We start from the raw sequence: 70,957 nt of genomic DNA on the forward strand, positions 1-70,957 counted from the left end.
GTAAAGGCAGTGATGGGGGGAAGAATGCATCTCCCCTAAAAAGAGAGAAACCAGCCCTGGCTGGTGTGACTCAATGGATAGAGCATCAGCCTGCAGACTGAAGGGTCCTGGGTTCGATTCCAGTCAAGGGCACAGGCCCGGGTTGCAGGCTCGATCCCAGTGGGGGGCGTGCAGGAGGCAGTTGATCCATGATTCTCTCTCATCACTGATGTTTCTCTCTCTCTCCTTCTCCCTTCCTCTCTGAAATCAATAAAAATATATTTTTTAAAAAATTTTTTTAAAAAAAAGAGGAACCAGATTTCCTATGTGCCAGTATATGTAGACATAGAGAGATGTGACATGCGTATAATATATGTGTATTACAATAATGAGGTAGGTAAATACACTGTCTCCTCGTGATGTATGTGTTTAAATAGTTCTGAGCATTTATCATGTGTCACGCGCCGTGCCGGGCACCGAAGAAACAGCAATAAAGAGAGAGGCCGCGGTTGCTGTCCCCGGAGGTGGCGCTGCAGCGGGGAGGGAACAGGCAGTCAAGGGCCCGGTCGTGGATCACCCACTCCTCCCCGGGCCTCCATGTTCTTCTGCAGGGCACGTTCTCATGGCCGCATGACATTCCGTGGCCTGTCATGACATTCCGCTAACCTAGCTAACTAGCCTCCCATGATTTGGCGTTTAGGTCTTTCCACATGTGGAGGGTTTCACAAATGCGTATGTGTCCATTCATGAATATTTTCTCTTTTTAATATATTTTCATTGATTTCCGAAAGGACGGAGAGGGAGAGATTGAAACATCCATGATGAGAGAGAATCATTGATCGGCTGCCTTCTGCACACCACACCCTGGGGATCAAGCCTGCAACCCCGGGCATGTGCCCTGATGCCCAACCACTGAGCCATGCCCGCTGGGCCATTCATGAATATTTTCTTAGGATATAAGCAAAGAAATGGAAGGGTTACGTCAATGTACGTGAACATTGCTAAGGTTTTTCCCTCGTAGTTTTCAAGACACACTCCCAATTCCTACCTCCGGCTGTAGGGCAGGAGACTCAAAACCTAAACATCTTGGAGTTAAACCACGATAAATTGTTAAACTGGTAACACAGGTATCCTGAACAACATCCTCCAACACTTGGCACGCTAACCCTACACTTCTACATAATCTGTGGTCCAAAGGAAACCTTAAGGAAAACTGGAAGATAGTCCGGAACAAACAATTGGACAAAAATGAAATATGGCATATCACATGTGGCTCAAGAAGTGCTTAGAGCGACATTTACAACGTTAAAGGCTTATATTTTTAGAAAGAAAAGTCTCATATCAATAACCTAGTTGTTTGCCTTTAAAAAGAGAAAAACTGAAGAATAGGAAAATAAACCCACAGCAGCTAGAAGGAAAGGGACGGTAATCATTAGGGTGGAAATCAGTGAAATTAAAAACAGAAAAATAGAGAAATCAATGAAAACAAAAGTTGGTTCTTTGGAAATATCAATAAAATTGACAAACCTATAACCAGACTCTCAAAGAAATAGAAAAGACACAAATTACCATCATTAGGGATAAAAGAGAGGATATCAGTGCAGACGACACAGACACCAAAAAGTTTAATGAGGGGGGAACAGTTTACTGAGGGAATACCGTGAGCAACTCTACCCCCATAGATTCAACAGCGTAGAGGAAACTGCTTGATTTCTTGAAAGCCACAAGCCACTAAACTCACCCGATAAGAAACTGAAAGATTTTAAACCCTTGTGAAAAAAAAAACAGCAAAACAAAAAACCTCTAAGCCCAGATAGGTCCCCAATGAATTCTACCAAATCAGTGGTCGGCAAACTCATTAGTCAACAGAGCCAAATATCAACAGTACAACAATTGAAATTTCTTTTGAGAGCCAAATTTTTTAAACTTAAACTTCTTCTAATGCCACTTCTTCAAAATAGACTCGCCCAAGCCATGGTATTTTGTGGAAGAGCCACACTCAAGGGGCCAAAGAGCCGCATGTGGCTCGCGAGCCGCAGTTTGCCGACCACTGTACCAAATACTTACAGAAGAGGTGGGAACACTTTTCAACTGATGAGGCCAAAACTACCTTGATACCAAAATCAGGAAAAGAGAACTCAAGAACATTACAGACCAATAGCCCTCATGAATACAGACACAGGGATCCTCATTCAAATATTAGCGAATCGAGTTCAGTAATGTGTGAAACACAGTAAGACATCGCAGCCCAATGCCATCTGTCCCCGGAATGCAAAGCTGGTTTGACATCTGAGAAAATCATTCATTATCATCTTCCACATTAACAAATGAAAGAAGAAAACTCACATGGTTAGATCCATTGGTGCAGGGGGAAAAAAAGCATTCCTAATCACTCAGCACCCACCTCTGATAAACACTCTCAGCAAACTAGGAATAGAAGGAATCTTCCATACCCTGATGAAGGGCATCCACAAAATAGAAAAGAAAAGAAAAAACTACATCTAACATAATATTTTTTATTAAGGTATTATATTTGTACATGTCTTACCATTGCCCCCCCCACCCCACTCCCATACATGCCCTCACCCACCAGAGTTTTGTGTCCATTGGTTATGCTTATATGTATGCATACAAGTCCTTCGGTTGATCTCTTATCTCCCCCACCTCTCCCTAACCTTCCCGCTGTAATTTGACATTCTGTTTGATGCTTTACTGTCTCTGTATCTATCTTTTTGTTCAACAGTTTATAATTTTCTTTATTATCCATAAATGAGTGCGATCATGTGGTATTTTTCTTTCATTGACTGGCTTATTTCACTTAGCATGATGTTCTCAAATTCCGTCCAGGTTGCTGCAAATGGTAAGAATTCCTTCTTTTTTATGGCAGCATAGTATTCCATTGTGTAGATGTACCACAGTTTTCTGATCCAGTCATCTGCTGACGGGCACCTAGGCTGTTTCCAAATCTTAGCTATGGTGAATTGTGCTGCTATGAACATAGGGGTGCATATATCCTTTCTTACTGGTGTTTCCAGTTTCTTAGGATATATTCCTAGGAGTGGGATTACTGGGTCAAATGGGAGTTCCATTTTCAGTTTTTTGAGGAAACTCCATACTGTTCTCCACAGTGGCTGCACCAGTCTGCATTCCCACCAGCAGTGCACGAGGGTTCCTTTTTCTCCGCATCCTCGCCAACACTTGTCGTTTGTTGATTTGTTGATGATAGCCATTCTGGCCGGTGTGAGATGGTACCGCATTGTTGTTTTGATTTGCATCTCTTGGATAATTAATGACTTTGAGCATGTTTTCATGTGTCTCTTGGCCTTCCTTCTGTCTTCTTTTGAAAAGATTCTATTTAGGTCTGTTGCCCATTTTTTTATTGGATCATTTATCTTTCTTTTATTAAGTTTTATAAGCTGCCTGTAGATGTTGGAGATTAAACCTTTATCAGTGATAACATTTGCAAATATGTTCTCCCATATAGTGGGCTTTCTTGTTGTTTTGTTGATCATTTCTTTTGCTGTAAAAAAGCTTTTTATTTTGATGTAGTCCCATTTGTTTATTTTTTCTTTAGCTTCCATTGCCCTAGGGGCAGTATCAGTGAAGAAGTTCTTTCGGCATATGTCTGAGATTTTGCTGCCTATGGATTCCTCTAGTATTTTTATGGTTTCCCGTCTTATGTTTAAGTCCTGTATCCATTTTGAGTTTTTTTGTGTATAGTGTAAGTTGGTATCTAGTTTCATTTTTTTGCATGAATCTGTCAAATTTTCCCAACACCATTTATTGAAGAGACTGTCTTGACTCCATTGTATGTTCATGCCTCCTTTATCAAATATTAATTGAGCATAGTGGTTTGGGTTGATATCTGGATTCTCTATTCTATTCCATTGATCTATATGTCTGTTCTTGTGCCAGTACCATGCTGTTTTGAGAACCGTGGCTTTGTAATACAGCTTGAAATCTGGTATTGAGATCCCTCCTACTTTATTCTTCTTTCTCAGGATTGCTGTGGCTATTTGGGGTCTTTTTTTATTCCAGATGAATTTTTGGAGAGTTCTTTCTAGGTCTGTGAAATATGCTGTTGGTATTTTAATGGGGAGTGCATTGAATCTATAGATTGCTTTGGGTAGTATGGACATTTTAATGATGTTGATTCTACCAATCCATGAACATGGTATGTTCTTCCATCTGTTTACGTCTTCCTCTATCTCTTTTTTTCAGTGTCCTGTAGTTTTTCGCGTATAGGTCTTTTACCTCCTTAGTTAGGTTTATTCCTAGGTATCTTAATTTTTTTGGTGCAATGGTAAATGGGATTGCTTTTTTAGTCTCTCTTTCTGTAAGTTCACTATTGGTGTATAGAAAGGCCATAGATTTCTTGACGTTAATTTTGTATCCTGCTACATTGCCGAATTCATTTATTAAGTCTATTAGTTTTTTGATGGAGTCTTTCGGGTTTTTTATGTACAATATCATGTCATCTGCAAATAAGGACAGCTTTACTTCTTCTTTTCCAACTTGGATGCCTTTTATTTCTTCTTGTTGTCTAATTGCAATGGCTAATACTTCCAGTACTATGTCAAACAGGAGTGGTGAGAGTGGGCATCCCTGTCTTGTTCCTATTCTTAGGGAAAATGGTTTTAGTTTTTGCCCATTGAGTATGATGTTTGCTGTGGGTTTATCATATATAGCTTTTATTATGTTGAGGTATGATCCTTCTATTCCCACCTTGTTGAGAATTTTTATCAAGAAAGGGTGTTGGATTTTGTCAAATGCTTTTTCTGCATCAATTGATATGACTATGTGATTTTTATCTCTCAGTTTGTTTATGTGATGTATCACGTTTATTGATTTGCGGATATTGTACCATCCTTGCATTCCTGAGATAAATCCTACTTGGTCATGGTGTATGATCTTTCTGATGTACTGCTGGAGCCGATTTGCTAGAATTTTGTTGAGGATTTTTGGCATCTATGTTCATGAGGGATATTGGCCTGTAATTCTCTTTCATTGTGTTGTCTTTATCTGGTTTTGGTATTAGGGTGATGCTGGCTTCATAGAAGGAGCTTGGAAGTGTTCCTTCCTCTTGAATTTTTTGGAATAGTCTGAGGAGGATAGGTTTCAGTTCTTCCTTGAATGTTTGGTAAAACTCTCCTATGAAGCTGTCAGGCCCCGGGCTTTTGTTTGCTGGAAGCTTTTTGATGACTGCTTCAATTTCTTCCATAGTTACTGGCTTATTGAGCTGTTTAGATTCTTCCTGATTGAGTTTTGGAAGGTTATATTTTTCTAGGAATATGTCCATTTCCTCCAGGTTGTCCAGTTTGTTGGAATAGAGTTGTTCGTAGTATTTTGAAACAATCCTTTGTATTTTGGTGGGGTCTGTTGTTATTTCTCCTCTTTCATTTCTGATTTTGTTTATTTGGGTCCTCTCTCTTTGCTTCTTGGTGAACCTGGCTAGAGGTTCATCAATCTTGTTTATCCTTTCAAAGAACCAGCTCTTGGTTTAACATAATATTTAATGGTGAAAAAACGCATGCTTTCATCCTAAGACTGTGACAAGGAAAGAGTGTTCATTCGCACAACTCCTATTCCGCATCACACTGGAACTTTTCTCCCTGGCACAAATACAAGAAAGTCCTAGAGATTGGAAAGGAAGGACTCAAATGGTCTCTATCTACACTAATAAAAGAGTAACATGCTAACTGACTGTACCTTCGCAACACCCACCAGCCAATCAGGAGTGAGTATGCAAATTAACCCAACAAAGATGGCAGGTTAATTTGCATACACAGGCGCTGAGTGCACAGGGGCGGGGCGGGGCGCTTGTGTAGTTGCTATGGCAACAATGCAGGTGTTCTGCACCACCCCAGCCGCTCCGGGCCTCTGGGCAGCGTGGGAAGGTGGAAAGGCAGCTCTGGGCTGGAGCAAAGGTGGTGCCAGCAGCCAGGGGAAGGAAGGCCCATTCTTGCATGAATCTTCGTGCACCAGGCCTCTAGTCTATATATAAAAGCCTAAGTGACCGTATGACTGGACGACCGGATGACTGGTCGGTAGCTATGACACACACTGACCACCAGGGGGCAGACACTCAATGCAGGAGCTGCCCCCTGATGGTCAGTGCACTCCCACAGCCAATCTCCCACAGTCCCTCCCCTCAGCTGGCCGGCTGGCCAGCCCTAATCAGTCCCGAACACCAGCCAGGCCGAGGGACCACACCCGTGCATGAATTCGTGCACCAGGCCTCTAGTTTACTTATAACACAGCTATTTGCATAGAAGTTCCCCAAGGACTCTATGGAAAACAAAAGCTAGAACTAATGAGGGGCCAGTCAACAAAACAACTAGAATGTAGGCTGCACAAGGGCACACGTTTTCTAAAAATTAGTTAAGTGACTTTTAAATGACCGTCGACATGCAATATTATATTAGAGTTCGGTGTACAACATGGCGGTTCGACATCAATGTGTCTTATTCCTCGTAAGCGACCGTCCCCTCGACAAGGTTATCGCGCTATTACGGACAGGACTCCCCGTGCCACACCTGACGTCCCCGTGGCTTATTCTGTAACTGGGCGTTTGTGCCTCTTGATCCCCTTCACCTTTTTCAGCGTTTTGTCTGTTCATGGCTGACCTCCCGATGCTCGGAGAAGGGCCTAGCACAGTGGTCGGCAAACTCATCAGTCAACAGAGCCAAATATCAACAGTACAACGACTGAAATTTCTTTTGAGAGCCAAATTTTTTAAACTTAAACTTCTTCTAACGCCACTTCTTCAAAATAGACTCGCCCAGGCCGTGGTATTTTGTGGAAGAGCCACACTCAAGGGGCCAAAGAGCCGCATGTGGCTCGCGAGTCACAGTTTGCCAACCACTGGCCTAGCACGTGGCTGGCACTCAGTAAGGATCTGCTGAAGAAAGGAATGCGCAGGGAGCATCCACAAGGACCTGGCCCTGCACGGACATCTGGAAATAGAGCTGTAACTGAGCCCCCACTCCCCACGGACACCCGGGGCACGCGAACAACCAACCACAGGACTCACTGCGCACGGCCGCGCCCACACACCGCGGACAGGAGGCCAAGGGCACGGATCTGCCCGTCCTTAGTGCCATCTGCTCCCTGCAGGGCATTCCTCGGGGGAGGAAAAAGCAGGAGGAAACAAATAGAATTAACGATGCTGCCAGATGCTCTCAGCAGAAGTAGCGTTCTGGTGAGAATCCCCCGGCCCCGGGCCCCGTGGCTGGCGCTGGAGGAGGCGGTGGATATCAGGAGAAGACAGGTATGAGCCAGGGGTTTTCTGGGCACAGTCTCACCAAAAGATCAAGGACCCCCACGCTGGACAGTGCGGCCATCCCACCCTCTTCCCCACCCACCACGCCCAGGGGTCACCCACTGTCACCTCCAAGTGCCTCTCCACCCCGCCCCACTCCACAGCCGCCTCACCTCCCTCAACATCTCCCACGTGATCTTCTCCTCCTGCAGCTCTGCCCGCCCCAGTCATCCCTGAAAACCTCCCAGAATTCCCTTGTGAGGCACCTCCCGCCCCACCCCCACCTGCCCAAACACCTTTGAGGACTTCTCCGCCTCATGTCCAGGGCCCAGCCCGGTCTGCCACCGCACACACTCCCGCATTCCTTCTAGGCTTTGCCCTGCTGGAGGACGGATGACATCATCACCAGCCGTCTCCTCCCCTGGACGGCGGCTCTTGGCGACCAGAACCCTGACACTTCACGTGTGTAGCCCCCTCTTCCACGCCTCCCAGCCACCCCCTGGTCCCAGTCTCCCGCTCCGCCCGATGGCTCCTACCACTGCCTCCTCTTCGTCATTCTCTTATACTTAGTTCCCATTACCCCAATCCCGCTCCTGGTATAAGCCTCCTCCTCCATGCAGCCTTCCCTGATGGCTCCCACGCTTTCTGGTTCGCTCCATTTCCCAGCATGCGAGCTCCGCGTGGGCACGTGTCCCGCAGGGGTTACGGCTCCACCCCCACAGCTCAGAGCCCGGCCTCGTTGCTGAAGAAAGGTGAGGAAAAGGAAGTGACAGAGCGTTCGTCCCACGGATGGCGGATGGGACGAGGCTGCAGCGGGCCGCGCGGGCCTCGATGCAGCAGCCAGCTCTCCTCCGTGGGTCTGCGCTGAGATCCTTGGGGTCCCCCCGGCCGCGGCGGCTGCCTCTTCCGAGAGATTAAATTGTTTCCAGGAGCTGTTCGTCTCCGCGCAGGAGAAGGAGCGCCTTCGAGGCAAACAACGCCATCTCCATCTCGGGGAGCAGATCGCGGCTGGGACGCATGATCCGGATCGCCTGCCAGGTACCTGCGGGTGCTGCCCAACACCCTACACCCCGGGGGGAGGGGAGAGAGGGACGGGGTCTCTCCCCGGGGACCTGGGAGCTTTGAGGGGACGGGGGCCAATGACCGGGGAAGTACAATGACGTCACAAGCAGGGCTCTGGACCCAGAACATCTGGGTTTAAAATACCTGCGTGGGCCCGGCCGGCGGGGCTCAGTGGCTGAGTGTTGACCTGTGAACCCAGGAGGTCACAGTTCAATTCCCGGTCAGGGCACATGCCCGGGTTGCAGGCTCCATCCCCAGTGTGGGGCGTGCAGGAGGCAGCTGGTCCATGACTCTCTCTCATCATTGATGTTTCTCTCCCTCTCCCTTCCTCTCTGAAATCAGTAAAAATATATTAAAAAAATTAAAATAAGTAAAATACCAGCTTGGCCCCCTGTGAGCAGCCAGGAGCCAGACGTAGGCGTCAGCTACGTTTATTTATCTAGCGACCTCACCCGACGGTCTTAGTGCCTCCGTTCCTTCTCATCACAGTGAGGGTAACACAGTGCCTACCTCAGGGGTGGTGAGGCCTGAATCCCGTGATACATGTGAGATTCCCAGCAGGCGGGACATGCTTATACACGGCATGTGTGTTGGCATCATCACCACCATCATCACCAACAACACAGGTGAGGACTTTGGAATAAGCCCTAAAGGAGGTCAGCGTTCTATGGGAATAAAGAGGAAAGAGCTGGGCCGGCCGGCGTGGCTCAGTGCTTGTGTGCCAACCTATGAGCCAGGAGGTCACGGTTCGATTCCTGGTCGGGGCATGCCCGGGTTGCGGGCTCCATCCCAGTGTGGGGCGTGCAGGAGGCAGCCGATCCATGATTCTCTCTCATCCTCGATGTTTCTGTCTCTCTCTTTTCCTTGCTGACATCAATAAAAATATTTTTTTTTAAAAAAAGGAGGAAAGAGCTTAATTGGGGAAATCCAGAGAGGCTTTCTGGAGGAGGCGGCACCTGAGCTGGACCTTGAAGAATAAGTAGGGGTGGAGGGAGGATGTGTCCGTGCTACTCAGCCAACAGCACCAAGACCTTGGCTGGAGTCCTTCCCGCTGCTCTAACCACCCGGCTTCAGCGAGGACCATCCCGTCCCAGAAGGAGCCCAGCCACCCACAAACCCGAGCGGTGGGGCCCTGGGCCACAGCACAAGGGGCTGCTCAGAATCTCCGCAGAGAACCCACTCGCTCCTCCAAGCGGAAGCCCTCGTCCCCGACGCTCCTCAGCCGAGCCCGCGGGGACTCTTCCGAGCCCTGGAGACAGGAGCCTGTGCAGACAGCCGTGCTCTCTGAAGCAGCGATTTGTATTTTCATATCCTTGGTCCGCACTCTCACACTCAAATCAATAGGCCGACGCAGGCGCCCCGCGGCGAGTTTAATAAGGAAAACGGGTCCGAGGAGAGATTGGGAAAGCGCGAGACAGGCCCGCAGGTGCTCTGGGCTGCGGGCGGGTGAGTGGGCTCGCCGCCTCCCCGCATAATGAAGCGGAGAGGCCAGCCCGAGCCCCGAGCCCCGCAGCTGATGGTAAGCGCAGAGCAACCTGAGCGTCTGGCTGTTTTCGGCTCCCGCCCCCTCCTGCCCTGGCCCAAGTTTCCCCTTCTCTGAAGGAAACTCAACTTCCTGGCTGTTTTGCGGTGCAGGTTCCCCGTGCTGGGGAGGGGCTGCCGCGGTCCCAGGGCACCCCGGGGCTTTGTGTGAGCCCCCACTGCGACCCGGGGCTGAGGCCCCGCGGCATGTTCCGGAAGGAGAGAGCAGGGTGCACGACGTTACAGTCCTTCGGCTCCCGTGCCCAGGTGTCCGCAGAGATGCTCCGAGTTAAGACCCATCGCCCTCCAGAGACCACAGCCACGCACTCCATGGGCCTCCTTCCTGGACGGAGAGAAAGCGCTCCTCCCCGGACGGAGAGGAGACAGTCTGTCCTTGGGCCCCATCGATGGCTCCTTGGAGGTCTGTGGGGCTGTCTCCACCGCCCCCAGCTGTTAGCTGCTCCCCACCCCTTACACCCCCTCCCCAATCCCACCTGCTGCACGACTCAGCTCTCCTGAGTCACCCGCGTTCATGGGGCCAATCTCCACTCCTGACTCAGGGGGACCTGGCGGTGACAAAGCAAAACCGGGACATGAGCCGTCAGCGATGGGCAGGGAGACGCTGGTCTAAACCGCTGTATCAGCAGTGAGGACGTGTTGGCAGCCCCCCACCCCCACTTGCTGCTCCCTCTAGTCCCATGGAGTCGCCAGATGCCACAGAGGGGGAGTTTATTAGCCGCGAGGAGGTGGGGTTGGGGGTGGCTCCGTGTGGCACCAGCGGACAGTCACTCCCGCCCGTGTGACCAGGATGGGACGGCAGCCTGGCTCTCCCAGTGGATCCGGGGTCTCCTCCCGCTGTGGTTGGGGACTCGGCATCGTTCTGTGACCTGGCTTCTAGCCTCTAGGATCCTGGAGCCGTTCAGGAGGCCGCGACCCGCACTGAGCCAGCCTCTCGCGCTGGGACGGGGAGGCCCTTGGCAAACCTCCCCCCCCCCCCCCCCCGGGCCAGAGGGAGAGCACGGGTGAGGGGGAAGGGGCCTCGCAGCAGGGGCTTTGCGGCTCCTGGTTCCAGCGGAGGCCACGCTCCTTGCCCGGGTCCCCGACCTCAGTCTGCAGCCTCCATCTTCCCTTTCCTGCCTCCGTCGCTTGGGTAGGTGTCTGTTTCTTGCGACCTTTTCCTTCTTTCATTTTTTACGGTTTAAAGCATTTTTATTCAGCTCTCACACGGCTGTGTCTCGTGTATCCTTCCAACGACCCAAAGCCACAGGCAAGACAGTCACATTCTCCATCTCCTCCCACCCTGCCCACAGCCTGGGGGCCTAGCACTGGCCAGCGGCGGACACAGTCCAGGAGATGGGCTGAGATGAGCTGAGCCTGGGACTGAGGGGACCACAGAGGGTGCCCAGGTCAAAGGGCAAAAGTCCAAACCCCTACCCAGGGCAAGAATCCTAGTAGGTGCTCAGTGCATTTTTGTTTGTTTTAATATATTTTTATTGGTTTCAGAAAAGAAGGGAGAGGGAGAGAGAGAGAGAAACATCAACGATGAGAGAGAATCATTGATGGGCTGCCTCCTGCATGCCCCACACTGGGGATCGAGCCCGCAACCTGAGCATGTGCCTTGACCAGAATTAAACCTGGGACTCTTTAGTCCACAGGACGACACTCTATCCATTGAGCCAAACCAGCTAGGGCCTCAGTGCATTTTTGCCGGACAAGTGAACAATGAATGAATGAATGAATGAATGGAGAATGAATGAATGGAGAATGAATGGAGACCTGAGGGGAAACAGAGAGGAATGCTGGGAAGACCCCGAGCCTAGTGAATGGTGCAGGGGAACAGGGAGGGTGGAACAGACAGACCTACAGAACCAGGGTCACTGGTGCAGAGGATGCCCCCTCCCTCTGCTCCCGGACCTGGATCCCCGCCTCCTACCGCGTGGGACTCCCATCACCGTCCGACCAGGCCCATTAGTCCCTCTGTCTGCCTTGAGCAGAGCGAACAGGGACACAGGGACAGAGAACGCTGGCTGCGGCCTCACCCCGCCCGCGAATACGAGAACTTTCCCGGTTGCCTCGCCCAGCGGGACTGGCCTAGTGATGTCTCCTCCGAGCTTCGCGGTCAGCTCTTCCTCCCAGCAACCTTCCTCCTTCTGATCCATTTCTTCTTAAAAAGGAAAAAGTAGGTTAGCCAGGGTGGTTTCTGTCGCTGGTAACCAGACCATCCTGAATGACACAGGTCAAAGGCGAGAAGGTTGGACACAGGGTCTCCCTGGAAACCGGGCGTGCCGTGTGGTCACGGTGGCCCGCTGTGCAGGAAAGTCAGGAGAGACGGCGCCAATAAGTCTCTCCCGGCTGAGTCAGTGGGGTGGCCAAGACGGGCATTGCATCCCAGACTCCAAGCCTCGAGCCCCACAGACCCGCCAGCCCCGACTCACGGGCCCTGAGCCCCCTGGCAGGAGCGGGGATACTTGGGGCAGCGCTGGTGAGACCTCAATGCCTGGGCACAGTGAGCACATGAGAGACCCTCCTGCCGCCCCGAGAGACGGCAGCCCGGCCAGCGGGCCAGGTGGAACGACGCTCCTGACAGGTGCCAGGAAACTCCAGCTCCTCTGCACCAAGCGCAGCCTCCCTCGCCCTTGTCAGACCGGATCCTCGGGGCCCGGCCCGCGGAGCAGCTCTGCGGTCTCATCTGAGAGAAAGGCCGAGAGAGGCAGACTGGAAGAGGAGGGAGAGAGCAGAGGGCGGGGGAGGGGAAGGGGCAGGCCTGGGGGAGGGAAGGAGGGAGGGAGGACCTGAGTGTCCTCCTCCGATGGGGGCTGGACGGGAGGGACCAGGAGAGCGATTGGGCTGCAGAGGGAGAGGCGCCAGTCCGCGATGAGCCGAAGGCGCTGGCAGAACCCTAGAATCCTGCGATGCGCTCCGCTGTGGGTTTTTGTGGGGTTTTCTTCCGGGGCCAGAGGCCTGTGCCGGCCCCTCACAGAGTCGCAGGGCAGAGGAGGGGGCGCTGGCCAGCCCCCTCCAGGACCCACGTCAGACCAAGTGTGTGGGGGCGACTCGGGCACCTGGACTCACCTTCCCCCTCACCAGGCGGCTGCTGTTGCCACGGCCACTGTTGCCACGGCCACCCCGTCATGTCTTCCCTTCCTTCGCGCCTCCGCCTCCTTCCTCTCTGGCTCTTTGTCTCAGACCCGACCTCCTGCCCCCGACGTCTCCATCTCTGCAGCTCACGTCCGAAATCCTCAGAAGGGAGGGTGTGATGGAGTCAGGAACAGCACGCGGCATCGGCAGCCCCGGCGGGCAGAAGTGGCGCCCACACTCTGCCACGGTGACTGGCCCGCCGGGGGTTGGCTGATCCGTGCAGCGGTGGCCAGGGTGGCAGGGTCACGTGGTACCGTGGGCTGTCACCAGAGGACCATGGGTTCCACCTGCCTGTCATTGTCGCAAAGACCTCCCAAGGTCCCATTCAGGGGGGCCTCTCGGCGACCCCAGGGACCAGAGGGCCGTGGGGGGAGCAGCCACTAGCGACCTTTTAGCAAAGAGTCTCTGCGTGCAAAGGGAGCTGGCATCCGAGAGGTCAGCCCAGAGGACCATCGGGCCAACTCTCTCCTTTTTGAAAGAAATATAGAGATTTTATTGATGTCAGAGAGGAAGGGAGGGGAGAGAGAAACATCCATGATGAGAGGGAATCACCGACCGGCTGCCTCCTGCCGCCCCACACCGGGGATCGAGCCTGCAGCCCGGGCCTGTGCCCCCACCAGGAATCGAACCGTGACCTCCTGGTTCCTAGGTCAACGCCCAACCGCTGAGCCGTGTGCACCAGGCCCCGCTCTCCCTGTAACCACAGGCCCTGAACCTGTGGGTCAGGCGGGAGGGAGCGGGCTGGGCTCCTGCTCCGAGCGGCAGGCAGTGCGCAGGCCGCCCGCCCGGGCCTCCTCGGGGCTTTGGACTCAGGGTCCTTGTCTCTCTAACACGAGGGCCCCACCACAAGGCTCCGTGAGGTTTGCCTGTTTACATGGTTTTTATCTGCATTAAAACGATTCTTACTTAAGACTTCAATTGATGGATCGTGATCAAGACTTAGCCAGACTGGCGCAGGCGCAGGCGCAGATCTGAGGAGAGCAGAGGCGGCGCTGCAAGTGCCTCGGCTGAGAAAGCAGACCCGGTGGTCGGCCATCTTCCCGGGCGTTGGCACCAGCAGCCCCCCCCCCTCCCGCCTCCGGCCCGTGGAAAAGGTCACAAGGAGAGTCTCTGGGAGCCAGAACCCTCCCTCCCGGGGCCTCAAGCCCGTCGGCTGCCCTCTGGGCTGGGGCGTCTCCACTGCAGGGCTGAGGGCTCCCGCCACCTCCAGGGAGGGTGCAGGGGGGGGGGGGCGTGCAGGAGAGTGTGGGTGCAGGGGGCTGGGGGGAACAGGGGGTGTGGGGTGCAGGGGGTTGGGATGCAGAAGAGTGGGGGATGGGGGTACAGGGGGTGTGAGGTGCAGGGGGTGTGGGGTGCAGGAGTGTTGGGGGTGCAGGGTCCCTCCCACCAGGCTGGTCCCTCCTCGCTGGTGCCCTGAGCAGATGGCAGTCAGGGAGGGGCGCTGGGAGCAGGATGGTGGGTGGGGGCGGGAGACTGTGTGACCCGGAGGCCAGAGCTCTGCAGGAGCCAGTGGCAATGCAGACTGGGAGCCGGGTCTGCGTGCCCCTTCCCCGCGGTGTCCGCGCCCCTTCAGGGAAGGTGACCTTGGACTCCTCGGTCACCCTGCCCTCCTAAGAGACATCTCCCAAGAGATGCTCTCTGCATGAAGCCCGGGCCCTGTCTTCTCGTCTGTCCCCCTCTCCCGGTCCCCTCGTGGCCTCTGGTTTTCACTGAGCTGATGGGCCTGCGGGCCTCACGGGTCATAGAGTCCAAGGGCAGGGCCTCCTCCTGGTGCCTAAGGCCGTCTGAGGGCCAGAGAGGGGCGGGAGCTTGCCCGGCCGCACAGTGGATAGTGACAGAGATGAGGAAAGCCGGGGGCTCCGGGGAGGACCCCTCCCAAGTCCGTCCCTGCAGGAGGGCCTGGCTGAATTCCACGAACACTCCTGCTGCCCGGTAGAGTCCGTGGTCAGTTACTGCGGGCAGCAAGGACTGCACCGGGGCAAACATGCCTGCTTGACGCAGGCCTTGTCAGAGCCTTGGTGCGCTGGGGTGCAGGGGACCTCTCCTCCCATCTCCTGGTTCGGGTGGGGGATGCCCTGAGATACGCAGTATTTTCCAGGCATATCTGACCTTTCTTTTTCAGACTAACACCAGCAGAACACATTGGAAAACCCCACACCACTGCCCCAGCCCCTGCCCCTGCCCCAGCCCCTGCCCCAGCCCTAGCCCCAGCCCCTGCCCCTGCCCCAGCCCCTGCCCCTGCCCCAGCCCCAGCCCCAGCCCCTGCCCCTGCCCCTGCCCCTGCCCCTGCCCCACCCCCTACCCCAGCCCCTGCCCCTGCCCCTGCCCCTGCCCCAGCCCCTGCCCCAGCCCCTGCCCCTGCCCCTGCCCCAGCCCCTGCCCCTGCCCCTGCCCCAGCCCCTGCCCCTGCCCCAGCCCCAGCCCCTGTCCCAGGCAGGGACACCCCTGTCCCCCTCCCTGCCTGGGGGAGGAGCAGCTCCTTCCGCAGCACTTCCCCGGGCTGTGTTGCTGGAATCCGGAGCCTTTACAATTAAAACCGCAGCCTGAAACAAACCCCGGCTGACAACATGCGTCTCTCTCCCTCAGCTGAGTTGCCGAGCTCTGCACTTAATGAGAAATTTCAGGTTGGAGCGGGGAGGAGAGGAGCCGTGCCCTCCCCCCGGGGCTCCTGCCACAGTCCAGCTCCCAGCACACGGAGCCAGGGCCCTCCGGCAGGAGTCCTGTGAGGAGGGGCATAGAGCGAGCTAAAGGGCTCGTGCCCCCTCCCGTCGCCCATCCCTGACTGTCATCTGGTCAGGGCACACGTGAGGTGGGACCACGTGTAGCCTGGGGGAGGGACCCTGGCCCCCACACTGCTCGCTCGCTCGCTCTCTCTCTCTCTCTCTCTCTCCCCCCACACACCTCCCCCACTTCTCACAGTACACACACAGATAAATGGACATGCACATGTCTTTCCTGTGAATATAAAGATGAGGTGCAAGTATAAACATACATAAAAAGTCTTAAAAATGGAAAAACCGATGAAGACGGCCTGAGGGGGAAGTTTATTTCCTGTGGAAAAGGCAGGGAGTGTGCGGGGCCCGGGGGCCATTTCTGCTTCCCTGGTCAGAGCCGCACAGCCCACCCCCACCTACTCAGTCAGACCCACTTCTTACGGGCTAGGCGGGCGCAAGGGCCTTGACAGCTAACGGGTCCGGGGCTGAGCCCGGGCCACCTGCCGCCACACAGCACAACGTGGGCATGGACACGTTGGAACCAACGCCCTCGTAGGCATTGCTTCCTGAAGGCGCTGCCCATCGCACCCACCGCCCGCCTCTCCCGTCCTTCCCACCTAGAGCTGCTGAGAGCCGGTCCTTCCCACCTAGAGCTGCTGAGAGCCGGTCCTTCCCACCTAGAGCTGATGAGAACCAGTCTTTTCCACCTAGAGCTGCTGAGAGCCGGTCCTTCCCACCTAGAGCTGCTGAGAGCCGGTCCTTCTCACCTAGAGCTGCTGAGAGCCGGTCTTCCCACCTAGAGCTGCTGAGAGCCGGTCCTTTCCACCTAGAGCTGCTGAGAGCCGGTCCTTTCCACCTAGAGCTGCTGAGAGCCGGTCCTTCCCACCTAGAGCTGCTGAGAGCCGGTCCTTCCCACCTAGAGCTGCTGAGAGCCGGTCCTTTCCACCTTTGCAACATGAGACGCAAGTTCATTAAAATCAACCTCCCTCCCGTCTCCCCGGCCGCCTCCCACTGCAGCTCGACCAGCAGTGCATGCTGAGAGCCCAGCACCAAGGTGGTTATGGAGACACTGACCATGGCATTGACAGTAGGAGGCGTCGGCGGAGCCCGCGATGGTGACACGGGAGCAGACAGAGCCGGACACATCGGGAGCCGGGAGAAGAAGGAGGGCACGCCCAGGACACGCGCAGACACAGAATCGCTTTCACTTCCCTGGGCTCCGGCCGGCCGGGTGCAGTGCAGAAGGGGTCCCTTAGGGGGGCGCTAACGCAGCCGTGAGGACGGGAACCCCAGGCTGAGGCGTGGAGCAGCCTTGCAGCTCAGGACCGCCTGCCTCAGGCTCTGGGTCACGTGCCCCCACCCCTGCGGGCAGAGCCACCAGGTGCCCAGGGATCCGGGCGCCATGGAGACGCCCTGGGGACCATCCTATTTAGGAACTGCCACCTTTGGGCCCAGCACCCAGCCCGCACAGGCGAGACCCTCAGTGAATGCATGGACGAAAGGGGCCACGTGCCGACAGCTCAGGGGAGGCCCGCGTGGTGGTCTTGCAAACTCAAGGGCCTGAAGTCACCACCAAGGATGGTCTGAGTTAAACTTCAACTAACGCCGTGACGGTGGGTGGTCAGGTCCTAGGCCGGGATCGTCCCTGACAAGGCCAGTCCTCACCTTAACTGAGCCGACGGCCTTTTTGCATCTGCGATAACATATCCTGGAAGGTCACAGTCATTGCCCTTTTGTCCGGGCCCCTCAACGCACAGGCACCGCTCTGTGGCGACCCCAAACCCCCTCATTGTTACCGAGTTCATTGTTGGGTGTGAACTCTCCCGCGCCCACCTCAGAAACGTGGGTCCATCATTTTACCTTTTATCCAATCCCAGAGGTTCCCCCTCTGCTCTCTCCCGCCTCCCTAAGGCCTCCCTAATCTACCCCGAATGGAGTTCATGTGACCCACCTGCGTCTCCTCCTTCGCTTGTCATGTGTGAAACAAGGTGAAAACCCGCCATTCTCCGGAGCATCAACCCAATCCGTGGAGATCTGCTTCCCGGCAACTGCCGACAGTTTGGCTCAAAGAAACTCACAAAAATTCCCTACAGGGTTGGACAAATGTGGCACGTGCATGGGCACCCTGGCGCAGACGCTTCTTAACTCTGGCCCCCCCCTCTCCTGAGGCAGGAGGGCAGTCAGGGTGGCCAGCGTGTGACTCGTGATGGGCCCTCGGCCGGGACACCAGCCCCACACATGGCCACACGCCCCACCTCGTACAAAGCCGGCTCTTCCGCTCCCCAACAGACCCCGTGTGTCCCAGCAGGTTTCACGTTAGGCTGGCACCTGCCCCCTTTCCAGGACACCCTGTGCTTCCAGGAGAGGAGGGAGACTGTATCTGACCCAGCCCCCCAGGTCCCCACACACAGAGGCCTACAGGCGCCCCTTCTGGCTCGGGGCGGGGGGGGGGGGGGGGGGAGAAGGAGTCATTTTTCAGCCGCACCTGGCCACGCGGCGGCGGGAGGCTGTGTTAGGTTGGCTAACTGTGTTTCAGCCACGTTTGATTTGGCACGAAGATTTATAGTAAAGCCCTAAGAAGATGAGTCCCAGAGCTTCCCTTGCCCGAATGAGAGTGGCAAATGGCTGCCAGGCAGGGCCTCCCCCCTCCGTCCCCCGTCATTGGCAGGCGTCGCCCATCAATCTTGCCCCTGTCCCAGCCGGCCCAGGTATGGCCCGAGGAGCCTCGGGGTCGCTCTCCCGGCCACCGGAGGCGGCAAGGAGATGAGACCCATTTGCTATTCCTGCCAGACAAGGAGAAGAAGCTGAGAAGAAAAGAAAAAAAAAACAGACGTAACGTCAGGTGACGGGGAGAGGAAAATATATAGTTAAACATAGAGAGAGGGAGAGTCGAGCGCTTGGCCGCGTGGACGGATCCGAGAGATGGGCGATGGAGAGCAGGCGTGGGGAGCTGGAGAGAGCTGTTGACAAGCCGTAACGCTGGTAACCGCCAGGAGAGTGATTGTGGCGAAGCGTCAGAGCTGCGCACGGGCCGCGAGAGCCAGGACTGTTTGTGGGATCAGCCCAGCAACACTTACCCTGAACGGTGTGCCCGTTAAAGAGCTACAGAGCTACCTCTCAGACGTGCGAACACACAAACGCACACTTTCCAGCAAGACTGGCAACGGCTAGCCTGTGGGTATCTACCATGTTCCAGAGGCGGGGCCCAGTGTTGCGTATCCACTCTGATACAGAGACTATTTTTAACCCATTTTACAGGTTCAGAAACCGAGGCTTGGGCAGGCTACATGCCTTGCCAGATCAAATGGTGAAAATATGGCTGCATCAGGATTTGACTCCAAGCAGTGTTACCCCAGCGACCTCCTAAATCAATAATTCCATATGGCTATTGGAACCTGCAATACAGGGTTCTCCCGGGGAGGTGGGGAGCTAGCCCCGTCTCCCCAAGTTGGTTTTAATTGACTTGGGTCCCATATCACAAAGGGGGAAAGAGCGATGCTCAGTAGCCCCGGGTTAAAAGAATGGGCGAGGGGTGGGGCTTGGGCGGCAGGGATCCATCTCTACTCTTAGGGTATGTGGTTGGCTCTCTCATCACTCCCTCCCTCACGGACTCATCCACGCGGATTGCGTGTGCCGCGCCAGGCCAGGCACTGCATAGATACCAGAGGAACAAGACGGATCAGGGCTCTGGGCTCACCTCAACGTGCTGCCCTTCCCTGAAATTAAAGAATCGTGCAGGCCCGGCCGGCATGGCTCAGTGGTTGAACTTCGATCTATGAACCAAAAGGTCACGGTTCAATTCCCGGTCGGGACACATGCCCCGGCGGCCGGCTCCATCCCCATTATGGGGGGCATGTGGGAGGCAGCTGATCCATGATTCTCTCTCATCATAGATGTTTCTATTTCTCTCTCTCTCCCTTCCTCTCTGAAATCAATTTTTTAAAAAAACATATTTTAAAAAAAAGAGAATCATGCAGAAGTGAGGGTACCTGAGACCAAGCCCTTCCCATTAAAGCTGGGGTGTGGGTTGGGATGTGGGGTGGGAAGGGGGGTGGGACGGGGGGTGGAAAGGGGGTGGGATGTGGGGTGGGATGAAGGGTGGGATGGGGGATGCGGGGTGGGATGGGGGTGGAATGGGGGTAAGATAGGGGGGATGCGGGGTGGGATGGGAGTGGGATGTGGGGTGGGATGTGGGGTGGGATGGGGGTGGGATGGGATGGGGGGATGTGGGGTGGGATGGGGGTGGGATGGGGGTATTTGGGGTGGGATGGGGGTGGGATGGGGGGATGTGGGGTGGGATGGGGGTGGGATGGGGGGATTTGGGGTGGGATGGGGGTGGGATGGGGGGATGTGGGGGATGGGATGGGGGTGGGATGGGGGGATGGGGGTGGGATGAGGGTGGGATGTGGGGTGGGATGGGGGATGGGATGTGGGTGGGGATGTGGAGTGGGATGGGGGGATGTGGGGGATGGGATGGGGTGGGATGGGAGGATGGGGGGTGGGATGGGGGTGGGATGGGGGGATGGGGGTGGGATGAGGGTGGAATGTGGGGTGGGATGTGGGATGGGAAGGGGGTGGGATGGGGGGTGGGATGTGGGATGGGATGGGGGGTGTGGGGTGGGATGTGGGGTGGGAAGGGGATGGGATGGGGGGATGTGGGGTGGGATGTGGGGTGGGATGGGGGTGGGATGTGGGGGGAAGGACTGGGGCCGCCCAGGCTCACCCTGTGCAGCTCTGAGCTACACAGTCAGCTCAGCCGCCTCACGCCCCGCTCGGGCCTGGTGGGGGCAGCGGCAGCGGTGGCCCCTGGGGGTTGGGCGGGGCATCCGATCCCCTCTCTGGGGAGAGGGTCTGGGGAGAGGGTCCTGGGCCCCGGGAGGATCCTGATGTGCAGCGGGACTGAGCGCCACTGGGATGAGGGCGGTCCCACAGACGCACAGTCTGAGGTCCGGAGGGCGGGATGGCCCTGCCCCTGTGCAGCTCCTCCCCCAACGCCAACCTGAGGATGGGGTCCCGGTGGGGCCTGGGGCCGGCGGAGGAGGGCGCTATGGGGACTGCCCCTCCCCCACCTCGGAGGCCTTGCCAAGGGGGGGGACACGGCACAGGCTCCATCCATGGGCGCCAGGCCAGCACACGGGGCGGAAGAGGCGCCAGCAGAGGGCCAGCCGGAGCCCTTGGGCGAAGCGGCCAGTGGGCTAGTTCAGAGACTGTTGTGAGGACCGTTCCAGCGCAGACAGCTCTCCGCTCGCTGCGGCTCCCGCGCTCCGTGGGCAGAGGCTTCTGCTGAGGCGGGAGAAGTCGCATCTCTGGGGCTCGGCGCACAAAGCTGCAAGCAGAGCATGAGCTCCGCTCGGCGTGGCTGCGTGCGGCTCTCACAGGTGAGTGGGCTGAGGTCACGGTTTCACAGGTTCAAACCCTAGTGCAGCCTTAATGCGGGCGGGGAGGGGGGAGGCCGGGGGCAGGGAAGGGGGAGGCAGGGGGGAGGGAGGGGAAGCAGGGGGAGGGAGGGGGCAGGGAAGGGGAGGCAGCGGGGAGGCAGGGGGAGAGAGGGGCATGGGGAGGGGGAGACGGGGGGGGGGGGACAGGGAGGCTGCAGCAGGATCAGGGGAACGTTTTGTGGAAGGTGAGGAAGATTGTGTAAAGGAAAAATTTACTTCCCCTGAGTGTCTCCCCTTGACTTCTCACCTCTCACACTTCCGGTCACCAGGTTGCGGGGTGGGAGGGGGGGTCCCCATAAAACAATTCCCTGGGATACCAGCTGAACGGCCTATAAGTCAGCTCCATTCCAACACTAAGCAGAGTCTGTGCAGAACCCACAGGCTAAGGGCTGGGCCCCACAAGACATCCCCCCACTTCAGATGCCAATCACGAGTCGTAGGTCCGACAGGGCTATAAAGTGGGGTTCCCATGACCTCCTCCCCTTTGGATCCAATAATTTGCCAGAACAGCTCACAGGGCTCAGGGAAGCATGGTCACAGGGTGTCACGTGGTCACAGTCACGGGGTGTCACATGGTCACAGTCACAGGGTGTCACATGGTTATGGTCACAGGGTGTCACGTGGTCGCAGTCACGGGGTGTCACGTGGTCACAGTCACAGGGTGTCACATGGTTATGGTCACGGGGTGTCACATGGTCACAGTCACAGGGTGTCATGTGGTCACGGTCACGGGGTGTCACGTGGTCACGGTCACGAGTGTCACGTGGTCACAGTCACGGGGTGTCACGTGGTCACGGTCACGGGGTGTCACGTGGTTATGGTCACGGGGTGTCACATGGTCACGGGTGTCACATGGTCACGGTCACAGGGTGTCACGTGGTCACGGAGGTGACGAGGACACAGGGAGGCCCGGCACGGAGGAGCGCCACCCTCCGCGTGTAGACGGGTCAGCAACCCAGAAGCTCTCTGCATCCCGCGCCACTGGGTTTTTTTAAGACATATTTTTATTGATTTCAGAGAGGAAGGGAGAGAGAAAGATAGAAACATCAGTGATAAGAATCATGGATCGGCCGCCTCCTGCACGCCCCACAATGGGGATCGAGCCCACAACCAGGGCCTGTGCTCTGACCGAAATGGAATCATGACCTCCTGGTTCATAGGTCGACTCTCAACCCCTGAGCCCGCGGCCGGCTGCACTGGGACTTTATGGGGACTCCATCAGTGTCTGCATGATTGACTATCGATTTCATTTCTGGCCTCTCCCTTCGCCCCTCCCTGGAGTCCTAGGGTTGAGGGGCAGGGATGAAAGTTCCAAGCTTCTAATCAGGGTTTGGTGTTTCTGGTGACCAACCCCAACCCAGGAACCCCCCCGCCCCGCCCTGCCCAGCCACCCCAATGGAACAAAAGGCACTGTTCTCAGGAAACGGAAAGGCTTTAGGGGCCCTGGGTCAGGACGGGGGGGGCAGAGAGCGGCATATCTGTTCCTCATCATTCCACAGGTTCTCGGAGAGCCGCCCCCACATCGCGCTGAAATGTCCCCACAAACACATCCAAGTGGAAGGTCAGTAGAGACCGTTAGAAAACGAGGCCTCGAAACACAAAGGTGAAAACCTGGGGGGGGGGCGTCCATTTGGGCCCCTGGACCCTACGTCATTGTCACAGAAAGATGCTGCCCAGTCGCCCCAGCATCGCCCTTCCCCCTCCTCCCTCTCGCCGTCCTGGGTCTGCCCTCCACACGGTTAGGGGCAGAAATAGAATATTGGAAACGAATTAGAATCATAAGAAACAGGAGCCTGCTCTGTTAGCCGTGACGGCTCTGTTCTGATCAGAAAGCACCTGCTCACCTGCGGGGAGCTGTGCGCCTGGGGCCTGGGCGCTCACATCGGAACGCGGTCCCTCCTCCTGTCCCGAGGACCGCCTGTCATGATGGGGGGATCGACACCTCGTGGCTGACACAGTCTCGTCCGGAGGCACCTGCTCTCTGCAGCCCCTGCCCTTTGCCTGTAACCTGGTCCCGGGACGCCTGGAGGTGCCCGCCCTCTGTGCCCCGCCCCCCAGCATGACTTGTAACCTGTAAAGATTATCCCGCATGCACGTCCCCACACCTGTCATTCCTAATCCCCACGTAATCTTTGTCCTCCTGCCCCATATAAGCGGCCAGGCTATGGCGGGGGCGGAGCAGGTTCTGTGGCTGACCTGCTGCCCTCCCCGCTGCCGGCAGGATCGGGATAAACGCTCACAGAGGACTCAACCCGTCTCTGCGTCACTGGCTCAAGCAGCCACAGGCAGCCCGGACCCCATGGCTGCCGGTTACAAAGACACCTGCCATAGTCCTGCTTCCTTATCTCCTTCCTGGATCTGTGGTCTCCTCCGTGGTCTGTCTCCTAAACTTGGACGTAAAAAGGCCCGGACCTTCCCGGCTTATTTGAGGCCCTCGCCGCCCAAGGTGCCTCTGCGACCCTGGCCATGTGACGCCTGGGGTTCCTTCTCCCAGAGTCGCCGTGGACAGCAACCGTCCCCACCTCCTCACACTGGCGGGACTTCAAGGAACTGATGGATGAGAAACACTCCGAAGAGTGCCGGCAGAGGGATTCTTGAAAAGTTATCCACCGTAAACCCACAAAGGGACACCGCAAAGGAGATTCCTGAAGTCACCTTCGGGCCGCGTGGGCCGTGAGTGACAGGAGAGGGAGGGCTGGGGCTGAGAAACAAAAATAGCAGCTCTGCGTCCCAGGAAGGGCCTGCTCCCAAGGAAGCTGCTGGATGGCTCCCTGTTTACAGAAACAACGCGTTCCCCTGACGCTCCGCCAAGCCCTGCCCGGTCCGTCCCTCCCGTGCCTCTCGCCCTTGGCGTTGCCCTTGAGGAGCCTGGGAGAAAGGTCGCTGTCAGCCTGGGCCAGAGCGCCAAGCCCCACCCAGGTCTGAAGAGCCTGCCCTCTCACAGTGGACTTGGCCATCTTTCTGTTTCTCAGTCTCCTCACCAATAAAATGGGGGGCCATCACCCCTCCCTAGCATCGCTGTGAGGAATGAGGAAAAATAATGCGAACAGCCCCCCGGGAATTTAAAGTTGCACCCCGATACAGTCTCCCTGTTGGCAGGCATTCTTTGGGAGGCGTGGCATCCAGACCCTCCCGAGGATAGAGGACCCATGTTGCTCTTTGCCTGCCTGGCTAGGATGTGTGCCCCCTTCTCTGGACAACGACCCCCTGTTTGGTTGTGGGGAGAGAGGACCACCTTTGCATTGGACAGGGCCTCATGGGACTGTCAATCACAGTGCCTTGGTCCCCGCCTACCAGGCTCAGCCAATCAGATGCTCTCCCCTTCTGAGTGATGCCCACCGGGACTGGCAGTGATTGGTGCTCATGCACCTTGACTTTCCTTCACCCTCTCTCCCTGCACCTGGAGCTCCGCCTTCCCTTGTCTGCTTGTTAGACAGTATGTCCCCATCGCCTGCACCCAGGGGCCACTCACGGAGCACAGCGCAGCCAGGAAGTTAGGGTTCATGGGCGCGCTGTGGGTATCCCCTGGATGAATTCCCGGGGTGTGGGAGATGGGAAGCTTTGGACCTGATCCGGGAGCAGAGTGCCTGGGAGAAAGGCCTCGGTCCAGGGGGGCCTGCCGGCCTGCGTCTGAGGAAGCCCTCGGAGGGTGGGATTTTAGGAAAGATCTGCCAGGCCCTTGCTGGGACTCCCGGCCCCTAGAACACTGTTAGGGGCAAAAGGTGAGTATTGGGGACTAGCTCTGGTTGTGGGAAATACGAATCATGCTCTGTTAACCATGACTGCCTTGTGCTGGTTAAAGAAAGGACATTCTCACCTGGCTGGGAGTTGTACACCCCCGGGGCCTGGGAGTCAGCTTCAGACCGGGAGTCAGCCCTGGACCCGGGAGTCAGCCTTGGACCTGGGAGTCAGCCTTGGACCTGGGAGCCAGCCTTTGACCTGGGAGTCAACCTCTGACCTGGGAGTCAGCCTCGGACCTGGGAGTCATCAGCCTTGGACCTAGGAGTCAGCCTTGGACCCGGGAGTCAGCCTTGGACCTGGGAGTCAGCCTTGGACCTGGGAGCCAACCTTGGACCTGGGAGCCAGCCCTGGAATGCAGTCCATTCTCATTCAAGACCTGCCTATTCACATGCAAAGATTGACAACCTTGTTGCCCAGACAAGGAGTCCCACATCAGCCTCCTTCTCCATGCCTGTGACCCTACGCCCCATGTCATCCTCGTCCTACCCCATGGAAGCAGCTGGCTTATTGGGGAAGGGGGGGAGGTAGAGCAGATGTGTGTGGGTGGCCTGCTGCTCCCCTGCTGCCGGCAGGATTGGGATTAGCGCTCATGTAGGAGTCCACCCTGTCTCTGCTTCATGGGCTCAAGCAGTGACAGGCAGCCCGGACGCCTTGGTTGTCTGGTTCCGACCACACTGAGACCTGAGGGGACGGGCAGGTTTCGGAACTGGCACGGCTCCCGGACGTGGAGGGAGGGAGGGCCACGTGCTGCTTCGCTTCTCCCCAGTGCTCTGGCGCGCAGCCAGGGCCCCATCACGGGAAGCTGGCTCGCACCCCGGCAGGGCGGCCATCCATCTCCCTGAAAGCAATCGTGACGCCCAAGACCGAGTTCGTCGGTGAGCAGACCACAAAGGAGGCCGTGACGGAGCGAGGGGCTGCACGGAACCGCTTCCTATGGTTTGGGAGCTCTCCCGCCGGCTCCCCAGGGAAACGTCCAGAACTGCCCTTTGCCCAAGGAAACAAGGGCGCCCCCTCTCTGCCGGGTCTTGCTGCTGTCGGGCTGGGTTTCCTCCCAAGCAAGACAGCTCAAGGGCACAGCTTCCTCAGCTGTCACCCGCGGTCTCCGCTCCCCCGGCGGCGTCCCTGATTGCCTTTGACAGCTGGGCGCCGTGTGCCACGGAGATCCCCCCCAAATCTGATTTTGATGTCTGGCTGGTCTAATCAACTTTTTGGAAAGTTCAGCAATTTTCTTCCATCACCTTTAGATTTCAGTATGAACTCCAGAAACTAGTGGGAGTGAGGGAGCCTTTTAAAGGAGATATATATATATATATATCAATAATATCTTTTTTTATTATTGATTTCAGAGAGGAGGAGGGAGAGAGAGAGAGCGATAGAAACATCAATGGTTTCTGATGAGAGAGAATGGATGAGAGAGAATCTCACTGATGAGAGAGAATCCTTGATCGGCTGCCTCCTGCACGCCCCACACTGGGGATCAAGCCTGCAACCCAGGCCTGTGCCCTGACCGGGAATGGAACCGTGACCTCCTGGTTCATAGGTCAACCCTCAACCTCTGAGCCACACCGGCCGGGCTCTCTCAGTATCTAAAGGGCATGGTTCCAGGGGAGAGGACCTTGGTCCCGGAGAAAGGAAATGAGGAGACAGCTGCAAAGGGGAGTCAAACGCACACGCACCCCCTCACGGTCTTTCCCGGCGCCGCTTGGGTTTAATAATGTTTCCGATGCTAATTTGCTGTAAGTCTTGCTGCCTCCTGCCCTAAAAATAGGCTTGTCCGGCTCACAGCTACCGACCAATTAGTCCAGGCAGACAGGACGTTGAGTGTGTAAGAGGGGACTTGTCAGACCCTATGAAAGGGGCACCACGGCAACGGGGCGCCCCAAGGCCTGCCCCCCTCGTCTGCCGAGCCCAGCACGGCTGACAGGGCAGCAATTAGCAGCCAGTGGCCTTTGTCAAGCTCCGGAGCTCCACGCGCCGCTGGGAGGTGGTTTCTGGGAGACGGCAGGGCCCGAGGACTTGCCACAGAAACGCCGAAGGCCACTCGGAGAGCTACCGCCCGGCGTGCCCTGCCCTGCCCATCTCCAAGGTCCCCGTCCCTCAGACAACTCCCTGGGATCCCGGGCTTTGGGGATGACCTCCTGCTTATACCTGTTTCCTAGGGCAACGCACACACGTTGTCTCCCGGTCCTGGGGCTGCGAGGCCAGGTCAGGTGTCGCGGGGTTGGCTCCTCCGGAGGCCGTGAGGAGGGACCTGCCCCGGGCCCTGTCCTCGGCGGGTAGGCCTGTGTCTGCACTCGGTCTCCCTTCTGGGGGTGTCTGGGTCCGGATCCCCGCTTTGTACAGGACGCCAATCACATGGATTAGGACCCGCCCTACGCTCAGCCGATGTGGCTCAGTGGTTAAACGTGGACCTATGAACCAGGAGGTCACGGTTCGATTCCAGGTCAGGGCACATGCCTGTGTTGGGGGCTTGATCCCCAGTGTGGGGTGTGCAGGAGGCAGCTGACCCATGATTCTCTCTCATCAGTGATGTTCTGTCTCTCCCTCTCCCTTTCTCCCTGAAATCAATAAAAATATATTTTTTAAAAGACCCACCCTAATGACCTCATTTTAACTGGATTACCTCTATAAGGACCCTATCTCAAAACCATGCGGAGGCTCGGGTTAGGGCTTCAACATATAAATGGGGGAGGGGGCACAGTTAAACCCATGGCCAGGCTAAGGATGGCTCTGCTCTCAGGAAGCCCGAGGGTGGCCTTCACGGAACACTGGCCGGTCCCCACGCTCTCTCCACCTGCGCACCTCCCCGCCGGTCTCCCTCCTCACTCTGCTTAGCCACACCTTGGCCACCCCAGACCCAGCTCAGGTCCTCCTCCTCCAGGAAGCCTTTTCAGACTGCTCCAGCCCATAGAGTCTGGGAAGTCACTTCTGACCAACACCTTCCTCTTATCACGGGAACACCATGGTCCCCAAGAGGAACACAGCTGGTCCATGGTCACCCTGCTGACCCTTGTCACCAGGGACAGAAGTCCCAGCCAACCAGGTGCAGAGTTCTGTCTGGTGCGTGAGGGAGAGAAGCTGTGAGGCCATGGCGTTCTTTCCTGGAACAGACTCCTCAGGCCTGTGTCACCCGGCACACAGCAGGTGTTCAATAAATGCTGGCTGGCCAGCTGGTGGGTTGCGTGTTGCCTGGAGAAGGGCTTTCTGCACAGGCCACAGTCAGGCCAGCAGCTAGGCCGCTGGGCCAGTCTCAGGACCGAGAAATCCCGCTCCGTTCCTGCCCCACACCTGGCTCAGGGTGTTTCCCTGCAGACATGTGACGGTCAGGGTGGAGGCATTCAGCCGTGCACCGAGCACTCCTGCCTGGACCACAGGTAGTAAAGAGGCAGGAGTGTGTGTGTGTGTGTGTGTGTGTGTGTGTGCACGCATGTAAGTGTGTGAGAGTATATGTGAGTGTGTGAGAGTGTGTGAGTATATATGCAAGTGTGTATGAGTGTGTGTGCATGTGTGTGCATGCATGTGAGAGTGTGTGTGAGTGTATGAGTAAGTGTGAGTTGTGTGGGTGTATGTATGTGAGTGTGTGTATGAGTGTATGTGAGTGTGAGTGTGTGTGAGCGAGCATGACTGTGAGTGTGTATGAGTGTGTGTGAGTGAGTGTGCATGAGTGTGAGTGTGTGAGTGAGTGTGTATGAGTGTGAGTGTGTGTGAGTGTGAAAGTGTGTGTATGAGTGTGAGTGTGTGAATGTGTGTGAGTGTGTGTGAGTGTGTATGAGTGTGAGTGTGTGTGAGTGTGTATGAGTGTGAGTGTGTGTGAGTGTGTGAGTGTGAGAGTGTGTGTGTGAGTGTGTATGAGTGTGAGTGTGTGTGTGAGTGTGCATGAGTGTGAGTGTGTGTGTGAGAGTGAGTGTGTATGTGAGTGTGTGTGAGTGTGTGTGTGTGAGTGTGTATGAGTGTGTGTGTGAGTGTGTGTGTGTGAGTGTGAGTGTGAGAGTGTGTGTGTGAGTGTGTATGAGTGTGTGTGTGAGTGTGTGTGTGTGAGTGTGAGTGTGAGAGTGTGTGTGTGAGTGTGTATGAGTGTGTGTGTGAGTGTGTATGAGTGTGAGTGTGTGTGTGTGTGTGTGTGTGTGTGTGTGTGTGTGTGTGTGTAGGGTGAGGCCCGGCTCCCAGGGATGTAGCTGCTGTCACTCTCTTCCCGAGTGTGCCCTGCAGGCTCTGTTTCCTCCCAGCAGGCTTGGCAAAACTGGAGCTGCTTTGGGGATGTTCCATTAAGAGAGCTGGCTGCCGCGGACTCTGCGGGAACTCTGTAGCCCATCAGCTCCCCAGCCAGTCCTGACTCCCGCGCCCTCAGCTGCCGATGAGCCATTCGATCTGACAGCGAACTTTCATCTCCCTGAAACCACTCACTAATTATCTCAGGCGAGTCTCCACTTTGAAACTAGAGCAAGCTCCCCCCAGGAGGTGAGCAGAGACCTCAGCGTTCACGGCTGGATGCCCAGCATCCAACACAGCACGGGACACGGGGGAGACGCTCAGAAAGAGGCTGATGGCCGTGGAGGGGGTCTGACCCCCACATCCTTCGGGCAGCTCAGAGGCACAGTCCTGGCCGGGCCCCTCGGTCCTGCCTCTGGGCGGTGGCGTGGGGTGGGGCTGGCAGGAAGGGGCTGGAGAAAGGCTGCTCCCCAGAAGCAGAGCCGTAGCAGCTCTTGTTAACGATGGTTACGCTGCTGGGTCGGCACGGCTGTTTGGAAGAATGTGACAAAAAGACAGCAGGCCCGGCCGGTGTGGCTCAGTTGGTTGAGCATGGTCCCTGCACCAAAAGGTCACTGGTGTCATTCCAGGTCAAGGGCACATGCCCAGGTTGCAAGTTCAATGCCCAGTAGGGGGCGTGCAAAAGGCAGCCCATCAATGTTTCTTTCTCCTTGATGTTTCTCTAAACTCTTTCTCTTTCTCTTTCTCTTTCTCCCTCTCCTTTCCTCTCTCTCTAAAATCAATAAAAACATATTTTTAAAATTTGGGAGGAACACCATAGTCAGGCTGGTCCATCAAATACGTCAATTTCCCACCGAACCCCCCTCCAGACTGTTCCCCGGAAAGCACCGGAGGCTCTGAACTCCTCGCTCTGGCCTCTGACGGATGGCGTTTCTGCGTCTCTCCCTCACTCACTGCACCCCAGCTTCTTCCTGCTCCTGCCTCACACCCAGACAGCTCCCACCCCAGGACCTTTGCACGTGCTGGCGCAAGGCTCTTTCTCCACAACTGTGCATCGCTTGTTGAGGCTTCATTTACCTGTGGCAAAGCACATCCACGGGTCCTGTGAGTGCTGGCAAGTGTGACCTCCGCCCCCTTCCAGAGGCACAGCGTCTCCATCGCCGGACAGTTCCTTGAAGAAGAAAAAGAAACTTGGAGGACTGACACATCCTGATTTCAAAGCTTACTACAGACCGAGAGGGAGCCAGACAGTGAGGTGCTGGCACACAGTCAGACATACAGACCAGGATATAAACCAGAACCCGGAAATAAACTCTTGCAAAGGATTAAAAAAAAAGGGGGGGCTTCCATGAAGTTGACCTTTTCATATGTCTGATGCTCTAAACAAGATCTCTCTTGACATGGAGAATTCTTATTCATTCATTCATTAGACAGAAAACATTCATTAGCCATCCACTCTGCGCTGGCTCTGTCCCGGGAGCCTTGGGGAGTCTGGGGTGAATACCTAAGAGAGGAGGTAGACAAATTCGGCAGACGGCTACGCTGCGGTTTTTATTGCCTATCCGTTGAGGAGACAGTATTCTCTAACATATAGGGGAAGGTCCTCAGGATCCATTGGTGATTTTTTAAAATGAAACGAGTAGAGCCGCGTGGATCACGTTGTATCATCTGTGTTGCAGAGAGAGGGAGCCAGGAAGTGAAGGCGGAGGAAGGAGGGAGACCGGCAGACACACTCACTCACGCCCTCACACATCTCCTCTCTCAAGGAGGACTCCTAACAAGGTGACGTGATGGTTGCCTCTGGGCTGAGGGCGGGGTGGGGTGGGGGACGGGCGTCTCCAGGTTGAGGAGGGTTTTCATCATAGACCCTCTGGCACTGCTATAATTCTTTTTTAAATATATGTATTGATTTCAGAGAGGAAGGGAGAAGGAGAGAGAGATAGAAGCATCCATGATGAGAGAGAATCACGGATTGGCTGCCTCCTGCACGCTCCACACTGGGGATCAAGCCCGCAACCCAGGCATGTGCCCTTGGCCGGAATTGAACCTGGGACCCTTCCGTCTGCAGGCCGACGCTCTATCCACTGAGCCAAACCGGCCAGGGCTTTATACAACCTCTATGTGTTGCCTATCTCTCCTTCCAAAAAATAAAACGTTTTAAAAAGAAACAGAAACAGGGAAACTCAAGCTCAGGAAGGAGAAACAGACCGGCCCTCCTACGATGAGCAGACGACGGGGCAAGGCGAAGGGGGAGTGTCAGGGCCAGCCTGACAGGTGAACCGGGCTGAGGTGGGGAGGTGGGAACTGAGAAAAAAAGAAAGACAGGAAAGCGGGATCGGGAGGACTGCAAGCCATCGACAGACTGCAGCAACTTTATTAGCTGTGTAATGCCTTTTATACACAAACACTGAATGGGAGGTCAGCTCAGAGGAATGTATTCTCCATTCCTCCAAATCTTGGAGATAAAGCAGGAAGCAAAATTCTTGGTAAATACTTACAGACTTCTGATAGGTCGCTCTCATTCTGCTCATTCTGCTGATAATAGGAAAGTGCCATCAAAACAAGTCAGGGGACACTGTGTAGGCAGGGGACTGAATCTTACCAGTCCCTTCGGGTGCAAGGACTCTGTCAGCTTACACCCGGTCTCCAAGAGGGGAGCATTCACGTAGCCCTCTGGGCTCCGGACGATGGGTGCCAACCTGGGTTCAGACACAGGACAGATGTCTTACAGATGTTTTGACTGACAGCATTTAGCTGTCAAAAAAACAACAACAGAGGGGCTCAACTTGGTCTCGGCCTCGGCGCTGGTTCCTCTCTTAGGCCCACCATAACTCTGAGCGTGATTTTCCTTTGGAGGCATTCAAGATGGGGGCGCTGCCGAAACGGAAAGATATCCCACCGTGGGTGAGAGTTCCTGAGGACTTGAGAGATCCTGAGGTGTTCCAGGTCCAGACGGTGCTGCTGGAAGCCGTGTTTGGCCCCGGAGGATCTCGAATCCTATACATCGAGCAAGTGAGCAGAGCCATGCTCGAGCTGAAGGTTCTGGAATCCTCGAACCTCACCGAGGTCATGGTTTATGGCAATTACTTGTACAAACTCCGAACCAAGTGGATGCTCCAGTCCATGGCCGAGAGGCACCACCTGAGGCAGGAGCGAGGGATGCTCAAACTTGAGGATGCCATGAATGCCCTCGAGCTAGGCCTTTAGCTGAAGTGAAGCCAGTTTTCAACCAACGTGCCTGGGACCAGGATGTGGACAGTAGGCTGTGGCCAGATCTGGAGTAGGTCTGCTCCCCACCTAAAAGGGAAAACAGCTTGTTGTGGATTTTTGCATTTGCCTCATGAGTCCTGATGTAACTTTTTCCCAAGGTTGCTAATTAACCCTTTGCACTCGCTTGCTTTTTTCTCGAGCTGCTACTGATGCAACCGTGTTGAGTCACACTTGACATCCGAGTGCAAAAGGTTAAAGAATAAAATGTTAAACAGTTCCTCGAAAAAAATAAATAGATAAATAAAACAACAACAACAACAAAAATCTCTGAGCCCTGAGAAAGATTTCCCAGGTCTAGGGCAGCCTTGTTGGGACAGTTAAGGGCTGACACCAGACACTCCCAGGAGAAATGGCACCCTCCCCCGCCCCCCAACGGTGCTTAGCTATCCCGGCAAACATCAGCCCAGGGACGGAGCCAGCAGAAATCGCTGCTTCGTTAGCATCGTGACCTTCCACCTGCCCCACGTCCCCAGTGGTGCAGGGAGCGAGGTGAGGCCTCCCCGGCTCGGATTCCTCGGCGTGGTCTTCTAAGTGCTGTCTTCATTTCTGTCCGGGTGAGAGAAAATGTCTACATTCCCACCTCCCGGGAACCTGCCTCCCCTCCCTCCCCCACCTCTCAGCGCGAGCGTTCCTTTAAGAGAGACAAGGTCCTTGCTGACATCTCTTTCGAGAGTTCCATCAAAATCCTGCACCTGCCCAGTGTCCTCTCCTTGGCCACCGGTTTCCAAGGAAACGAGATACTATGGCAACACAGGAAGGAGAGGAAGAGGCATCCAGGCCCTTCCTCACTCACGCTCTCCTCTCTCCTGGAATCGAGGCAGCTCCCGGGGCGGAGAGAACGTGGGTTCCCAGCTGCCAGGGGGAGGGGCCCAGAACAGCCACATGGGCGCGCTGACCCAGAGCACCCCACTCCCCCACCCGAAGACTGGTGCCCGCCCCAGGCCCCAGGCCCCGCCCGCTCTGGAACCTAGAACACAATGTCCACATTTCGAGATGGAAAGGACTCAAAGATGTTTATTCAAATGAGTGGGCAAGATCAGCAGGCCACCTGGCCGGCCTGGCTCCGTGGTTGAGCGACGACCTATGAACCAGGAGGTCACGGTTCGATCCCCGGTCAGGGCACAGGCCCAGATTGTGGGCTCGATCCCCAGTGTGGGGCATGCAGGAGGCAGCCGATCCATGATTCTCTCTCATCACTGATGTTTCTCTCTCTCTCTCCCCCTCCCCCTTCCTCTCTGAAAGCAATAAAAATATATTTAAACAAAAAGATAAGCGAAGCCCTAAACACACCGCAGTTCCGATGCACGACAAAATCGCCGCGCGTCTGCGCCATCGTCAGCGGCGCCAGATCCGTCTCTTGGTTTCGCCGGCCTCTCTGCGCCCGACCTCCTGCTCCCCGTTCAGCCCCTGACCATCTCCGTCTCTGCTTCTCCCACGCCCTCCTCCGGGGTGTTTCTGGTACCCACCCCGCCCCCTGAGGCCTCCCTGCTCCTCTCCCTCTCCCCCTCCTGACCCGCAGCCCCCCTGTCACTCAGGATGGAGCGGCTGGGGGAGAAAGGGTCCCAGGTGCTGCCGCCCCCAGGCTCTGCCCCACGTGCCATGCCGTCCCCCTCCCCCACGCCCTGCGACCTCCCTGTGGGCAGGCACGATGCCAGCACAGGGGCCTCGGGGCGAGAGGAACCAGACCCCTGCCCGGAGGAGGTCACAGCACCGGCCGCCGTGGCGTGTGCCCTGCCGTCTTCTGTAACCCCAGGCGGGGCCCGAGGCCCGGGAGACCTGTCCTTGCGCCCCGCTCTTGTGCTGGTTGAATCTTCCACAGCCTTAGCGTGTGCTCCTCGGGCTCACGCGTGGAACCCTCCTCCACGGAAGCCCCTCCCCCTCCCCAGCTGACATTCCAGCACCGATCCCCTCCCTTAGGGCAGCGCTCTCCACACGGGCCACACGGCCAACATATTTTGAACGTGGACACCCCCCCAATAAGTGCGCATGTTATTTGTAAGTCACATACATGTGCTACTATGTTACTATTTTGTACATGACAAAAACACAAAGACTGGAGTTTAGAAGGAAGTGGCGGGGTGGCATTGTTTCTTTCTTCCATCACCCCAGGGGACTGCGTGTGCACCCCACGTTACTCTGCTCTGTCCCTTTAAGTGACGGGGGACCGTGCTTTGTCCCTCCCTGGCTTGTAGGCAGGGCACCTTGAGTCCCTGCTGTGACTGAACCGTGCCCCACCCGCCACGAAGGTCCGGATGCTGACGCCCTCGCCCTCCCTGGTGGGATGCCATTTGGAGACAGGGCTACTGTTGTTGTTGCTAATCTTACATGAGGGTTTTTTTCCCCACTGGTTTTTAGAGAGAGTGGGAGGGAGGGAGGGAGAGCGAGAGAAACGTTGATGTGAGAGGGATACATTGATCGCTTGCCTCCCACACAAGCCCCGACCGGGGCCAGGGATCGAACCTGCAACCCAGGTATGTGCCCTTGACCAGGAATCAAACCTATGGCCCTTCGTTTCTTGGGCCAATGCTCTAACCACTGAGCACACTGGCCAGGACTGGAGACAGGGCCTCGAAAGAGGTGATTAAGGTTAAACGAGGTCATAAAGGCAGGGCCCTAATCCAATACGGCCAGTGTCCTCAATGGATCACATGAGGACTTAGGGTTAGAAGTCGGCCGCCTGCAAGCCCGGGAGAGAGGCCTCAGGAGAAACCAGCCCTGCCCACACCTTGATCTCGCACGTCCAGCCTCCAGAAACGGGAGACCACATGTCTGTCGTCTGACCATCCCAGGCCGCACTACTGTGTGACATCAGCCCTATTCACAGGTCCTGGGAGTTAAAACACCAGCATCTGTGAGGGACACACATTCACCCCACAGCCGGGGCTACTGGGAACGGGGTAAGAAGCCAGGCCATTAGCCGGCAGCGTGGCATGAAGCTCCTCCAGGTGGGCAGGTTGGGGCAGCTGGAGAAGCAGGAAGGAGCCGCCTGGGCCGGGCTGCCTTCTACCTGCGGACAGGTGTCCCCTCTGAGGGGGTGACATCCCCAGACACAGGTCTACCCCCCGGGGGTGGGCTCTGGCCAGCCGCCAGTTCCAGAAAAGTCTCTCTTCGCCAAAGCAGCTGCATGTTGCCTCCTGTTCCGCGGTGCCCAAACCATGTTGCGGCCATTATTTCTAGAAGAATCCCTGGGGTGTCCGCATCAGACACAGCGGCCTGGCCCGGCTGCTTCGGGAAAAACACGGACAGGCCCTCCCAACACCGGCTGACAGCGAGCCAGATCGGGGGATGTTTTCCAAACAAGAATTGAATGTTTGTCACTTTTGCTATTTAATTATGACCCAAGAGGGTCGCTAACGCTGCACATTCTGTCGGCGGCGCCCGTTTAATTTCGATATTAAAGAGACACGCTCGCTATATAGTTACCAAGTAACAAGTGTTTAAGCCTCAATAAATAACATTTTTTAAAATAATAAGGTTCTGAAATGCATAGATCCCATCTCCCTGCTCATCCTGGAAGAAAAACATTTTAATTATCTATTGACACGTATGGCACACAGAGCAACCGTCTTCCTCGGAGATAAATGGGCTGGTGGGCGCGTCGGGTTAATTAAAAGCCAGCGGAGTATTACAAGTGTATTTACGGGGGAGCAGGCGCGGCAGGAGCGGCGCGGTCCGCACGCAGTTGTCAGAATTCTGCGAATGTGTTGTTTAATAACCACTTGGCACTTAATTAGAGCGAGACAGCGAGAGCTCCCCTCCACACTCGGGGCGCCTGGCCGTGTCTCCTCCCCGCGCTCCCCCGCCGTGACTCCGCTTTCCCCCGTCAGACCCCACCAGGTACCGGACCGTCTGGGCGACGGCTGACCGGGAGCTTCCCAGGACCACGCACCAGCTGTGAGTTTATTTCTTTATTATTATGATTATTATTATTATTTTAAATTCTCCCCCGAGGATATTTTTCCACTGATTAGACAGAGTGGAAGAGAGCGGGAAAGGGAGAGAAACATTGATGTGTATGAGGTGGACCAGGGCCCGGGCTGGGGAGGAGCCTGCAACCGAGGTACATGCCCTTGACCGGAATCGAAGCCAGGACCCTTAGGTCCACAGGCCGATGCTCTATCCATTGAGCCACACCGGCCAGGGCCCCGCTGTGAGCTTGGACACCTGGAGGGGACATTCAGACTCCGCTGCAGAGGTGCGGCTGAGACAGAGGCAGGACCAAAAGAAGCAAAGGCCTCATCGCGGCCTCCAAGGCTCTCCACCGACCTCCTCTTCTAACTGGGTCACCCCCACCCCACTCACCTCTACAACCAGGCTGGGCCGCCCCAGCCCCATTTCCCTGCCACGGGAATGCATGCCCCAGAGACGCTGCAAACCACCCCATCCTCCCCAGCACCTACCCACATGCCCCCTCTTCCCAGAACCCTCTGGGGCTGCTTCAGCCATCCCCGTCCCTCCGCTCCTAGGTGGACTCCTCTGCCAGAGGCGCCGGCACAGACAGAGGTGGGACAAGTAACCCAAAGGAGTGGTCGGCCCCGGGGCGGGCTCCCTGGCTTAGGAGGGGGACTGGGGTGATGCTCTCCTGCCTGGTGCTCCACAGATACCCTGAGGCTGGGACTGCGTGCTTCCTGGGGCACCCAGGGCCCTCGGCAAACCGTCTCCTTCGCCCTCAAGATCAGAGAGCTCCGGACTGGTCCCTCCTCCCCATCTGGTCCCTCGTCCAGCCGCTCGCTCCCACGCAGGCCCTCCCATCCGGCTCCCCCTCCTCCAGGGAAGGAAAACAGAAAGTTCTGGAAGTGCCCTCAGCCACTCACAGTTGGGGACAGAGTCCCTGGGAGCCGGGGAGAAGGAATGAGCCTACCACGCTGATTGCATTGCCCTTGGCAACCACACGTCCCCGCGGGCCGGTCAATACGGCGGCCTCCCTGGGACGCGGGTCCCTGACGCGCGCGAGAGAAATCTATATCGTTCTCAGGGGCAGCCAGCCCTTCTGCGGGCAGCACGTCCCCTCCCGTCTGCGGGCAGCTTCAGGGGACACAGCCCAGCCCGGAAGGGGGCAGAGCCCGCGCCCCCAGGCTGGCAGCCTGCCGGCAACGTGGCGTTTCCCCTGCACGCACGGCCTCTCGGCACCCCCACGCCAGCGCCTCTCGGCTCCAGGACTGCGATCCCCTCCAAATTGAGTGGCGATGTTTGCTTCCTCCCAAGGCCTCCAACACTAACAGCCAGCACTTAACAGGCCCTTTCCACGTGCCAGACTGTCGAGAAGCAGAGCCGCTTCACCAGCACTAACGCATCTCATCCTCGCAAGGTGCCCTGCCGCTCGGAGCGGATGTCACTCGCGTGGCCACCGGTCAGCGGAAGGGTCTGACCTCAGAGCAGTGACGTAGTTCCCTCTCCCGAAGTCACGGAGCTCATCCATGGCGGAAGCAGGCCGTCCGGCACCTGTGCTACCCCGCCCCTCCCAGGGGACCCTCACACACCTCCCACACCCCCCACACCTCCCACACCCCCCACACACCCCACACCTCCCACACCCCCCACACACCCCACACCTCCCAGGGCCAAAGGGCAAAGCCTTTGGAACAACACTGGTCAAGGTCAACATTTCAATGTTAGTCCCTGAACCAGCTGCCCCGCCTCTCGGAGCCTCTTCCCTCGTCTGTGGTTGGATATGGTAACAGCAGAACCTATCGCAGGGGCAATTCCGGGTGCCCCGGGAGACAACCCCTCACCCCACCTGCCACTGCCCACCTGCTCTCAGCAAGGGCAATGCCAAGTGGTCTCCAGGAGCCCATCAGTGCTCTGCACACCGCGGCTCCCTCTGACTGGAGTCAACTCTACCCTTCCCTTACTTGGCCAGCTCCTTCTCCCTTCTCAGGTCTCAGCTGGATGCTGCCTCCTCCGAGAAGCCTTCCCGACTTGCAGCTCCGCACTGTCTGTCTCCTCGGTGTCCTCCCACGGCCCTGCATCTCCGTGCCATGGCCCCCTTCTCCTCCTCTGGGCTCTGCGCTCTCCACGGGCCTGATCCATCCATGGTGTCCCACACGGTGCCTGGAATAAGTCAGAAAATGTTTGCTGTGCACGTGACTACAGAAAAATGTCTACCGCTGCTTATGCTGCGCCTTCGTCCCTCCTAATAGAGGCAACAGCCACACTTTGCTGTCCACTCTGAGCTCCTTGCACGCCTGGCACGTGGCGACAGAGCTGGGGCGAGGGTGAGGCGAGGGAGGTGCCCAGAATGGGGAATGCGAGGAGGCACCAGCTCAGCGTGGCGCGCGTGTGGGCGGCGCAGCAGGCCCTCCACGAATCACATCTGATTCTAACTCGGGGGCGGCCCGCAGTGGGGCGACCAGCCTCCATCTCTGTCCTCGGGGCGTTCCCAGGCTCATGATGGTTGATGTTCATTATCCAAGACAGAGCCCGCCTCCCAGCCCCCCGCGGGCCCCTGTCGGGATGACCCCCTCGCCTGGCACGGGGCTGGGGACCCACACGTGGGCCAGGCGGTGGGAGAAAGCATGTCTGCGAAGACCACGGGGAAGGGCCCTCAACCTGTGAGGGGTGGGCTGACGTCAGACAGGCAGGGTCGGGGAGAACGTCTCAGGCAGAGAACGGGGTGAGAACACAAGGTCATCAGGGGCCCCCGGAAAATCATGCGATGGGGCTCCGCCCAGATGCCAAAGAGCACAGTACCCCTCGCCTTTGCACACGGCCCGCAATGTGCCCAGCCATCGTTTCATTTGCTGCCTCCTCCCGTTTTTTTACCTTTATTGTTGGATAGAGAATAGGTGTCCCCCTGCTTCCCCCCATGGCTCCCCTCTGCCTGGGCCCCACCCCACCCCAGGCCTTCCCCACCCCATTGTCTGTGCCCACGGGAAAGCATGTACGCATATACACTCTTTGGTCCATGCCTCCCTGCCTCCCCACCCCTGCCCTCTGAGCGTCATCAGTCTGCCTGGATGGCACAGCCAGTGGCGTGGGAACATGGGATGCCCATTTTGTTGGTGAGAAGACTGAGGTTTGGACACCCAGGGACTTGCTCAGGCACCAGCTGGGGAGGTTGGGATTGAAACCTTGTTTGGCGACATTGACATTTCCCACGCTCACAGCTTCGGGGTGACACCCACTGCCCACGTCCCCCAAGCCCAGTGTCACACGGCCCCTCCCATGGAGTGTCTGTGGGCCCGAGTTTCTCGTGACCTGACTATCGAGACTCCTTCCGGGGCGTGGCTGGGCAGCACTGGGGACGGCCACTCTTCTCTGGAGCAACTGCCCCGAGGCCTGGGGGGGCCGGGAGGGAAGGCTGTTGCTCTGTTTTTCTGGCTTCTCGCCCGCCCAGCAAATGGAATAATGAAGGCCTCCGAGGGGGAGCTTGGGCTGAAGTGAGAACAGCGACGCCAAGGCTCCCCGGCAGACAATGTGGACAGCGGGTCGCTGCTCTCCGATGTGTCATCCAGACCTTGATCCGTTCAGCCGCCGGAGGACCGCGCCCGCCGCCTTTGTCGGCGTGGACGCGAGAACAAAACAGGATGGATTAGATAACCCCCTGCCGGCCGCGAGACGGGAACCTGAGATTCAGCTCCGTGGACGCCTGGACTCCGGAGGTCAGGGGTTCGCCGTGTCCGGAGCCAGCCCTGCACGGCTCCCATCACGGGCAGCTGGCGGAATGGGCCGCCGGGGCGGGGGCACACCCCTGCGGGGGTATTTCCATTTTTGCCCCATTGTGCAGCCAAATAAAGCCAAGACGGTCCCGCTCCCCACCCACCGGAGACGGCGGCGGCTTCAATCGCGTCTTAGCGCTCACAGATAATTCAGAGGCGTCGGGGATCCTGCCTCCTGGGGCCCGGCCTTGGCTGCCGCGGCGATCAGTCACTGCTGGCCACTCGGGGGCCGTGCGAGGCCCCGGGCCCCCTCACGCCTTTCCGATCAGGCTCCGGCGTCTCGGAAAATATTGCTTGAATTTATTTATCTAATCGCGTTAGGGAGGCCGAGAGTTATTGTTCGGTCAGCATTCTCCCCGCTCCCTCCCCGCTCACCCTTTGTCTGAGATTCTGCTCCGAGGACCGCGATGACTAATGCAATCACACGCTACCTGGGAAAGAGTAATCCGCAAAAAATGAAACCCCTTCCCATACTGTGCTTTCCACTCAGGACACCCTCTTCCGAAAGCCGAGGGCTGGCATCCACCCACCGGCCACCGACTTGATGACACCGCATCGGAGAACACACACACACACACACACACACACACACACACACACACACGCACGCACGCACCAGCATGGGCTTTCGACGCCGCTCTCCCGGGTCCTGAAGTCATCTTCCAGGAAACGCTGCCTCTCGCTCGGAGCAGCAGCCCTTCAGAAATCTCTGGGTGAAAGCAAACACTCGGAATGTGAGTCACAACCGAACACGGGGCTGCCTCCCCTCTGGACCTGCGTGTGGGTTTGGGGGTCTTATCTCGTATCGCTACCACCGAAGGCCTAGCCCTAGGCTGAGTGACTCCTTGGCATTCCCGGGCCCCTCACATCATGGCCTCACCCTCCCGTCCACCGTGGGGTGCGCCGCACACTCTGGGAATATTCTCCTCGCGGGTGCAGGAGGCGTGCGACGGAACCGGCAGGGAAGGGCGACCCTCCCAGGACACTGGTGGGAACAAACACTGTTATAAAACCACCGACACCTGAGTCATTGACGCCAACGTTTAGGTCAACCTATGGACAAACAGCACAGCCTTAACTGTGGCTGCAGAACACAAGGAGAGTGTCTAGAACTGACCGATTGAGACGCAGCTGTGCCATGATCTTATTTAGACACATGGGAGGACTAAACCCAGAGACCATGTAAGTGGCTGCGTCACGGTGGTTGATGGTGTGAGAGGTCAAGATGGTGACTCACTTTGAGGGGTGAGCACAGTGGCTTCTGGGGAGCTGGCCATGCTCCATTTGTTTTAAATATATTTTTGTTGATTTCAGAGAGAAAAGGAGGAGAGAGAGAGATAGAAACATCAAGGATGAGAGAGAATCATGGATCGGCTGCCTCCTGCACGTCCCCCCCCACCCCGACTGGGGATCGAGCCCACAGCCCAGGCTTGTGCCCTGACCGGGAATCGAACCGTGACCTCCTGGTTCGTAGGTTGGCGCTCAATCACTGAACCACACCAGCCAGGCTGTGCTCCATTTCTCGATCTGGGTGCTAGTTATAAAAAGGTCCCTGGCCCCAAAAGACAAAACTCTGAGTAATACATACAACCTCCGGGCGGTGGGAACTAGTGGATTTGGGGAAGGGCTTTCTCAACATCAAAGCCTCCGACGGGATGGGTAATGAGTCCGAGGTCATTGGAGACGCTCAAGTAAAGAGATCAAGAAGACACTTTGCCCAGCCCTAACCGGTTTGGCTCAGTGGATAGAGCATCGGCCTTCAGACTGAAGGGTCCCGGGTTCAATTCCGGTCAAGGGCATGTACGTTGATTGCGGGCACATCCCCAGTAGGGAGTGTGCAGGAGGCAGCTGGTAGATGTTTCTCTCTCATTGATGTTTCTAACTCTCTATCCCTCTCCCTTCCTCTCTGTAAAAAATTAATAAAATATATTTTTAAAAAAGAGGACACTTTGCCAGGGACCATGGAGGCAGTTTTGTGGCTGCTGAGACAGCCATGCTGGGACCCTCTCAAACCCTGGCTTCTTTGGCAACGGCAGTCTCCCCTGTGCCTCAGTTTCCTCGCTGGTAACTCTGTGAAATAGAGGTGTGGCTCTCTTTCAGTACCTAGTTCAGAGAGCAGTGAGGGGTCCTGGAGATGATCATGGCAAGCAGGGACGGGGAACCTTTTCCTGCCCAGAGCCATTTGGATATTTATAACATCATCCGCGGGCCACGCAAAATCATCCACTTCAAAATTAGCCTGCCTGCCCTAGCTGGTGTTGCTCAGTGGATAGAGCGTCAGTCTGCGAACTAACGGGTCCCAGCTTCAATTCTGGTCAAGGGCACAGGCCCGGGTTGCAGGCTCGATCCCCAGTAGGGGACGTGCAGGAGGCAGCCGATCCTTGATTCTCTCTCCTCATTGATGTTTCTCTCTCTCTCTCCCTCTCCCTTCCTCTTTGAAACCAATGTTTAAAAAAAATTTTTTTAAAGAATTAAAGTCAAGAGGGAAAAAATTAGCCCACTATAGTGGATCGAACGTTTCATTCACTCACCCCTAACGCCTGGGCAGGGCCAGACCAAATGATTCCTTGGCTGTGTGTATCCCGGGCCAGCGGGTCCCACCCCTGATGTAAATAAAGCACTTGGAACAGCACCCGGCCCAGACGTGAACACCAGGCAATTAACATTGTCCTTGGGGCGCAAGTCCTGCTCCAGGGACACAGGGTCTCTGAGCAGGGCCGGGTCCTCAGCCTGTCCGTCACCGGAGCCCCGAGGGCGGTGCCGATGAGCCAGGGGGCCAGCACCGGGTTATTGGTTTGGCCAGTCCCGATGACTTATTACAGCTGCCCCGGCCGGGGAATAGCAAGGGAGAGGATAAAAAAATCATCGCATCGATTTTCCCGGCACGTGAAACCGGCGATGGTATTTCCAGATCCAACCTTTCTGAAATTAAATTAAGTTTAGCTCAGTTTGTCCATTTGTTGAAAAATCGTCTCCATCCGATTTTCTGCTCTGGGAGTGAAGGAGGCCGCGGAGCGCGGGTTCCCCGTGGCACTGGGGGAAGCGGGGGCTCTCGGCGGCGTTCCAGGATTGTAGGAGCTGGGCAACCCCACGAGGCATCCATTTGCACGTGCATTTTCCATCACCATCAGGTGGACATGGTAACAAATGGGGCTGCGGCGAGAGGCCTCCGGAGTGAGTGACAGCGACTGCAGGACCGGACACTCGTGTTCAGAAATGACAGTCCCCGCGGTGGGAGCATTGTACGCCTGCCTCCTAGACACGTCCCGGAAAAAGCCAGAAGCCCATTCCTCTTTTACTTCCATTAGGAGATTTTTCTTTCCTGCAAAAACAATACGTGTGAGTTCTTTCAGGGCAGAAAACATCGCCTTGAGACCGCCTCCAGGAGAGGTCGTGTTCCGAGCCCAAACCGCCCAGGTGAGGGGCTGATGGCGGGCCGGGCGGGCAGACGGAGTAACAAGGGACCTGTCAGTCATCCTGCCCGCCAGGACTGGTCAGACGGGCTTGGGGGAGACCACACACAATTAACAGGCGGGGAGGGAGAGGGGTTCGTAGAAACCCATTCCGTATGCCGGGCTCAGTGAGGAAGGCTCAGAAATTAACCACCACGCTGCCCCTGAGAGCCCTGACCAGGAAGGGCAGGACCGTGGTGTCCAGGAAGCCCTACAGCTGCCCACGGGGCCCGCCTCGTCCCGGAAGCCCTGGCCCGAGGACCCGTGCCGCCCCAGGTGGTCGAGTCGTTCGGGAGTTTGGTGCCAGGTCGGTGAGATGTCCAGAACGGCCTCTCTGGGGCCAGGAGCCAAACTCACGTCTTTCAGAGTTGGGTTCCCACTTCGTCTTCCAGCCTGAGTGGGGTGTCCCTGCCTGCATGACCCCATCCTGACTCCTCTGGGGACAGGTTTACCCTGTGCCCAGAACATTTCACACGTCCCCGGCCCACACCCTCCAGCGCCCAGCACGGCAACCGCCTGGCAGGTGTCCGCCGCGGGCACCTTCCGCGGGCCGGCTTCCGGCCGGAGAAACGCAGCCCAGGGCACCCTCCAGCGGTAAGGGCAGCGGTTCGGCAGCCAGTCTGGCTGAGCTCGTTCTAAAGTGGTCGCAGCTGGAGGGTTTGGGGGAAATAGGAAGGACGGACGAAGTAAATCACGGCCCTGTCATTCGCAATGGCGTAGCGGATACACATCTACTGCTTCTGGAAAGATAGTGGTGGTGTGTGATTACGTGGGGGAAGCAGGTTGCAAACGTTTTTATAGTATGATCCCATTTTCATTGGGGGAATGCCTCTCTCTCTCTTCCTCTCTCTCTCTCTCTCTTTCTCACACACACAATCTTGGGTTACATCAACACAGGCGAGTCACCAGACAGAAGGAGCTACACTGAAGCATAGATTTCAGGAGAACATGGCCAAAACCAGCTCCATCCCGAGAAGGGTGAGGATATTGGAGAATGATCCCAAATCACATCATTTCAATAAGAACTGGAAGCGCTGGGCGTTTTCCCATTTGGAATAAAAAGACCTCGTGTCCTAACCCATGTGGAGGGGTATGAACAGTGCCCGCCCTGGGGTAGGGGGTCCGTGGACAGGTGATCGATGTGAGCCCTTTGCCCTTCACGGACGGGCACTGCCTCGTTGCGTTGCCGCTGTCACGCCCGGCTCTGTGACTCGGTGCTTAGTCACGTGCCTCTCCACGTGTGCCTTTCCCCCTCTGTCTCTGTCACCCCGTCCCTTCCGTTCTCAAGCAGAACTAAAGCATATTTGGTGTGTTTATTGCATGCAGTTAGTAGACTGTTCTCTTCCCTGCTCTTCCCTTTAATAAGCTCACAAGGAGAAGGCTCCCGGGCCTACAAGCAAATAGCTGGCCTCCTTAAATTGCTTTTTCCTTGTTTGGGCTTCCGATCGATTTCAGGAGTGTGGGGTCAGTGGAACGCATCCCCAGCCCCGGGGCGGACTGTGGGCTGTTCATGTGGGGATACCGAGGGCAGGGCGCACACACACACACACACACACACACACACACGGCATGTGCTGGCAAGAATGGGCCTTCCCCATCACGCCTCCTCCTGACCACAATGGCAGGTGAAGAGCGGGAAGAGAGTGAGCTTTCTGTCGAGTCTCATCTTTTTGAATATTGCATCCGCCACTCTTCATGGAAGTCAGTAACCTCCCTTCAGCTGCCGTATTGACGGGGAGCGCAAACCAAGGTGCAAAGGAGGCTCCGCCGGGCCCTGAAGCGTCCGCTGGGGGCGGCGTTAGGGACGAGGCATTTGTTTTCTGTTCCCAGGCGCGGGCCAGCCCCACGCCACCGCCTCCATCACGCGGGCTGCTTCCTGCAGACAGAGGCTCCTGCAGGCCGCTCTTCCCCGCTCGTTAGCAGGGATCGGGAAACCCCGTGGCGTTCATTAAAACGTTTCCGTGCTGTTCAGCAACATTTTCCCTTTGAAGGCCAACTCCGGCGGCTGCGAGGTCAAAGAAATATGTAACAATTACGAAGAGGGTCCTCTCCCGCGTCCCTTTCACTCCGATACGTCCCGGGCGGGCGGGCAGCAGCGGGGATGTATGTCCCCCACACCCAGGAGCCTCATTGGAATAGTGGCTGGGGTTGTGCGCAGCTCCACACAGACGCCTGGCCGGGGACAGGGCCAGAGAGCGACAGCCCTGCGCACGGGAGCCCGTGACTTCCGACCCCACCTGGGTGTGCTTTTATGACTTTCATATCCTTGAAGTTATTTAAAAGAAGATGAAATATGACAGGTGCTGGGGTTGGCAAAAGCGGCGAGTTGATTGCATTCCGGGCTGCCAGTGGGAACCCATCGCCCCCCGCCACCCCCAGGCGCCGTCAGCACATTTAGAAGTGTTGGGCTGGCTGCTGTCCTCTGCACTTCTCCCTGACCCGCAGAGCAAACTTGGGGAGCAGACAGGTGGGGCTGGGCATGTGTTTCCTGTGGACCAGCCTCTCTTTCAGGGGGTCTCCAACCCCTCCCCCCCCACCCCATCTCAGTGCCTGGAGCTCAGACAAGCCTGACTCATTCCCACTCCTCGGTATCCAGTGATGGGCGTAGCCAAGTCTAGCCAATCGGAGCACATCTCCCGGCCTGAGTGATTGCTTCAGGAACAGTCATGTGACTCACTCTGGGCCCATGGTCGGCAAACGGCGGCTCAAGAGCCACATGCGGCTCTTTGGCCCCTTGAGTGTGGCTCTTCCACAAAATACCACGGCCTGGGCTAGTCTATTCTGAAGAAGTGGCGTTAGAAGTTTAAGTTTAAAAATGTGACTCTCAAAAGAAATTTCAATCGTTGTACTGTTGATATTTGGCTCTGTTGACTAATGAGTTTGCCGACCACTGCTCTGGGCCAATGAGAGCTTTCCCTGGGGGTTTTGGAGGAGCTATGAGAAAGTGGTTCCCTCCTTCGCCGTGGCTGTAATCAGGCATGACGTAAGCCTGGGGCCACCCTGTCTGTGGTAGGGAGAGCCTGCATCCTGGTAGAATCCAAGGTAACAGCAGCTCAGGGCAGAGATGGAAACAAGACTCTGAGGACGCTGTTTGACACCTGGATGCAGCCCTTCCGGAAACCCCTCTTGTGATCTTCAGTTAAACTGAGGCAATACGTGTCTTTGGAGGAAGTTACATTGACTTGGGTCTCTGGCAACGAATGCAGGTGCCTTTTTCCTATAGCCCGAGGGACACAGGGAATGTCCCCCCTGTCCCACGAGCTCCCTAAAACCACACCAAACCCCCGAGTGTGCCATTAGCTTCTTGCTTCTCCTGAATGCAGTTCCTTAAACTCTCATTGGCACTTGAATCTGCCTCTCAAGGTCTGCTCCTTGGGGCCCAAACTGAAAACGTGAGGATTAAACAGAAGGACTTGTAGGAAGCATTGGACACCACGCCTGGTTCATGTCTGCTGGATGCTGTTCTTATCGCTGCTACTGTTATGAGGCCGGAGGAAGAGCTTGGACCGGGATACAATTTCCTGACACCCGATCCTGTGCCATTCCAACCACCCCAGTGTCCAATGTGTACCCCAGTTGACCCCCAGAACGATTTTAATTGTTAGGCATTGGAGTAACTTTTTAAAGTTGTGAAGTTATGGCAATGGAGTGCTGTTTTCTGTGTACGGTCGTGGTCATCAAGTTTCTTTAAAAAATAAATGTCTTTGGGTTCTGAATCTGAGTCACCTTTTTCAGTCAAGGATAACCCAAGCTTCATGCAGATACGGCCAAAACCGTGGAGCTGACAGCTGACAGAAAATCCTGAACCACCCGCACCGCCCACCGGCCCAAAGTGTCCATGCAAACGGCTTTATGGTCGTGGGGGACCCGGGCAGAAACGAGCCATGACCCAGAGTGCCCGCCGTAGCCGCTATCGTGCCCCGTCACTCGACGGACGGAGTCGGGTAAGCCATGGGCTGAGAAGAGACGTGTGGCATCTGCTTCACAGGGCAACTGACCTAAGATGATAAGGGAAATCACTTTTTCCAAATTCAAGTTTATTGATTAAAAAGTAATACTAACACCCCGGCTGGCATGGCTCAGTGATTGACTGTTGACCTATAAACCAGGAGGTCACGGTTCGATTCCCAGTCAGGGCACAGGCCCAGACTGTGGGCTCCATCCCCAGTCGGGGGCGTGCAGGAGGCAGCCGATCAATGATTCTCTCTCATCATGGATGTTTCTATCTCTCTCTCTCTCCTTCCCCCTCTCCCTCCCTCTCTCTGAAATCAATAAAAAATATTTTAAAAAATAATAGTAGCACATTCAAAATATTTGGAGGAAAAGAATAAAAAAAGAGACATAAATATCATGTTCCGACTACACTGACATAAAGCACATCTCAGCGAGGATTATTAAAGGCGGGGAAGTGGGTGGCAATTGGCTGTTTCTCCCAGGCTCTCGTATTCCACATACATTTTCATAAACACCTTTACATCTGCCATTGTCCCGCCACATTGGCTCAGCACGAGTATTACCCACGCGGAGTCTTTTGAAACGTGTGTAATGGTGGAGTAACAGCCCGTTGAAGGTGATTGTTAGCAGGCTGTTCTCCAAATGATACACATTGAGCCCGATTCAGGATTTCAAATGATGAATTATGTCATAAGCGGGTAACGACTTTTACAAACTTAGAATCGCTTCCTTCGGCTACAGGTCCAGCTAGTAGAATGAGAGTATGTAAACCTATAGAAGCACATTTAAAACTGTTTTTTACAACATGTGGACTCCAGATGTCAGAATCAGGAGTTAGTTGAGTTAGTCCCATCGCCTGCTCTTGGACTGTGCGACCTTGGACAACTTACGCAGCCTCTCTGGGCCCCCGGTGCCCCACGTGGAAGCAGAGAGAAGCAGGGAGAGTTCCGACATGAGCTCCTGTGACTCAGCTCTGTGCTGGGACCCCGCCTCTGAGCATGACCTTCGGAGAGAGAGAGACGGAGGGCCGCCAGGGAGTCCACCTGCCGGCGTGCGAGAGGGAGGATCTGCCGCTTAGAGGCGGGCTGGTAATGAATTCCCTCTCTCCTTGCAAGTCCTAGGAAGGGTTACGGTTGGATTAATCGTGTTATGAATTGAGTTAAACAAGACTTTTCTTCCCCCAGGACTTCCCACAGCAGAAATCAGATAAAGAACCCGTAATTCTCTCCCACCCACAGCAACTTCATTAAAATCCCTCTTTGTACAGAGAGCAGAGCTGGCGGGGGGCGGGGGGAGGGGTTGGGGGCTGAGGCCAGGGTGGCCGTGGGCTGGCAGGAGCTTCGGGGGTCCAGGACAGAGCACCTGAAGCAACGTGGGTGCCAGGCGTCTACACTCGCCTAATAAACAACTTGTTAAAACTAGAACATTCCGCCTGGCCTGTGAGGCTCAGTGGTTGAGCATCGACCTTTGAACCAGGAGGTCACGATCTGATTCCCGGTCAGGGCACATGCCTGAGTTGTGGGCTTCATCCCGAGTGTGGGGCATGTAGGAGGCAGCTGATCCATGATTCTCTCTCATCATTGATGTTTCTCCCTCTCTTTCTCCCTCTCCCTTCCTCTCTGAAATCAATAAATAAAAATATCCTATATTATAAAAGCATAATATGAAAATGGATGAACAGCAGAATGACCCGTCAGCAGGGGGTGGGGCTGGCGAGCAGGCAGCACCAGGCCAGCCAAGGCGCGTACCAGCGGGCAGAGGGAGAGAATGGCAGTGGGCAGGGCGGGGGGGAGGGCGGCGGCAGTGACCAGTGGCAGCAGAGGGGCAATTGGGGGGCCTGCTCAGCCGCCTCCCTCAGAGGGAGGCCAGACTACAGCGTAGGGGGAGCGGGCCTAAGCCGTCAGTAGGACATCCCCTAAGGACTCCCGGACTTTGAGAGGGTGCAGGCTGGGCTGAGGGACCCCCTGAGTGCATGCATTTTTGTGCACCAGGCCTCTAGTATTTAAAATAAAATAAAATTAGAACATTCTGATAGAGCTAACATCTCCTTTGTCCTGCTCCCCAACCCAGCTGCCACTGTGCATGGATGTCATCTAAGAATGAGGATGGAGAGCAAGGGGCCTTCTCGTGATGTTCTTAAGCATTTAAGCCACTAAGTGGATGTGAGGTTCTGAGCCTGCTCTGTCCTTTCCCTGAATACAAGTATAGATGGATGATTGATGGGTGGATGGATGGATGGATGGATGGACTGATATACTTTCCCTCAGAAAATGTGTACCGTTATTTTATATCAATGTCTTGGCATAAAGGCGATCCTACTGTGTGTATTACTTAGCCATTCACCAGGATCCCTGTTGGCATGCAAAGGTCTAGACCAGTCCTTGTAGCAGCCCGGTTGTCTGTGAATACACCCATGTCATTGAGCTGTTGCCCTGTTCTTGGACACTGAGGCTGTCTGCCCTTGCTCATCTGCCCCTTGCAAAGAGCACCCGGGAGCCGGGACCTGTGCACACGCACATGCACATGCACACGCACACGCACATGCACACACACATGCACATGCACACACACCACCTCCCTGCAGTGAGTATGGAGCACTGAGGTCGCTGGGGTTCCCAACCCTGGGGGTCAGGAGCAAATCAACCAGCCAGGATCCCAAACGCATGACCTAACACTTCCATCCAGCCAGACTCCCTCCTGTGAGCAAGGAGAGGCGATGACTCCCCTAGACAGAAAGGTAAGGGGCCCTCGCCAGTGTGGCTCAGTGGATAGAGTGTCGGCCTGTGGACCAAAGGGTCCGGGTTCAATTCTGGTTAAGGGCACATACCTGCGTTGCAGGCTCCTCCCTGGCCTGGCCCTGGTTGAGGGGCGTGCAGGAGGCAACCAATCGATGTGTTTCTCTCACATCAACGTTTCTCTCTGTCTCTCCCTCTCTCTTCCACTCTCTCTAACAATCAATGGAAAAGTATCCTCGGGTGAGGATTAAAAAAAAACAGAAAGGGAAGGGAACTTGCCTAAATGGTAGAACCTGTAAGAGGCAAAGAGCAGACAACTCAGAGTGCGGCCTCCTCCCAGGAGGTCAGGGGAGGAATGAGGATGGATCTGACTCGACGGGTGGGCAGGGGCAAGGGGAAGGGGTACCCCCTCTCCCAGGGGTCCCGGCCTCAGCAGCCCCTGTGTTGCCAGCACGCACTGACACCCCAACGGGAAGCCCTCCGACAAGCCCTAACTGCTACCATCTAGGTGAGGGGACACATGCTCCCTTGCCCGCGCATAATCAGCTGCTAATCAATTACCGAGGCCGGACGGTCTCTCGGGGGGCAGGGGGCAGGGGGCAGGGGGCAGCAGGCGCCCCTCGAGCTCAGACCCTGGTTTCCCCTTCAGAGCCGTGGGCGGTCTTTCCCTCTGTCACTCCCAGGCCCGCCTTGGCTTCGACAGGAGACTCTGAAGTCCCCATGCCGAGCCCTGCCCCTCCCAGAAGCCGCTCCCTGCAACCACTAGGCGGCCTTTTAACCTCCTGGAGTCCGCTCCTGTGCAGTGGACCAAATGGAAGCAATAGAGCTTTTTGCATCGAAGGAGGAGAAGAAGGAGGAGGAAGAGGAGGAGGAGGAAAAAGATGAGGAGAAGGAGGAAAAGGAAGAGAAAGAGGAGGAGAAAGAGGAGGAGAAGGAGGAAGAGGAAGAGGAAGAGAAACAGGGGGAAGAGGAGGAAGAGGAAGAGAAAGAGGAGGAGAAGGAGGAAGAGGAAGAGAAAGAGGAGGAGGAGGAGAAGAAGGAGGAAGAGAAAGAGGAGGAGGAGGAAAAAGAGGAGGAGGGGGGAGAGAAAGAGGAGGAGGAGGAGAAGGAGGAGGGAGAGAAGGAATTATTCACAATAGCCAAGAGGTGGACACAACCTGAATGCCCACCCATGGGTAAATGGATTAAAAAACATGGTGCCCATATGTGATGGAATACTACTCAGCCTGTAACAAGAAGGAAATCCTGCCATGGGCTACAGCGTGAATGAAACGTAAGGACGGTACCCTCAGTGAATAAGTCCATCACAAAGACAAATGGTGCACAGGTGAGGTAAGCCGAGCAGTCAAACTCAGAACAGGAAGCAGTCGGGCGGGTGCCAGGGCTGGCGGAGAGGGGTTCCTTGGGGGCGGGTGTTTGGGGATCTGCTGTATGGCGAGGCCTGTGGCTGACAACATCGTCCTGTCCACGTGGAGGTTGTTGGGAAGATGACTTTTACGTTATGTGGGGCTGTTGTTGTTGTTGCCAAAATAACAAAGAAATCTCCCATGCAAATATTCCCACATCCATACATACTAAATCATCCACAAAAAACGGTTCAGAGGGTACGTTTTCTGTTAGGTTTATTTTAGCACAATTAAGCATTTTGGGCTTTAAGCCGACAGGGAGATTAAAGGCTCCAGGGAGTTGCAAAGAATTAGGTTGGGGGATAGACTTAGAGAGCTGGTCCTGGGGAACCCCGGTGATCAAGAAAGGACTCGGCTGTTAGAAGAATACAGACACACAGAGCCACAGCCCGCCGCCCCGGCCCTCAGGGACCCCAGGAGGGACCGCAGGAAACTCGGAGCTGAAGGTCATGCTTGTCCAGGGGGCTGGGCCGGACCCTCGGCTTCTCCGTCCACCTTTGCACTCGGGCACACCCCTGTGACCCTCTGTGCCTCGGTTTCTCCCTCTGGGCCCTGCCGGGGCTGGAGGGGTTCGTTGGTGCCGAAGAGTCCTTAATCATTCGCCGTGTATGAGTCCCATCTCTGGGTTTGCTTGTCTTGCCTCCTCCTTCCCTTCGTTTGTTTCGGGAACGTCTTGCAAAAAATAAAAGTAACCGCCACGCTCTTTCCATATGGTGCCCTCCTGGAGGCGGGCCAGGTCCCCGGCTCCCCAGGGCTGGCGGATGCATATGCATGGGCTGAGAAGGCTGTCTGGCCTCCCGCCGTGCCATCTCGGCCTGTCACCAAATGTGCCCGTGCCAGCCCAGCCGGCCTCAGCACCACCCTCCCTGCCCCTCCGTCCCCAAATCGCCACGGCGCTGTCACGCCTCGGAATGAGCGGCGCTCAGGTAGCCCCACAGGCCCGGTGCGCACAGCGCTGACCGCGGCGGCGTGGACCGGAGAGAAGGGGGTGGCCGCGGGCTCCGGAAGGCCTCAAGCTCAGACCCCGCGCTGTCAGTCACCGAATGACATTCCCCACCCAGCCACAGCAATGCGCCGACGACTCAACCAAGACCCTCATCCTCCAACCTGAACCCGGTGCCCGTGCCAGGTCCCCCACCTGGCGTGCACTGCGGATTAAGTTCTTAAACATAAATCCTGTCATTAGCTCGTGAATAGCAGATTACGCTGTAGGCCGTGGCCGCCTGTGGCGGAACCCGGAAAACAGAATTCAGGCAGGGGATTCTGAGTGCCGGGAGCTCTCTCTCCTAAAGACCGTCATCGGGATAACTCGGCGAGTTGCGTGGGGAGTTCCGAAGTGTTATTATTTTGCCATAAATGTTCTATCATGTCGCATCAGTCACAATGATTGCCCGGCCAGAGTGGCTCAGTTGGTTGAGCATTGTCCTGCGCGCCATAGGGTTGCCAGTTCAATTCCTGGTCAGAGCACATACCTGGGTTGTGGGTTCAATCCCCGGTTGGGGCATTTGCAGAAAGCAACCAATCGATGTATCTCTCTCATCTCTCTCTCTCTCTCTCTCTCTCTCTCTCTCTCTCTCTCTCTCTCCCCCCCCCCCCCACCCTCCCTTCCTCCCTCCCTATCTAAGCATATCCTCAGGTGAGGATTTTTAAAAACAAATTATTCAGTCGTATATTTTATGGGAGCAGAGCAGTCAATTATTGTGTTGTATTTGCTTTGGGGTTAAAGCGTGACTTTATTCAAAGAAAACATTTAAAATATACAATTTTTGTTGCCCTGTTCTGGCATGTCTTGATTATTTTTATCAAAGAGGAGGAATCACTCTATAGACGTTACCCAGGTTTCTGTAATTCCCAACAGGCTCTGAGCACTTCCTGAGTGTAAGGTGCTGCCAGGGAATTGGGGTGAATCACACACGACCCTTGAGCTCACGGGGTAAGAGGGAGGCAGAGTGTCTACACAGCAGCCAAGACTCAAGGCCAAGTCAGCGCTGTGAGAAGGGTGGAGGGAGAGGTACTGGAGACCTGCTTAGAGGAGGAGGCACTTCCGTTGAGGCTTGAAGGCAGAAACTAAACTTGGTACGCAGGGGGCAGGGGCTGGAAAGCAGCCACGGAGGCCCCTTAGTCCAACCCCCTCTTCTGCGTTAGCCAAGGCACAGAAAGAGGACAGATCTCTCCAGGTGGCATATTAACGTCCAATTCGTAACTCATTAGACGAGGGAAGTGGGAATTAAAGGGCAGGGCAGCAGGGAGTGATGGCATGCGGCGTGATGGAGAGGCGGGGCTGGGGGCTGTGCCCTCGCCACTAGAAAGGACCGCTGAGGCCAATCCCAGGTCCTTAAGAGGGGCCCCCAGGCCCTGCAAACGCCCCAGCGCCGCAGTAGGGTCTGCGAGCTGGCTGCCACCTCTGCTGGCCAGAGGCAGGGTCCCCTCCAGCTGGACGGCCACGGCTCGCTCCTGGATGGCTCCTTCGCCAGCAGCCCGCCCGCCTCTGGGCCGTGGCCCCTGCCCTTCTCATGAGCACTCTGCGGCCTGGGGTGGCCCTCTGGCCCGAGGCGGTGACACCCGGTGGGTGGGCTCCTCTCCCAGCTCCCAGGACCGTTAAGACCAGAGGTGACTCTGGGGGGATCTGGTCCAATCCTATCACTTGACAGACAGGGAAACTGAGGCCCACTCTGTAATCCCCCTACACCAGTGGGTGTCCTACAAACCAGCCTGAGCCCCGCCCACAGCCTCGGACTGGAGCCTTCCGGAAGGGGCAGAAACCCCGTTTCCAGACGCCGCCTCGCCCACGGTGTTGCTCTCTGTCAAGCAAATGCAGCCCCATGTGCTGAACCACGTCCCCCGCCACCTTCCGGACTGCGAAGCACACCCACCCACGGAGCCCCCCACGCCCCCTCCAGCCATCCGCAGCCCCTGGAGCCCCTGGAGACTTTACCCCCGCAGGGCGCATTAACCCCACCCACCAGTCATGCCCCCCCCCGCCCCCCGCTCGCTCCCGTGCCCTCGATGATGCGATGGAGTGACAGCCCAGCGCCCAGCGCGGCCAGACAGGTGGCTATGGGCGCAGACACGCGCCTCCGGGGCGAGCTCATATTTAAAACTTCCTTTCATATATTTTTAATAAAACAACTGATACAAATTCAAAACCAACTTCATAAATCAAACATTATTCCATGTTGGCGGCTTCAAGGTTCCCCGGCGCGGGGCGGGGAGCGTGGCTGGCCGAGGCGGGGGCTGCGCGGAGCTTGAGGTTCTGTGAAAGGTTTATTGGATTTCACGGTCCCTTAAGGGGAAACCCTTAAATGTCTGTGCAATTATACGTCTAATAACACTCCCAGCCCTTGGACACGGCCTTGACTTGACAGAGATAAGGAACTGGAAGTTGCTCAGTCAATACCAAGCTATTAATCTCTGTCGCCCCGCTGTCACCGCAGCTCCGAGAAACAATGTCGGCGCCGACCCGGGCGAAGGCACGCGGAGATCGTGTCCAGAGGCCAGCCGCCGCCGTCAGCCCGTCAGCCCGGGTTTTGTCACCCCTCACTCCCTGGGAGAACTCCCAGATCCTTATCCGGCCGGCCGAGCTGGTGCGGGGCTGCTGTGTCTGGGCCCAGGGTGATGAGTGACGTGAGCACCGTCCCCGCCTCAAAGCCTTTAAGGAGACCGTGTTTCCTGCTGGCGACCTGGCAGGGGAACCAGGCTGTGGCTCCTCCTGACCCCAGCAAGGACGGGTGAAAGTTACAGAGGCAATGTTTACCTATGCAAATGAAGGGTGATTGTTACCCTGTCTCTGCACCAACTGGATGGGGGCAGGGGTGGGGGGCGCGCTCCCCCTCCCTCAGTGGATCCTCCTCCTTGACCTTGAAAGAAGCCCAAGGAATTGTGTGAAAGAGAAGCTAATAAAAATCCTGAGAAAGAAACCGACCGGGAGAGGGAGGTGGCTCCCGGCTGAGCAGCCAGCCCTACCCTTCCCGCAGCAGAGATGGGGGGTCCCACGCCTGCTTCTGCCCTGCTGCGAGGGTGGGGTGAAGCCATGCTGATGGGCGCCCGCCCTCCAGCTCAGGGTGCCATCGAGGCCGGGGAGTGCCTGGCAGGCTGCCAGCGACCTGGCTCTGTCTCGGACACTGTGTCCTCAGCCAGGGCTGAGCTGACCTCTGCCCTCCAGGACCTGGCAGACGGGGCCTCGGACCCGGAGCCCAGCACTTGCTTCAGTGTGCAGTGGGCTCCTTCCCGTCCCTCCTCCCGGTGAGAAATAAATCTTCTCCGAGGCCTAGAGCAGCCACCGAGCCTTCTCTTCCGGTGGCCCTGCAGACCCGGGCCCAGGGGCTGGCACCTGAGGTCCTCAAGCAACTTCTCTTGGGCAGATAGTGACTCCGTGAAAGACAGGCGAGACGGGCAAGGGCTGTGTTGTGCAATATGGCGGCCACCGGCCACGACGTGGCTTTGTCAATGAATGAAAATCCAATTAAAAATCCAGCTCAGCCAGAGTGGCTCAGTGGTTGCGTGTCAATCTAGGAATCAGAAGGTCACGGTTCGATTCCCGGTCAGGGCACATGCCCCGGTTGCAGGCTCGATCCCCAGTAGGAGGCAGCCGATCCATAGTTCTCTCTCATCATTGATGTTTCTATCTCTCCCTCTCCCTCTCCCTCTGAAATCAATAAAAATATATTTTTAAAATCCAGTCCCTCTATCATGAGAGCCACGTGCGCTCACTCGGTAGCCACACGTGGCCACCACATTGCGTGGCATAGGTAGACACCATCTCCATCATCGCAGGCAGTGTTGTGGGCTGTGATGAAGGAAAAGGGGATATTCAACTAGGACCCAGCCTCCTAGACACCGTCACCGCCCGGACCTTCGGATCCTGTCTCTGAGACAGAAGGCACAATCAGCGGAAGAATCCATGGAGATCGTATTGATCCAGAAGGCCCTCCACGCCTTAGGGGTTACCTCGTCACAGGGAGAGACTGATTCACAAAGACGCGATGAGCCACACTTCCTGGTCTTGCTCCTCCTCGTGAGACACGTTCTGATGGGCAGGTGCCAGGAGGAGGGGCGCCATCAGGAGGCCAAGGTGGGTGAGCAGAGCGCCCACTGTAGTTCCTCCCCCACCATGACCTTGACCTCCCGTCCTGGGAGCTCTAGGCACCGTGCAGCCTCGGCATCCCTCCAACACCGAAGACCCAGACTCCACCAGCTCTCTGCCCCCAGCAGATGCTGAAGGCACCTGACCAAGGAGAGCTCCCGGCTCGTCAAGGCAGGCGGAGACTCCGGCTGTCCCTGTGCTCCGTGTGACCAGGCCCCTGGCGGCGGGAAGCAGGCCCCGTGGGAGTTAGGCAGAGGGCTGCGGGAGGCCCTGGGGGTCTCCACGCTGCACTAGACCCACCTTGAAAGTAAAGGCAGACCGACCTTACTTCTAACGTGAGGGCAACACCCCACCTTGGTACAGAGATCTGGCTTCTACGGAAACTTCTCCAGGGACTGTCTCATTTCTTTCCAGGGCCCTAGGGTATAACTACTATCCACAGGCCATCGTCATGAAATATGAGGATCAGTTGGAGAAAAACCCCCATCTTAAGTCACATGGGTAGACATTCAGCTGCCTCCAAATTAACAGGAAATTTGTCTTTGAGAGAAAATAATCTTTCTAAATAATACTATTCATGCCCTAACCGGTTTGGCTCAGTGGATAGAGCGTCGGCCTGTGGACTCAAGGGTCCCAGGTTCAATTCCAGTCAAGGGCATGTACCTTGGTTGCGGGCACATCCCCAGTAGGGGATGTGCAGGAGGCAACTGATTGATGTTTCTCTCTCATGGATGTTTCTAACTCTCTATCCTTCTCCCTTCCTCTCTGTACAAAATCAATAAAATATATCCTCTCTAATAAAATGGTAATATGCAAATTAACCATCACTCCGCTACATAAGCCACACCCATCAGCCACGCCCACCAGCCAATCAGGGTGAGTATGCAAATTAACCCCAATCCAAGATGGCTACAGCCACAGAGAGCAAGGTTTCCCAGGTAACAGAGCAAGCCAAGCTTTCCATAGCTGTTGCAGGCCTAAGCCTCCACTCAAGCTACAAAGTTTCAATTATAGAAGGTAAACAAATTGAAACAAATGGAGGCAGAATGGAGCTTGAGAGAGCAGGCCAGGGTTGCCGGCGGCAACAGGGGAAGCAAAGCTTTCCGCACACCCTGGCCGGGCTCACCCGCTTAAGGCTACAAAGTTTCAATTGTAGAAGGTGAATTAACTGCCACAGAAATGGCTGCCGCCCCAGAAATGGCTGCCGCCCCAGGCTACAAAGTTTCAATTGTAGAAGGAAAATAAATTCCAGATACCAGGGCCTCCACTTGGGTTGCCAGGGGGCGTGATCGGCCTGCAAACCACCACAAGCCCCTCGCTCAGGCCGCCCCACACCCCAAGGGAACCCCCACCCTTATCTGTGACACCCTTCAGGGCAAACCAGCTGGCCCCCACCTGTGCACCAGGCCTCTATCCTATCTAATAAAAGAGTAATATACAGATTGATCATCACTGCAACACACAATATAGCTGCCCCCATGTGGTCAAAGATCCTGCCCCCATGTGGACACAAGATGGCCACTACAAGATGGCCAGCAGGAGAGGGCAGTTGGGAGGCACCCGGCCTGCAAGGGAGGGCAGTTGTGAGGGACCAGGCCTGCAAGGGAGGGCAGTTGAGAGGGACCAGGCTTGCAAGGGAGGGCAGTTGGAGGTGATCAACCCTGCAGGAGAGGGCAGTTAGGGGTGACCAGGCCGGCAGAGGAGGGCTGTTGGAGGTGATCAACCCTGCAGGAGAGGGCAGTTAGGGGTGACCAGGCTGGCAGAGGACGGAAGTTGGGGGCAAACAGGCTGGCAGGGGAGCAGTTAAGCATCAACCAGGCTGGCAGCGGAGTGGTTAGGGGGTGATCAGGCTGGCAGGCAGAAGCGGTTAGGGGCAATCAGGAAGGCAGGCAGGCAAGCAGTTGGGAGCCAGCAGTTCTGGATTGTGAGAGGGATGGGCAGTCGGACATCCCTCCAGGAGTCCCAGATTGGAGAGGGTACAGGCTGGGCTGAGGGACAACCCCCCGCCGTGCACGAATTTCGTGCACCGGGCTTCTAGTCCTATCTAATAATAGACAAATATGCAAATTGACCATACCGCCGACACGCCCACAAGCCAATCAGAGTGAGTATGCAAATTAACCCAAACCAAGATGGCTACAGCCACAGAGAGCAAGGTTTCCTAGGTAACAGAGGAAGCCAAGCTTTCCGCCTGCCCTTTCCAGGCCTAAGCCTCCACTCAAGCTACAAAGTTTCAATTATAGAAGGTAAACAAATTCAAACAAATGGCGGCAAAATGGAGCTTGAGAGAGCAGGCCAGGGTTGCCGGCGGCAACAAGGGAAGCAAAGCTTTCTGCACATCCTGGCCAGGCCCACCCGCTGAAGGCTACAAAGTTTCAATTATAACCCCAACACAAATGGCTTTGGGCCTCGGAGGGAGCCCCAGGCTTGGCTCCGCTCCAGGCTACAATGTTTCAATTGTAGAAGGAAAATAAATTCCAGATACCCGGGCCTCCACTTGGGTTGCCAGGGGGCGTGGCCAGCCTGCAAACCACCACAGGCCCCTCGCTCAGGCCGCCCCACACCCCAAGGGAACCCCCACCTGATCCGGGACGCCCTTCAGGGCAAACCAGCTGGCCCCCACCCCTGTACCAGGCCTCTATCCTATCTAACAAAAGAGTAATATGCAGATTGATCATCACTGCAACACACAATATAGCTGCCCCCATGTGGTCAAAGATCCTGCCCCCATGTGGACACAGGATGGCCACCACAAGATGGCCAGCAGGAGAGGGCAGTTGGGAGGCACCCGGCCTGCAAGGGAGGGCAGTTGGAGGTGATCAACCCTGCAGGAGAGGGCAGTTAGGGGTGACCAGGCCGGCAGAGGAGGGAAGTTGGGGGCAAACAGGCTGGCAGCAGAGTGTTAGGGGGTGATCAGGCTGGCAGGCAGAAGCAGTTAGGGGCAATCAGGAAGGCAGGCAGGCAAGCAGTTGGGAGCCAGCAGTCCTGGATTGTGAGAGGGATGTCCGACTTCGGACATCCCTCAAGGGGTCCCAGATTGGAGAGGGTACAGGCTGGGCTGAGGGACAACCCCCTCCGTGCACGAATTTCGTGCACCGGGCCTCTAGTTTAAAAATAATAATAATACTATTCATAGGCAGCATTTCTCACACATTCGTTAGTCACATGAAGCACAGCTGAGCGTCCACACACATGATCTCATGTATTTCTCACCACCATCCTACAGCACAGACACGGGGAGCCACCCCATTTTACAGACACAGAAACTGAGGCTTAGAGAAGTTTGACAATTTTTCCCAGAGTCACCCAGCACGTAAGCAGGAAAGATAAAGACCTGGTCCGATGTGTGGTTAGAATGTGGGTTTATAGGCCACATTATGGGGTCATAATCTTTTTGAGTTTGAATGAGGGAACTGAAAATCCAATAGAAAAATGTCAAAGGAGAAATTAGCTTCTATAATAACTTCTAAATGGCTCAGCTGAGCAGCTCTCTGAAGACTCAGATGATGGAAGACGTGGGCCGGTGTTTCCTTGGGCAGTCGGAAATGGCCTTTGTCTGCAGACGCGTTTTCTCTCCCTCCTGACCACTGGGCTGAGACCAGGGCTGGAGGCCTGGTGGGAGAGACTCCGGTGCCGGCTTGGGATGGGAGTGGGTAAGGCATCTTTGACCTGGTAACATGTCAGCCCCTATGGCATCCGTCCCCAAATGACAGCCCTCGGGGAGCCAGGCCAGACGGCGTCCCTGCTTCCAGCGGCAGCTGTGGGTGGGGGCACCAGGCCGGCTCCCGTGGCCCACACCCCATAAATCAGCCCTCCAGCCTGCTCCACAATTGCAGTGCATCTCTTTCAAGCAACTCTGAGGAAAAATGGCTCCATCTGCTCACTGCAAGGTAATAAATAACATGGAATTGGAGCAAAATGGATGGAAAGCAATTTTTGAAAGATGAATTTCTGAAAGAATTGGCACCATTTGTGTACCTCTCCTGGTGCCGGAAATGGCTGCCTGAGACCCTGCCAGGCCTGAGGGCTGGAGGAGCCATTAATGGGGAAGGAGAGGGGGGGAGAGAGAGAGAGAGAGAGAGGGAGAGGGAGAGGGAGATAGAGAGAGAGAGAGAGAGAGAGAGAGAGAGAGAGAGAGAGAATACTTCTTGGGGAAGGGCTGGTCAGGAAAGGGCTCTTGCAAAGGACTTCCCATTACTGACCCTCCCCTTTCTTCTCCTTGACCTTTTCCTTATCTTATCCATCACCAAGTTCATCATCACCATCATCACCACCATCATCACCACCATCACCATCACCATCATCATTACCACCATCAGTATATCATCATCATCATCACCATTCTCACCATTACCATCACCATCACCATCACCATCATCACTACCATTAACACCATCACCACCATCCATCATCACTATCATTACCACTATCACCATCATCATCATTACCATCATCACCATTACCATCATCATCACCACCATCCATCATCACTATCACCACCACCATCACCATCATCACCACCATCATCATCACCATCACTATCACCACCATCACCATCATAACCATCATCATTACCACCATCAGTACTATCATCATCATCACCATCATCACAATCACCATCACCATCATCACTCCCATCAACACCATCACCGCCATCCATCATCACTATCACCACCACTATCACCATCATCATCATTACCATCATCACCACCATCATCACCATCACCATCGTCACTCCCATCAACACCATCACCATCATCATCACCATACGGTTAATTGGTTGGCTGTCTTATTGAGGCCTTCTGATGTATCGGCATGGTGCTGAAATCTCTACATCTTCATGTGAATTACCTTCTTTCTAGTCTCCTTGAGGTCTGCCCTGACCATACTCCACAAGACTGCGAAACCCCTCCTATGGCTTTCTCTCGGCCCCATCCTGTTTTCTTTTTCTCCGTGGCTTGTACCACCTTCTCACATATTCAATAATTTAGTTATTCTGGTTATTGTCTTACCATCTGCCTTCCCCACCTAGAATAGGTGCTTTTAAGGGCATCTCTTCATGTACTTACCCCCAGCACTGGCCACTAGAAGACACTCAGTTCATCATTTGTTGAATAAGCAGGTGCATCAATGGACTAAGGGTCCTTCGGTTTCCTCGCAATCCTATGAAGCTTATCTGCCTGTGCCTCTCTCTCCACACTCATCTCTTGCTTCTGGCCTCACGACATTTCACACACACTGTCACATCTGGGCTCATAGCCTCTTTCCTCGCTGTTGCCTGCTATGCCCCCACCTGACAAACTCCTCCGCACGCTTCCCAGAGCCTCCAGCTCTGCCTGTGCGTCTTCTCTGGCCACCAGGAGAGTCCCCCTTGCTGTTCTTCTGTCCCTTCTTCACCCTCATGGACTGTGTGCTTGTTTGTTTACTTGGTGTTGGTGTCCCTCGTTAGGGCACCATCATGCCAGGGTTCTTTTCCCAGCCTTACAAAGGGTTCAGCATTCTGGAGAAAGGGCTGCGCGTAGATGATTAAGAAGGAGTCCAAGGACGAAAGATATTTTTGAGAGGCATTGGTGGTCAGAGGAGCTTCAGCTAAAGGGAACTGAAGACTCTTCCTTGACCAAGGACCGTGCTTTTATTCACACAACCTGTCCTAAGGCAAGGTGGAAATATACACTTCAAAGGGTAAGGTATCAAAGGATTTACAGAGGCATTATCAGTTTCAGGAATAGCCTACAGTTGTTCAGGTGTTTGGCCAACAGGAGGCAATAAAATGCCCTGAGCTGTCTGGCAGTTAACAATCCTATTCAGGTTTGGGGGAAGTGCCTTAGCCGTTTCCAACAGGTAAACTACATATGTGGCTCACCCTGTTGAGCCTCCCAAGTCCCATCAACCTTGTGACGGAACTCTTGTAATTATTACATGCTGCAATTGGTTCTCGGCACGTGGAGGGAAGAACATCTGCCCGATTTAGCTTCTCTAAACCACCTTTGCTGGCCTCAGAGCCCAGCATGGGGCCTGGCACAGAGTAGATATTAAAAAAAAAATCTGAACCCATGTATAGATGAGGAGTCGGGATTTGATACCGGATCTGAACCCAAAGCTCAAACACGCGGACACCACCTATGCTGTTCTCTGAGTTTCTCCCATTCGTGGTGGTATCAGCCTTCTCCATTCCCGCCCTGTCTCCCAGGTAACCTCCCGCAGCCCCTTCAGGTAATTCCATTGCCTTTTGTGCTTCCTGTGAACACGTATCAGGCACCTGGGCCAGGTGCCATTCTAGAAGACATGGTCAACTTCCTTCTTCCTGTTCTCCTTCCCGTATGAAAAGGGCACAGGCGCCCGGCCGCACGGCTCCGTGGCTGAGCATCAACCTGTGAACCAGGAGGTCACAGTTCGATTCCTGGTCAGGGCACGTGCCCAGGTTGCGGGCTTTATCCACAGTGACGGGGGAGGGGGGTGCAGAAGGCAGCCGATTGATGATTCCCTCTCATCGTGGATTGCTCTCTTTCTCTCTCCCTCTCCCTTCCTCTCTGAAGTTAATAAAAAATATATTTAAAAAGAAAGAAAGAAAGGGGTGCAGGAGAGACTGGAGTGGGGCCTTGGGTGGCAAGTGAGGTGAGGGATGGGGAACCTTGTCAGACATGGAACATTTCAAATGGCTTTTGAGAGGTATAGAGACATCTATGCTGTAATAGCTCCTCTCTCTCTCTCTCTCTCTCTCTCTCTCTCTCTCTCTCTCTCTCCTCGCCCCCCCCACACACACACACCCTTAGGCTGGGTCTGGCACCTCCCTGGCGTGAACTTTTGAGTCTGGGTTCCATGTAAATATCAAGCACGCTGGTGACGGCCCCCTTAGTCCAGGGTCCCTCTGCACGCGGTCCCCACCTCACTCTGCAAAGCAGGAGGAGACAGTCACACAGACACCAAGCCGGGATGGAAACTGCCACCACATTATGTTTACTTCCAGCCCAATGAGGCGAGCCACGCCTCGGGAAAGCGGCAATTATAACTTGACAGTAACAGAGTGGAGGTGCCGTTGCCACTGCTGCGCCCCACAAACACTGTGGCTTCCTGGGCGCATCTCCTCCGGGGCCCAGCAGCCCGAGGAGCCCGGGCTCAGGCACAGGCGGCAGCCCATCCTCTTCTGCTTTATTTTCTTCCGAAGTCTTTCTCACCCTCTGACTATATTGTATCTATTCCTTGTTTATTGCCTGACTCCCTGACTATATTGTAAAATCCGTGAGAGCAGGGAATTTGTCCGGTTCCCTGTGAAATCCCCTGGGCCTGTGAGTGCCTGCCACCTGGTTGATGCTCAATAAATACTTGTTGAAATGAATGAATGAGTGGGTAGGTGAATGAATGAATGAGTGAGTGAATGAATGGGTGAGTGAATGAATGAGTGAGTGAGTGAGTGAATGAATGGATGAAGTGGGAATTGCACCCAACTTCTTCCTGAACACAATGTGGAAGATTATCATAGTAACTGCCCCAATGAAACATGTCTCACTGTATTCTTGACCTTGTGGAGCTCCTCCCACATTGAATCCAGGCTTGGCCTTGTGACTTGTTTCAGCCAATGGAACATTAGCACGAATGACCCAAGCATCAGCATGGGCACTGGAGCTTGTCTACTTTCTCGCTGCTTTTGGAACACAGCCACCGTGTTGTTAATAATAATAATCATCATCATCATAGACTCCAGGATACGTTGCTGGGAAAGTGTGGCTCAGCTGACAGCCAGCCCCCGTCCCAGACAGGAGAGGAGGTCCTCTCAGACCAGGCAGCTCCAGCCGCTGAATGATGGCAGCCAGGGACCCACCTCGAATCAGGACTCACAGGGTCCCAAGCAAAGAAACCACGATCATTGTAAGATGCTAAGGTTGGGAGTCGTTTGTCATGCAACAATTCCACGTGACAGCATGGATCACTCTGGTCCCGTCCATCCTGCTGGCGCAAGACACCGCACAAAACGGACCCCCAAACTATATCCTCTCTTTTTCTCAGCAGTAAACTCAGAAGTCCAGGAGATTCCACAAAGCCCATGTCCCTCTTTGGGGGACATTGTTGGACATTGAACGTTTCCAATGGCTTTGGGAGGTATGGAGACATCTGTGCTGTGATCGTCTCTCTTCCGCTCAGCGCAGTACCTTTAAGAGTCACCACGTAGTTGCCTGTATCCATAGCCCATCCCTTTTCCCTGCTGAGTAGTATTCACATCCTGGGACTGTTTACCTATTCACCTGTTGGGGGCCATTTGTTTCCAGTTTGAGGCAATTATGACAGAGCTCCTAGGAACATCTGTGTACTGGTCTTTGTAGGAACATGCATTTCCATTTCTCTAGGGAAAACCCCTCGGAGTCCCCAACCCCATCAGTCACTGTGGCAGGAACCACTCCTGTTACCCGAGCCGCGCTCTGGAAACAATCCACGAGGCCTCGACACTCGCTCCGCCTGCCGGCGCACAGGAACAGGGAGGGGTGTCTCCAGGGCTCTCTGAGGAGCGCTCGGCCCAGGGAGGTCAGAAGTCTTTCCCGAGAGAGTGAAAGGGCGGGGGCCGGGGGGCAGTTTCAGTAAGAGGAGCCCCCAGTTAGTGTCCTCCAAGCCTCACTCGCCCCCACCCAAGGGGCACGGCTGGGGTTTGTCGCGCATTTCTCCCTCCGGCTCCTAGGTCTGTGCCCACCCTCCCCACTAGCAAGGTCTGCCGGGCCCAGCTCGCCAGGAAGTCTTCCTCTGGCATCCTGACCCCGCGGGATTAAAAACTGTCCTGCCACGTTAGCAAGGGCCAGTGGACGGGACCTCCGACGCCGCCTCGCACACACGCAATCCTGCTCCCACCAGCCCCTGGAAGGGGGAATGAAGGCGCAGGAGCCGACGTGGCCTCATTCCGTGCAGGCCACCAGCCCAGAGCCCTCGAAGCCAAGCACCGGGCCCCCAACAGGCCCCGCCCGGCCCTTCTGAGCGGGTTCACCACCACAGCAGGCACCCACGGGTCCGACTTCGATCACACGTATTGAGTGGGAAATGCCAGAGGCAGGCTGTCCACGTCAGGGAAACCTGAGGCCCCTTCCAGCCCCCCTTTCCCCACAAGAGCTCCCCCGTCGGCAAGATGGCTCGGGGCCCACCCCGGAGCGCCGGCTTCCTCCTGCCCCGGGACCGCCCGGATGAATGCCAGGCCCGCGAGCATTCGGTCCATCTGCTCTGCACTCAGGCCGGGAGCAGAGGGACAAGGCCAGCACTGGCGAGGAAGGCAGGAGGCAGGCTGAGGGGGCTCTGACACCCTCCAAGTAACTGGAATTTTTGTGTTTTTAATTTTTAATTTTAAAAATATCATCTCACCCAGCCAGCGTGGCTCAGTGGTTGAGCGTGGGCCTATGAACCAGGAGGTCACGGTGCCATTGGGTTGCAGGCTCGATCCCCAGTAGGGGGCGTGCAGGAGGCAGCTGATCCATGATTCTCTCTCATCATTGGTGTTTCTATCTCTCCCCCTCTCCTTTCCTCTCTGAAATCAATAAAAAATAATAAGGAGGAGGAGGAAGTGTAGGCAAAAGAACCGGTAGGACTTGGGGTTGAGGGAGGGAGTCTGGGGTGACTCACCAAGACCCCGCGTCCTGCAGAGAGAGGGAGCTGGGATTCCACTGGGAAGGGCGGGTGGGGGTGGGGCGTGGGCAGCCTCCCTCCCTGCTGGCTGCGCAGCTCGGGGAAGATAATTGCACCAAACAGCTTGGCTCCCTGGACGCGGGGGGGAAATTTACGTCCTGCTCTGCGGGGGGAGGCGTGTCTCTGCCAGCCTGTGTTGGCAGAGGCATAAACCTGCCACCAGCCCGCACTCTGCGAGTGACCTACACCGGCTGTAAACATGCCTGCATATGTCCCCACCGTGAGTCAGACGCAGAGCCCCAGTGCGGAGCAGGTGGGTGGGGCGCAGGGAGCCGCGCCCAGCATCCGAATGCTGCCTCCTTAGGGGGGTGGGGTGAGTTTTGGGCTAAATCGCTGAGTGTGGGTGTTTCCTGGGGAGTCCAGTTCTCAGAACGCCGAGGCGGGGGAGGGGTGGTCAGCTTTGAAGCCTCAGGTGAAGTACATGACTCCCAGGGAAGGCGTGCCCATTGGGAGCTGCCGCTTGGACGTGCGAGTCCAGGCTGGTGCTGAATGTGGGCTTGGGTGGCTGGGTGCCAGGGCGGTGGCTTCCCCCCAAGACGGGGACTCAGGTCTTACGTTCAGTGCGGGCTGGCCCCCTCCATGGGGAAGGGGTCCCCGTGGAATTCTCCAGTAAATCCCTTCCTCGCATCTCTGTAACATACACCCTCCTCTCTGCCGCTCAGATACCGAAATTACTGGAGGATTTGCAGAGCTTGAGAATAGAGGTCATTTCTTAAATATATTTTTACTGATTTCAGAGAGGAAGGGAGAGGGAGAGAGAGATAGAAACATCAATGATGAGAGAGAATCTTGGATCAGCTGCCTCCTGCACGCCCCTGACTGGGGATCGAGCCCGCAACCCCGGGCATGTGCCCTGACTGGAATCGAACCTGGAAACCTTCCATGCACAGGCCAACACTCTATCCACTGAGCAAACCGGCTAAGGCGAGAATAGAGTTCGTGAGTTCAAGGCCCAACTGCATCCCCTGCCAGCTTGGTGACTGCTTTCTTCACTGTACTTCTGTGAATGCCATGTGGCTTTAAGGGGTGAGGGCAGTCGGTGTAGCTCATGTTTGAGTGTCGCCCCAGGATGAGTGAGTGAAGTCCCCAGTTCGATTCCCAGTCAGGGCACATGCCCAGGTTGCCGGCTCGATCCCCAGTGGGGGGGGTGCAGGAGGCAGCAGATGGATGTCTCTATCTCTCCCTCTCCTTTCCTCTCTCTGAAATCAATAAACACATGTTTTTGAATATAAATAAAAATAACAGGGGCAGTAAACAATAATAATGCCTTTCAGAAGTGTGGTCCAGCAAAATGCTTATCGTAAAAAGAGATGGGGAGTACCTGTAGACTCTGGCCGTTCACCCCAGCATTAGCGGGAGCTGCCGCAGTGAGCTGCCCCTCACTGAGGGCAGAGCCAGCCCAGAGCTGCCGTCTTGTCTGACTTGGAGCTTGGACAGGCAGAGCCCGAAGCTTTCCTGGTGCTCGCCGCCCAACTCCAGGAATTACAGACCGCCCCCACAAAGGTCAGCGGTTACATTCATCAGCCACTGGACGAGGTCGTCCCGCTTGGCAATTAAGTTTGCAAATATCGTCCAACCTGACAGAGTATCTCCCCAAACCGATGCGTTCCTCCTCGTGCGATAATCGGTGCGTGGGTGTTGCCGTTGCTTCATTAGCTCGGCATGCACATGAACGGCTGCATATTGAAATTGCAAGCCCAGCCTTGTGATGTTGGCTCGCTTCGGAGATAAATCAAGTGACTGGAGCCCAGCAAGAGGTTCCTGGTTCCGTGAGCCACCAAAAGCCGGCGGGTTCCTTTGGCCGCCGGAGCGTGGGGGGCTCGGGGAGGGCTCGGGGAGGGCTCGGAGTGTGACGGCCGGCTCATTCCATTTACCCAGACGGAGGCCTCCGCCTCGGGCCTCCTGCCTGCTCGTGGGCGAAGCCGCCTGTTGAATGACTCCGCTCTCTGAGTCATCTGGGGCTCCTGCCAGGGTCTTGCTATTACTGAGAAATAAAGGCTGTTCCCAGTCCCCAGGCAGAGGTGAGAGCCGGCGGGGGAACCTATCCCCCGTTTCATAAAGAGGGATGGGAGGTTGCCCAGCTGGCATGGCTCAGTGGTTGAGCGTCAACCTATGAACCAGGAGGTCACGGTTTGATTCCCGGTCAGGGCACAGGCCCAGGTTGCAGGCTCGATCCCCAGTGTGGGGCGTGCAGGAGGCAGCGGATTATAATGATTCTCTCTCATCATTGATGTTTTTCTCTCTCTCCCTCTCCCTTCCTCTCTGAAATCAATAAAAATATATTTTAAAAAGGAATGAAGAGTAACTGGATGTCACCTTGACGATTATAAAGAGATGGAGACTTCTGCCGCGCTCGTCGCCGATCCCTGTCTCTCACTGAGCCCTGACTCTGATAGGAGCCAGCGGCCAGGTTCGCAGAGCCCCTGCGAGAGGCCACGTGGCCGGGAACCCACGTCGGCAGCCTGCGGCCAGCGAGGACTGAGACCTGGTACGGCCTCGAGAGTGAGCCTGGAGGTGGCCCCTCCTCGGGGTGAGCCTTGAGGTGAGGGCAGCCTCAGTCAACACCCTGGTTCCAGCTGTGACAGACCCTGAGCCCGAGGACCCCGCTGAGCACAGGGGGACCCCTGACCCGCAGACACCGTGACCTTACGAATGTCTGTTGTTTTCAGCCAAGCTTTAAGGTAATGTGTTCCCCAGGTGAGAGCTGGGTGTGGCCACCTCAGGGGAAGAGATGAAGGGTAGGTCACTGCGGCTGGGTGCAGTCAGAGGGGGCTTCCTGGGGGAGGAGGAATGTTCCTTGGGCTGAGGAGTCAGAACTCACTATGAATTCCCCCTTTCTTAACCTCCCACCCTCTTTTTAAAAAAATAATATTTTTATTGATTTCAGAGAGGAAGGGAGAGAGAGAGAGAAACATCAATGATGAGAGAGAATCATGGATCGGCTGCCTCCTGCACGCCCCCCACTGGGGATGGAGCCCACAACCCGGGCATGTGCCCTTGACCAGGAATTGAATTGTGTCCTCCTGGTTCATAGGTCGACGCTCAACCCCTGAGCAACACCAGCCGGGCCTTTGCGTTCTTCAGAGGTAAGTCGCTAGGATCAGGCCACACGGGGGGAGGGGAGAGCGCTGCAGGCGGCGTGGCCACCGAGCGGGTCCCTGGGGGTCATTTAGAGGCTGCCCATCAGCGTGATCTTCGTAACAGATTCGCAAGGTGTTTACTTCTGTCGCCTCTGAATGGTGCGCCACCTTCCGCAGGACAGCGCACTCCGGAGGGCAGGGGCCGGGCGTGCAGGCTCACACAGGGGTGCAGAGAGCAGCCAGTGGGCACACGGATAAAGCCCAGGGAGCTGTGGGCCAGCGGAGGGTGCAACTCGGGCCGCCCGCCGGTGTAAGGGGGCAGCTGAGTGGACAGGCGCCGCGGCCCGGTCTTTGCTGTTCTGCTTTCTTAAACCTCACAAGGGACCGCGGCTCTTGCCTGGCGCTGAGACTGAGAAATGGCCAGTTTCCGAAAAGGATTTGCCTCACCTTCTGGGTCCCCGCCATCGTTTCCAATATGGTGTCAAGCCCTCCCTCCGTGTTGGGGGCCCCCGGGGGAGCCCGGACAGACAGGGGAGGGAAGGAGACAGGTTCCACGGGGCCCAGCGATCCTCTGGCGGTTCCGACGCTGCCCGCTGCCCCGTTTGACGAATCGCTTGCCAAAGAGCCCGGCCCGCGGGAGCGCTGGCCTTGGAGAGGGAGCGATCTGTCTTCATGGAGACCCTGTCATACGCACATGTCTCAATTTGGCCTGGGCAGGCGCTGGGCTGGGGAGAGGGAGCCAGGGACGTGGCTAAGGAGGAAAGATGTGTGGCCCGTCCAGCGGCACAGAAGCAGCTCACGTTAGCCAGTGACCCTGGAGAGCGGGCTGGGGTCAGCGCGTCTCCCCCCACACCCCACCCCGCCCCCAGTGGCCCTGAGTCCTCAGCAAGGCAGCCGCACCATCACCCCTTCCACGGGGAGCGTGCGGGCCCCTCACCCCATCTTCGGTGACCAGGCTCCCCATCTGTCACAGGACAAGCAGGGCAGCGCCTTTGGCATCTGGGTCCCTCGCAGCAAAACGCAGGCAGGCCCCTGCTGCATCCGCAAGGTCAGCGGGGTGACGCCCTCTGGGGGCGGGGGGCAGGGGTGGGGGTGGAGATAACTCGGGCATCTTCAGGTCCCCTCTCGGAGCACGGAGCACGGAGGACAGGACCCGCCGAGCTGCCCCTGTCTGGGCTACCAGCTCAGGGTGATGGTGAGGGGGTTGGGGGGAGTTATCCGCCAGGACCTGGGGCCGCCGCGGAGGCAGCCGGCTCCTGAACCGGAGGCCAGGCATTGCTGGAGCCCGGGTGCCTTATTGAAGGAGGGGATGGCCAGGAAAGAGGAGCAGAGCCCCTGCCAGGACCCTGCTTGGAGGGACACATGCCAGGGGAATTATGGGATGGCTGGGCCAGGCTACTTTGGGGTGAACTGAACCAACAGGTAATGTTCGTGGGGAGAAAGGAAAGCCGGAGGTGCCCAGAGAAGCTGATGGCGGCAACTGACCCAGAGCCGCTGGCCAGGGAGGGGAGGCCGGCGGGGGCTCCTGGCGTTTCTGGTTCCGGATGGTAATTTTATGGTTAGTTTGGTTTTTACATCTAAGGGCCGTGGAGAGACCAT

The 70,957-nt window shown here is 56.2% G+C and overlaps 1 protein-coding gene across 1 annotated transcript; it reads left to right on the top strand.

Moving 5' to 3' along the window:
• Nucleotides 1-31,928: 31,928 nt before the first annotated feature.
• LOC307115856 (developmental pluripotency-associated 5 protein-like) lies at nt 31,929-32,270 on the top strand (the record flags this gene model as incomplete). The annotated part of the gene is made up of 1 exon (XM_079799347.1): nt 31,929-32,270. One exon carries the CDS (start codon nt 31,929-31,931, stop codon nt 32,268-32,270), a length of 342 nt encoding a protein of 113 aa, XP_079655473.1.
• Between the last annotated feature and the right edge of the window lie 38,687 nt (nt 32,271-70,957).

This window comes from Cnephaeus nilssonii, assembly GCF_951640355.1.
Source record: "Cnephaeus nilssonii genome assembly, chromosome: 20".
NCBI lineage: Eukaryota > Metazoa > Chordata > Mammalia > Chiroptera > Vespertilionidae > Cnephaeus > Cnephaeus nilssonii.